Raw genomic sequence first — 63,984 nt, forward strand, 5'->3', positions numbered from 1 at the left:
GTAATCTGTCCAAGAAAGGTCATAAGACATAGGAAGGAGCAAAGGCTATTGGGCCCATTGAGTCTGTTCTACCGTTTGATCCTGACTGATTTATTTTTCCTTCTGTATCCCCATTCTCCTGCCTTCCTCCCTCTAACATCTTTATTAATCAAGAACCTGCTCCACTTTAAATATACCCAAAGGCTGGGCCTCTACAGCCATCTGTGAATTTCACAGATTCAGCAGCCTCTGGCTAAAGAAATTCCTCCTCATCTCTTTTTGAAAGAGATGTTCTTTTTATTCTGAGGCTATGGCCTCTGGTCCCAAACTCTCCTACTACTGGAAACATCCTCTTCACATCCACTCATTTCAGGCCTTTTAGTAGATAGTAGCTACAGGGAGGTAGTTATGCCAAAGGAGCAGAGGACAGGAAATTGGGTCATTGTCAGGCGAGGGAAGAGGAAAGGGCAGGCAGAGCAGGGTTCCCCTGTGGCCATTCCCCTCAACAACAAGTATACCGCATTGGATACTGTTGGGGGGGATGACTTACCTGGGACAAGCTGCAGTAGCCGGATCACTGGCACTGAGTCTGGCTCTGCAGTGCAGAAGGGAGGGGGGAAAAGAGGAGAGCGGTAGTGATAGGGGACTCGATAGTTAGAGGTGCAGGTAGGAGGTTCTGTGGTCGTGACAGAGAATCCAAGATGGTTTGTTGCCTCCCGGGTGCCAGAGTCAAGGATGTCTCTGATCGCTTGCATGACATTCTGAAGTGGGAGGGTGATCACTCAGATGTCGTGGTGCACATTGGTACCAATGACATAGCAAGGAAGAGTGAGGAGGTCCTGGAGAGTGAGTATAGAGAGCTTGGTAGAACGTTGAAAAGCAGGACCTCGAGCGTGGTAATCTCAGGATTGCTACCTGTGCTACATGCCAATGAGGGTAGGAATAGGATGCTCTGGAGGATGAACAAGTGGCTGAGGAACTGGTGTAGGGGGCAGGGTTTCAGATTTCAGGATAATTGGGACCTTTTCTGGGGCAGGTGGGACCTGTACAAGAGAGACGGGTTACACTTGAACTACAGGGGGACCAATATCCTTTCAGGGAGGTCTGTTAATGCTATTGGGGAGGCTTTAAACTAGATTTGCAGGGGGATGGGAACCAGAGTGCCAGAGCTGACAGTGTGGCTGGAGTGAAAATAAATGATGTTAAAAGTTCAAGCAAATCTGCTAATAGAAAGGTTGTGAGTGGTGGTAAAAATCTTCTGAGGTGTATATATTTCAATGCTAGGAGTATTGCGGGGAAGGTGGATGAGTTGAGGGCGTGGATTGACACGTGGAATTATGACGTTATAGCAATTAGTGAAACTTGGCTACAGGAGGGGCAGGACTGGCAGCTTAATATTCCAGGGTTCCGATGTTTCATATGTGATCGAGGCAGAGGAATGAAAGGTGGGGGAGTAGCATTGCTTGTTAGGGAAAATATTACAGCAGTACTCAGGCCGGACAGATTAGAGGGCTTGTCTACTGAGTCCTTATGGGTGGAGCTGAGAAACAGGAAAGGTATGGCCACATTAGTGGGATTGTATTACAGACCACCCAATAGTCAACGAGACTTGGAAGAGCAAATCTGCAGAGAGATAGCAGGCAACTGCAGGAAACATAAAGTTGTGGTGGTAGGGGATTTTAATTTTCTATATATTGATTGGGACTCCCATACTGTTAGGGGTCTAGATGGTTTAGAGTTTGTAAAATGTGTTCAGGAAAGTTTTCTAAATCAATATATAGAGGGACCAAGTAGAGGGGATGCAATATTGGATCTCCCGTTAGGAAACGAGTTAGGACAAGTGACAGAAGTCTGTGTAGGGGAGCACTTTGGTTCCAGTGATCATAACACCATTAGTTTCAATTTGATCATGGACAAGGATAGATCTGGTCCTAGGGTTGAGGTTCTTAACTGGAAGAAGGCCAAATTTGAAGAAATGAGAAAGGATCTAAAAAGCGTAGATTGGGACAGGTTGTTCTCTGGCAAGGATGTGATCGGTAGGTGGGAAGCCTTCAAAGGAGAAATTTTGAGAGTGCAGAATTTGTATGTTCCTGTCAGGATTAAAGGCAAAGTGAATAGGAATAAGGAACCTTGGTTCTCAAGGAATATTGCAACTCTGATAAAGAAGAAGAGGGAGTTGTATGACATGTATAGGAAGCAGGGAGTAAATAAAGTGCTTGAGGAGTATAAGAAGTGCAAGAAAATACTTAAGAAAGAAATCGGGAGGGCTAAAAGAAGACACGAGGTTGCCTTGGCGGTCAAAGTGAAGGATAATCCAAAGAGCTTTTACAGGTATATTAAGAGCAAAAGGATTGTAAGGGATAAAATTGGTCCTCTTGAAGATCAGAGTGGTCGGCTATGTGCGAAACCAAAGGAAATGGGGGAGATTTTAAATAGGTTTTTTGCGTCTGTAGTTACTAAGGAAACTGGCATGAAGTCTATGGAATTAAGGGAAACAAGCAATGAGATCATGGAAACTGTACAGATCGAAAAGGAGGAGGTCCTTGCTGTCTTGAGGAAAATTAAAGTGGATAAATCCCCAGGACCTGACAGGGTGTTCCCTCGGACCTTGAAGGACACTAGTGTTGAAATTGCAGGGGCCCTGGCAGAAATATTTAAAATGTCGCTGTCTACAGGTGAGGTGCCGGAGGATTGGAGAGTGGCTCATGTTGTTCCATTGCTTAAAAAAGGATCGAAAAGTAATCTGGGAAATTATAGGCCAGTAAATTTAACGTCGGTAGTAGGTAAGTTATTGGAGGGAGTACTAAGAGACAGAATCTACAAGCATTTGGATAGACAGGGACTTATTAGGGAGAATCAACATGGCTTTGTGCATATTTGACCAATCTATTGGAGTTTTTCGAGGAGGTTACCAGGAAAGTGGATGAAGCAAAGGCAGTGGATATTGTCTACATGGACTTCAGTAAGGCCTTTGACAAGGTCCCGCATGGGAGGTTAGTTAGGAAAATTCAGTCGCTAGGTATACATGGAGAGGTGGTAAATTGGATTAGACATTGGCTCATTGGAAGAAGCCAAAGAGTGGTAGTAGAGAATTGCTTCTCTGAGTGGAGGCCTGTGACTAGTGGTGTGCCACAGGGATCAGTGCTGGGTCCATTGTTATTTGTCATCTATATCAATGATCTGGATGATAATGTGGTAATTGGATCGGCAAATTTGCTGATCATACAAAGATTGGAGGTGTAGTAGACAGTGAGGAAGGTTTTCAGAGCCTGCAGAGGGACTTGGACCAGCTGAAAAAATGGGCTGAAAAATGGCGGATGGAGTTTAATACTGACAAGTGTGAGGTATTGCACGTTGGAAGGACAAACCAACGTAGAACATACAGGGTTAATGGTAAGGCACTGAGGAGTGCAGTGGAACAGAGGGATCTGGGAATACAGATACAAAATTCCCTAAAAGTGGCATCACAGGTAGATAGGGTCATAAAGAGAGCTTTTGGTACATTGGCCTTTATTAATCAAAGTATTGAGTATAAGAGCTGGAATGTTATAATGAGGTTGTATAAGGCATTGGTGAGGCCAAATCTGGAGTATTGTGTTCAGTTTTGGTCACCAAATTACAGGAAGGATATAAATAAGGTCGAAAGAGTGCAGAGAAGGTTTACAAGGATGTTGCCGGGACTTGCGAAACTCAGTTACAGAGAAAGGTTGAATAGGTTAGGACTTCATTCCCTGGAGCATAGAAGAATGAGGGGAGATTTGATAGAGGTATATAAAATTATGATGGGTATTGATAGAGTGAATGCAAGCAGGCTTTTTCCACTGAGGCAAGGGGAGAAAAAAACCAGAGGACATGGGTTAAGGGTGAGGAGGGAAAAGTTTAAAAGGAACATTGGGGAGGGCTTCTTCACACAGAGTGGTGGGAGTATGGAATGAGCTGCCAGACAAGGTGGTAAATGCGGGTTCTTTTTTAACATTTAAGAATAAATTGGACAGATACATGGATGGGAGGTGTATGGAGGGATATGGTCCGTGTGCAGGTCAGTGGGACTAGGCAGAAAATGGTTCGGCACAGCCAAGAAGGGCCAAAAGGCCTGTTTCTGTGCTGTAGTTTCTATGGTTCTATAAATCGCACATAAACCAGCAGTATTGCCTTGTTGTCGACATCGGTAGACTCGTCGACTTGGATAGCATACCATGGTGACTCGCTAAGCCGTTCCAACAGCTGTGCTTCGATGTCCTCCGCTACGTCATCGATTCTCCTTGAAACTGTGGTAGCTGAAAGAGAAACCTGTGCCATCTTGTTAGCTGCAGCTTCTCCCAACAGTTCACGGCACATGTCCTTGGCAGCAGGCAGAATCAATTCTTCACCAACAGTGAAAGGCTTCTTAACCTTAGCAATATGGCTAGTCACTAGGTACGACGCTCTCAGAGCAGCAGCATTTGTGGAGGTGGTGGCTCTCAGCACTTGCTTCTGTCCCGCTTGCTCAAAAAGCTCAATGCATTTGTCTTTAAGTGCAGGGTGCTTGGACTCAAGGTGCCGAAACAGTTTTGAGGGCTTCATTGCCTCATTAGACAGCTTGTCTCCACATATCACACACAGGGGGCTTGGAGCGTGCAAGTCACCAGTCACAATAAAGCCATATTTTATGTATGGCTCACTGTATTTTCTGTTGCAGGAAGCTTTCTTTTTTTTTGCAGTCTCGGCCTCAGCTGCCTCTGTGTTATTTTCATCGTTAAGCCTTTTATGTCCCCTACCACCTCTTCCAAACAAACTCCCAAGCAACGTTTGTTTTTTACTCACCGAGTAGTTGTAGGTTAATGACCGACTGATGACCTCGCGTGCTTTCAAGTTCAACAGTGGATATGACAGGGAATGAGGAGAGGTGCAGCTGACTCATAGCGTTTCCTCGCGGCCCGGTGGTTGAGGGCCACTGCACTACAGCACAGTATTTCTGGAGCTGACTCGGGCAAAGTGCGCAGGCGCGCCCAACTGGGCGAGCCGGGTGCGCAAGCGCATTACCTCCGCTCCGACTGCCCATGCTTCCGCTGCTCCCCGGCTGGCTGGTGGGGACCGGTTGCCGTGGTGATGGGGGAAGCAGGGATCCAAGCGTTGCTGTTCGACTTGGACAACACGCTGATCGACACGAGCGGGGCCAGCAGGCGAGCGGAGCGACAGGTACGTCCCGGCCCGGGTTGTGTCCTGAACCAGCTTCCCGAGCAATCCGGAAGCGAAGGCGAGGCGGCTTGAGGGAAAATGCTCTCTCATTTCCTGAACTCTGATGAATGCAGAGATAGCTGATCCTCCTTATATGACAGTCGTGTACTCCAGGACACTTTGCTACTTTCCTTCTATGGGAATTCTATTTTCTTCCTCAAATAGGGACCTAATCTGTGCACCAAGTCCACGTATGTCTTCAGTAAAGCTTTCTTCCTAACTGCTAGCTGCACCCATGTTTGCAGAGACAGATGTGTAAGGACCTTTGAACATAACATTTCTCACCTCTCCTTTATCACTATTTAAATAATACTTTTCTTCTCTCGTTTTTTTTCTACCAAAGTGGATAATTTAACTTTTTTTCCCCCTTGCCCATTCATTCAACTTGCCTAAATTGCACTGAAGTTCAAACTACAGGTTTTCAGTTTCATGTCGGAATCAGAATCAGTTTTATTATCACCCGTGAAATTTGTTAACTCAGCAGCAGTTCAATACATAATCTAGCAGAGAGAAAAAATAAATAAAATAAAACATGATAATAATAAATAAACAAGTTAATCAATTACGTATATTGAATAGATTTTAAAAACGTACAAAAACAGAAATACTGTACCTGTATATTAAAAAAAAGTGAGGCAGTGTCCAAAGCTTCCATGTCCATTTAGGAATCAGATAGCAGAGGGGAAGAAGCTGTTCCTGAATCACTGAGTTATCAGCAAATTTGGAAATATTCTAATCAGTTTTCCTCATCCAATTCGTGCCTATCTGAGACAATCTCACTGATCCCTGCACAATCCCACATATAACTGCCTGCCACCCCAAAAGAGGCTTGTTCAGTTCTATGCAATTTTCATATCTGTCAACCAGTCTTCATAGCAACACATGGTGGAGGAACTCGGCAGGTCAAGCAGCTTCTATGGAAATGAAAGAACAGTCGCTGTTTCAGGCCGAGACCCTTCTTCAGGACTGAGAAGGAAGGGGGAAGATGCCAGAATAAAAAACTGGGGGGGGGGGAGAGGGGAAGGAGGATAGCTAGAAGGTGATAGGTACAGCTAGGTGGGTGTGAAAGGTCAAGAGCTGGAGAAGAAAGAGTCTGATAGGAGAGGAAAGTGGACCATAGGAGAAAGGGAAGGAGGAAGAGATCAAGGAGGGAGTAACAGGCAGGTGAGAAGAAGTGAAAGGTCAGCGTGGGGAATAGAGGAAAGGAAGGTGGGGTAAATTGCTCACCATAAGGGGAAATTGATATTCATACAGTCAGGTTGGAGGGTGCCCAGATGGAATACAAGGTGTTGTTCCTCCACCTACTCCAAACTCCAGTATGCTTGTCAACAAAGTTTCCCATTCATAAATCCATGCAAGCTTTGTCCAATTAAAATACTTTCAAAATATTATGTATAATTAACTCCAGCATTTTTCCTACTGCTGAATATTAGGCTAACTGCTCTGTAGTTCTTCATTTTCTCTCTCCCTCATTTAAATTATGATTACATTTGTTACCCACTAAGCTGCAGAGCCCGTTCCATATTCTACAGAATTTTGGAAGACGCACGCAACATTAGCATGGCTGCTACTTTCAGCAGTCTTGGGTACAGAGTATCAGGCCAGGAGAATTTTTTTTTAGTCCTTTAATTTCTTCATCTTTCTCATTAGATTCAAGGCTCCTTTGCATTTCTGAGAAACAGGGAGATGTACTCACGTTGGATTTAAGAGGGCAGGTAATAACAAAACTGAAATGCTTAAATTATGACAAGAGATTACAGAATTGAGATTTACCTTTTTAGGTTTTTTTTATTAAATGCATTCATGAACAATAGCCAGATCAGAAATGCTGATTGTCAACTAGTTCCCAACGAGAACTCTGATAGGCCAATATGATGGTTCCCTGCTGCTCAGCGATAGAACACAAAAAAATCATATGTACAATCAAAAAATAGTAGAAATACTGGAGTCATGATGATCATGATGAAGTCTGCTGGAGAGAGACATTTATACCCATGCTGTCCTCCATAATTCAAAGAGATTGAAAGATAAGGATAAGGGATGATTTCATCAGTTCAAGATATTAAAGGGAATTAATGAAACAGCAAAAGAAACAATTTCAAATAATGTGGGGGCTGGATGCCTAGGTCTACAGGCAATGACTTAATTAGGGTCAGAGTTTGCCAGAGTGAAGTTTGAAAACACTTCCACTTAGCTGGTGCTCATCGATTGATCAAAACCCATGATCCCTGTTCCAAACCAAAGATTTTATCACTGAGCAGTTCCTACTTTAATTCCATTGCTGTGGTTCTGAAATACTTCCTAATTCCAGCTCTCCAAGATGCCTCTTAGCTGGCATGTCTTAACATCGACACTGGATACACACCTTCAGGAGTCAGCATTAAAAACCGTCTACACACCATGCTGTATTTTCAACTGGAAATAAGCCTTTTAAGGCCAGACTGCTCATTCTAGGTACTGTCACGTGACCTGCAACAATGAATATAGAAATGAGTCAGGTTCTATAAACAAATAAACATTTATTAAACTCAGCTCAAAATTAGTAAAATGATAAAAGAAAAACCTTAACCGGAAGTAAACTGCTATGCAGCCATTTAACAAACCGCAAACTCAGTACTAGTTCTTAAAGTGGTAAATGCGAAAACAGTCTTAAAGTGGTAAATTCAAACATAGAAACATAGAAAATAGGTGCGGGAGTAGGCCATTCGGCCCTTTGAACCTGCACCGCCATTCAGTATGATCATGGCTGATCATCCAACTCAGAACCCTGTACCAGCCTTCTCTCCATACCCCCTGATCCCTTTAGCCACAAGGGCCATATCTAACTCCCCCCTAAATATAGCCAATGAACTGGCCTCAACTGTTTCCTGTGGCAGAGAATTCCACAGATTCACCACTCTCTGTGTGAAGAAGTTTTTCGTCATCTCAGTCCTAAAAGGTTTCCCCTTTATCCTCAAACTGTGACCCCTCGTTCTGGACTTCCCCAACATCGGGAACAATCTTCCTGCATCTAGTCTGTCCAATCCCTTTAGGATTTTATACGTTTCAATCAGATCCCCCCTCATCTTCTAAATTCCAACGAGTATAAACCTAGTTCATCCAGTCTTTCATCATATGAAAGTCCTGCCATCCCAGGAATCAATCTGGTGAACCTTCTTTGTACTCCCTCTATGGCAAGGATGTCTTTCCTCAGATTAGGGGACCAAAACTGCACACAATACTCCAGGTGTGGTCTCACCAAGGCCTTGTACAACTGCAGTAGTACCTCCCTGCTCCTGTACTCGAATCCTCTTGCTATAAATGCCAGCATATCATTTGCCTTTTTCACCACCTGCTGTACCTTCAATGACTGGTGTATAATGACACCCAGGTCTCGTTGCACCTCCCCTTTTCCTAATCAGCCACCATTAAGATAATAACCTGTTTTCCTGTTTTTGCCACCAAAGTGGATAACTTCACATCTATCCACATTAAATTGCATCTGCCATGAATTTGCCCACTCACCTAACCTTTCCAAGTCACCCTGCATCCACTTAGCATCCTCCTCACAGCTAACACTGCCGCCCAGCTTCGTGTCATCCATAAACTTGGAGATGCTGCATTTAATTCCCTCATACAAGTCATTAAAATATATTGTAAACAACTGGGGTCTCAGCACTGAGCCTTGCGGTACCCCACTAGTCACTACCTGCCATTCTGAAAAGGTCTCGTTTATTCCCACTCTTTGCTTCCTGTCTGCCAACCAATTCTCTATCCACATCAATACCTTACCCCCAATACCGTGTGCTTTAAGTTTGCACACTAATCTCCTGTGTGGGACCTTGTCAAAAGCCTTTTGAAAATCCAAACACAGTTCTTCGAATAGTAAATTTGAAAGTCCAAGAGGTTTATACAGTCAATTAGGAGAGGCTTTCCTGAAGTAAAGAGTTCCTCGAAGACATGACGTTACTGTTAATCCCAGCCGGAACCTGCCTTGTCTGCAGGATTCACGATGACGGAAATAGAACGGTTTAAAGGCACTGACCTTTTTCCTCTGTAGAATAGACTAGATACTGCACAATCTTTTCTGCTTCTTTTAGCAGAGGTTATCTCATGCAGATCACTCTTACTTGAACAAATTCAATAATGGTCAATTCTCTCCAAAACCGCCAAACGACTCTTTCAGGTAAACAACAGGAATTCTGCAGATGCTGGAAATTCAAGCAACATACATCAAAGTTGCTGGTGAACGCAGCAGGCCAGGCAGCATCTATAGGAAGAGGCGCAGTCGACGTTTCAGGCCGAGACCCTTCGTCAGGACTAACTGAAGGAAGAGTGAGTAAGGGATTTGAAAGCTGGAGGGGGAGGGGGAGATGCAAAATGATAGGAGAAGACAGGAGGGGGAGGGATGGAGCCGAGAGCTGGACAGGTGATAGGCAGAAGGGGATACGAGAGGATCATGGGACAGGAGGTCCGGGAAGAAAGACGGGGGGGGGTGACCCAGAGGATGGGCAAGAGGTATATTCAGAGGGACAGAGGGAGAAAAAGGAGAGTGAGAGAAAGAATGTGTGCATAAAAATGAGTAACAGATGGGGTATGAGGGGGAGGTGGGGCCTTAGCGGAAGTTAGAGAAGTCGATGTTCATGCCATCAGGTTGGAGGCTACCCAGACGGAATATAAGGTGTTGTTCCTCCAACCTGAGTGTGGCTTCATCTTTACAGTAGAGGAGGCCGTGGATAGACATGTCAGAATGGGAAACAGGATCTCTGAAAGCAGGATCTCCCAGTGGCCACACATTTTAATTCCACATCCCATTCCCATTCTGACATGTCTATCCACGGCCTCCTCTACTGTAAAGATGAAGCCACACTCAGGTTGGAGGAACAACACCTTATATTCCGTCTGGGTAGCCTCCAACCTGATGGCATGAACATTGACTTCTCTAACTTCCGCTAGGCCCCACCTCCCCCTTGTACCCCATCTGTTACTCTTTTTAATGCACACATTCTTTCTCTCACTCTCCTTTTTCTCCCTCTGTCCCTCTGAATATACCTCTTGCCCATCCTCTGGGTCACCCCCCCCCCGTCTTTCTTCCCGGACCTCCTGTCCCATGATCCTCTCGTATCCCCTTCTGCCCATCACCTGTCCAGCTCTCGGCTCCATCCCTCCCCCTCCTGTCTTCTCCTATCATTTTGCATCTCCCCCTCCCCCTCCAGCTTTCAAATCCCTTACTCACTCTTCCTTCAGTTAGTCCTGACGAAGGGTCTCGGCCTGAAACGTCGACTGCGCCTCTTCCTATAGATGCTGCCTGGCCTGCTGCGTTCACCAGCAACTTTGATGTATGTTGCTTGACTCTTTCAGGTTCCTGTCTTCACTCTCCAATAATACTGAAAAGGTACATCAACAAATCTGGCAGCTATTGGTGAAACTGACAGCCCAACACTTCTGTACCTTACAGTAGACAGTAAAACTCTGTTTTAAAACTATAGTGCGTCATGAGATTAATAAGCAGCATAGCAGAGTATCTGACTGACGATCTAACTGAAAACTAACTGCGTCATCAGGGGTCTACACTTATATACCTGTTGAGAACAGGTCATCATGTGACCTCCACAAGACCATTACATCATCCTCATAAGAAAATCACAAGATATCCATGAAGTGTAACAGTACAAGGTCTTGACTCTGGACTCTTGACCTCACAATCTACCTTATCATAATCTTGAACCTTATTTGCTGTCTGCACTGCACTCTCTCTGTGACTGTAACACTTAATACTGTTTTCTATTGGTGTTTTCCCTTGTACTGCCTCCATGTCCTGATAGCATGCAAAACACAGTTTTCACTGTACCTCAGTATGTGAGAATAATAAACCCATTTACTTTTTAATGGACACTCTCCCTAATGTTTTTTTTTATTGGTGTGCAGTCTTGTGATAGCTTTTGATAGGTGGGTAAAGGGGAATCTTCATTGGGAACTAGAAGGTTTATATTTCTTCCAAGATTCAAGATTGTTTGATGTCATTTCCAGTACGCAAGTATAAAGGAGAATGAAATAATTGTTACTCCAAGTCTGATGCAGCACAAAAAGAAACACAATAAATATCATAAGATATCGTATATACGTTGTATGTCTATAAAGTGACGCTAGGCACAGGAGTGTCTGTACGTAATGTGTATCCGACAGGCAACGATAAAGTAGTGGTGGTGGGGGTTGTGGTAGATGCGAGGCATAGATCGGTCTTACTGCTTGATGAAGTAACTGGTTTTGAGTCTGGTGGTCCTGGCGTGGATGCTTCATGGTCTCCTTCCTATGGAAATGGGACAAACAGTCCATGAGCAGGGTGGGTGAGATCATGGTGGTACTGGCTTTTCTCCAGCACCTTTCTGTTTATACAATTTATACCTGATGGCGGGTAGGCTGGAGCCACTGATGCATTGGGCAATTTTGACTGCCCATTACAGAGCTTTCCTCTCGCCACAGTGCAGTTTCTGTACCATGCAGTGATGCAGCTTGTTGCGATGCTCTGTTCTGTTCATGAGTATAGATGTGCATAGTCAACCATGTAAAGATCTGAATATTTTTAAGTAGTACAGATCTGTGATTACAATGATTGCAGTTAAGACATTTCTAGTGATCTAGTGTTAACAAATTACAGTCTGAATTTAAGAGTAATAATGAAGATAAGAGTGAAAGAAATTTTTTCCTGTCCTGATGAAGTGTCTCGGCCCAAAACTTCAGCTGTACTCCTTTCCATTGATGCTACCTGGCCTGCTGAAATCCTCCAGCATTTTGCCTGTGTTGCTTGGATTTCCAGCAACTGCAGATCTTCTCTTGTTTGTGTTAGGGTAAAATAAAAGCTTTCAGGTTATATATTTTCTTTTTCCATTTAAAGGTTAAAGATTTATTGAAATCACAGTATGGTTATGAAGAATCTGCTGCAAACCTCATCATTGAGAAGTTTAACACCAAACTGCAGACGGAGAATTTTGATTGTGCTACAGGAGTAAATATTGATGAGGAACGGGTATTACATTTTGAAACAGCTCTGCAAGAAACAAATGGCCTTAACGCAGATCATGATTTGGCTACTAAATGTTACCTCCTGTGGAAAACAACAAGACTCCAACATATTCTCATCTCAGAGGAAGTGAAATCCATGCTGAAGACCCTGCGACAGTCCTACAAGTTGCTTCTATTAACTAATGGCAGCTCTAAGGTCCAGAGGGAGAAGATTAATGTTTGCGACTGCCAGCAGTACTTTGACACGATAGTAATAGGGGGTGAACATCAGGAGCAGAAGCCCGCTCTGTCCATATTCCAAAAATGCTTTCAGCTGTTAGGAGTGAAGCCAGAGGCCTGCATGATGATTGGTGATAATCCAGAGACTGACATTAAAGGTGGTGTGAATGCTGGAGTTCGTACAACTGTCTGGATAAACAATACTAATCTAAAGTGTGAGGCTGGTGCTATGCCTGACTACACTGTGAAATCTGTACTAGAGGTTATGGATATTTTAGGGAAAAATAGCTCTAAAGTTTAACTGAAAATAATCTTTTACTGTAAAATGTTTCTAAGTACAAATCAAATTAGTTTGAGAGGGGTTTTGAACTTTATATTTAATTATTTTCAGAAAAAAAGTCCAAACAATTTCATAGATTAACAGTGGAAGATATTGTAAGAGCTTGGGGCTTTAATATGATAGTTGTGGAAAATTTATCATTATTCAATGTATGGAATATTCCTTTTATCAAAGTTTAGGTTAATTACAGTTTAATAATACCATCAACAAGATGTAAAAGGTGACCGGCTTACTTTCACTAAAATGCTTTGCCAATATGGAATTTTAAATTTAAAAGTTTATGGAATTTTTACTGAAGTAGGTAAAATATTTAAAAGGGGTGATTGCATTTTTATCAAACACTAAATGATGTTTACGTTACTCCTAGTTAATTATCACTGTACTGTATCGTATCTGAAATGTGAATCATACATTAAAAACAACCTAATGCATGAATTTTTTTGTTATGTCTGGAATTCATTAGATGTAAAGAACAGCCAGATTGGTGTTTATGTTCTTGTTAAGCTGCCGCATTCAGTCTCCACTTACAGAAATACAAGAACATCACTGATTTATTGCACTAATAGACAGTGAGGTACATGCAGTAAACCACACTGCAAATATCTGCTCTGGAGTGAAAAAAAACAGGCAGTGCAATCATCAATCAGATATCAAATCTTGATATGCTGCTTTAGTATGCACCTTTACTGTCGCTTGCCCTCGTCACACCTAGAAAATGGTTAATTGTGAAATTAATCATTAAAATAGTCGTGAGATGATGCAAATAATGTGTGCCTGGAACAAAGTTTTCATTATTTTCATCACTTTCACACAATTAAAATAACTCCTGAGTTACCTTCAGCCCAGCACCAGTTACTATGTTCAGGCCTTAAATCTGAACTAATCAAGCTGGACCTCTCCAATTCTCTCCTTAAAAATGTCTTTGTTACTGTTACCCTTATTTTTACCTTGTCCTTTGCTTTAAACATCTTATCTAATATTCCAATGAAGCATCCTGGTATGTTTTTCCTACATCGGGACCTTTGATGATGGATGCTGCTTTTCTACGGCAACGTTTCATGTAGATGTGCTCAATGGTTGGGAGGGTTTTACCCATGATGTACTGGGCCAAATCCACTACCTTTTGTAGGATGTTCCGCCCAAAGGTATTGGTGTTCCCATACCAGGCCGCAATGCAACCTGACAGCACACGTGTATAGCAGTTTGCCAAGGTTTTCAATGACTGCTGAACCTCCACAGACTCCTGTGGAAGTAGATGCACTGTCATACTTTCTTCACAATAACATTTGCATGATGGGTCAGGTTAGGTCAGTTTTACCCAGGAATTTAAAGTTACTGACCTTCACCACCTCTAATCCTCCGATGATTACTGGCTCATGGACCTCTGGTTTCCCTCTGCTGAAGTCTCCAATCAGCTCCTTGGTCTTACTGACATTGAGTGAGAGGTTGTTGTTATTACAGCACTCAGCCAAATTTTCAGTCTCCCTCCTGTATGCTGATTCATCACTTCCTTTGATACAGCCCACGACAGTGGTGTTATCAGTAAATGTGTATATGGTGTTGGAGCTGTACATAGCCACGCAGTCATAGGTGTAAAGTGAGTAGAGCAGGGGGCCAAGTAAACACCTCTGTGGTGCTCCTGGTCTGATGGAGATGTGGAAAAGATGTTTTTGCCAACTCAAACTGACTGAGATCTACAAGTGAGGAAATCCAGGACCCAATTGTACTAGGGGTATTAAGGAACATACATCAAAGTTGCTGGTGAACGCAGCAGGCCAAGCAGCATCTATAGGAAGAGGCGCAGTCGACGTTTCAGGCCGAGATCCTTCATCAGGACTAACTGAAGGAAGAGTGAGTAAGGGATTTGAAAGCTGGAGGGGGAGGGGGAGATGCAAAATGATAGGAGAAGACAGGAGGGGGAGGGATAGAGCCGAGAGCTGGACAGGTGATAGGCAAAAGGGGATACGAGAGGATCATGGGACAGGAGGTCCGGGAAGAAAGACAAGGGGGAGGGGGTGACCCAGAGGATGGGCAAGAGGTATATTCAGAGGGACAGAGGGAGAAAAAGGAGAGTGAGAGAAAGAATGTGTGCATAAAAATGAGTAACAGATGGGGTATGAGGGGGAGGTGGGGCCTTAGCGGAAGTTAGAGAAGTCGATGTTCATGCCATCAGGTTGGAGGCTACCCAGACGGAATATAAGGTGTTGTTCCTCCAACCTGAGTGTGGCTTCATCTTTACAGTAGAGGAGGCCGTGGATAGACATGTCAGAATGGGAATGGGATGTGGAATTAAAATGTGTGGCCACTGGGAGATCCTGCTTTCTCTGGCGGACAGAGCGTAGATGTTCAGCAAAGCGGTCTCCCAGTCTGCGTCGGGTCTCACCAATATATAAAAGGCCACATCGGGAGCACCGGACGCAGTATATCACCCCAGTCGACTCACAGGTGAAGTGATGCCTCACCTGGAAGGACTGTTTGGGGCCCTGAATGGTGGTAAGGGAGGAAGTGTAAGGGCATGTGTAGCACTTGTTCCGCTTACACGGATAAGTGCCAGGAGGGAGATCAGTGGGGAGGGATGGGGGGGACGAATGGACAAGGGAGTTGTGTAGGGAGCGATCCCTGCGGAATGCAGAGAGAGGGGGGGAGGGAAAGATGTGCTTAGTGGTGGGATCCCGTTGGAGGTGGCGGAAGTTACGGAGAATAATATGTTGGACCCGGAGGCTGGTGGAGTGGTAGGTGGTAGGGGTATTAAGGGCCAGGTCTTGGAGTATGCTGATTAGTTTTAAGGTGATGATGGTAAAGAGCATCCTGATATAATGTTGAAATTGTATAAGGCATTGGTAAGGCCAAATTTGGAGTATTGTGTGCAGTTCTGGTCACCGAATTATAGGAAAGATGTCAATAAAATTGAGAGAGTACAGAGGAGATTTACTAAAATGTTGCCTGGGTTTCACCTGCTAAATTACAGAGAAAGGTTGAACAAGTTAGATCTTTATTCTTTGGAGCACAGAAGGTTGAGGGGGGACTTGATAGAGGTGTTTAAAGTTATGAGGGGGATTGATAGAGTTGACATGGATAGGCTTTTTCCATTGAGAGTGGGGAAGATTCAAACAAGAGGACATGAGTTGAGAGTTAAAGGACAAAAGTGGGTACCACACACTGCCAGAGCAAGAGATTCAAGATATCCGTGAATACACCAGCCAGTGGTCAGCACAGGTCTTCAGTACTCGGCCAAGGTACTCCTTCCGGACCTAATGCTTTCCTTGGATTCACTCCCCAAGGCAGCCTGCACGTCATCGTCAGATACTGAGACCAAAGGAGCATCGGGAGACATGGGGGTGCGCAATGGTTCCTCCCTCTTCTGGTGGTCAAAGTGAGCATAGAAGGCATTGAACTCATCTGGAAGCGAATTGAAGATGCCTCACATGGTTATTCTGATGCAGATGAAGAACGCGACAAACAGATCAGAATTTTTTTTTAAATGTGTACCATAACTGGAACCAATCAAGTCAGGTAAACAGGGCTGATGAGTGAATATAAATTGTGGTAAATGGTTATATGGCCGGAAAAGATTTGGAAAATCTCAAGTTTATCTACGGCAGAATGAGGCTGGCTGACCAAAAAAATAACTTAAAATATTCTAGTCTGGGTGAAACAAGATGAGAGTGAGAACATCAGAAAATGAACTAGAAAACATAGCAGCAGAACTAGGCCACTCAACCCCTTGAGTCTGGTCCACTAATCCATTATGGCTGATTTATTATCCCTCTCAATCTGACCATCCTGCCTTCTTCCCTGTAACTTTTTACGCCCTGACTAACCAAGAAACTATCAACTTCTGCTTTAAATATATTCAATGACTTAGTCTCCACTGCTGTCCATGGCAATGAATTCCACAGAATCATCATCAGCTGAAGAAATTCCTCATCATCTCTGTTCTAAATGGATGTCCTTCTGTTCTGTGCCTTCTGGTCCTAGGCTCACCCACTATAGGAAACATCCTCTCTACATCCAATCTATCTAGACCATTCAAGATTAGATAAGCTTCAATGAGATCTCCTCTCATTCTTCTAAACTCCACTGAATACTGACCCTAAACCATCAAACACTCCTCATTTATTAGCCCTTTCATTTCCAGAATTACTTTTGTAAATCTCCCCTAGACCCTCTCCAATGCCAGCACACCTTTTCTTAGATACAGGGCCCAAAACTGCTTACAATACTCCAAGCGATGTCTGACCAATGCCTTACAAAGCCTCAGTATCACATCCTTGCTCTTCCTTACTGTCAACTCAACCTGCAAGTTAGCCAGTAAGAAATCCCTCACATGGACGACCAAGTCCCTTTGCACCTCAGATTCTTAAAATTTTCTCCCCATTTAGAAAATAGTCTATGTCTTTATTCCTTCTAACAAAGTGAATAACAATACACTTCTCAACACAATATTCTATTTGCACCTTCTTTCCGCATACTTCCAATCTGTCCAAGTCCTTCTGCCGACTCCCTACTTCTTCAACGCTACCTGCCCCTCCATCTATCTTCATATCATCTGCAAACTGGGCTACAAAGCAATCAATTTCATCATCCTAATCATTGACACATAACTTGAAAAGAAGTGGCCCTCATACCAACCCCTGCAGAGGACCACAAGTTACCAGTAGCCAAACAGAATAGTCCCTCTTTATTCCCACTCTTCGCCTCCTGCCAGTCAGCCAATCTTCTATCAATGCTAGTACCATTCCTATCATACCACGGGCTCTTAACTTGTTAAGCAGCCTCATGTGCAGCATCTTGTCAAAGGCCTGCTGAAAATCCAGTAAACATACTGTCTCTCCTTTGTCTATATTGCCAGTTATTTCCTCAGAATTCCAACAGATTTTCCAGGCAAGATGTCCCCTTAAGGAAACCATGCTGACTTTGGCCTATTTTATCATGTGTCTCCAAGTTCCCTGAAGCCTCATCCTTAACAATAGACTCCAACATCGTCCCAGTCACTGGAGTCAGGCAAACTGGCCTATAATTTCCTTTCTTCTGCCTCCCTCCCTTCTTAAAGATTGGAGTGACATTTGCAATTTTCCAGTCCTCTGGAACCATTCCAGAAAAGCGCAATTCTTTAAAAATCATTACTAATGTCTCCATAATCTCTTCAGCTACCTCAATCAGAACCATGAGGTATAGTCCATCTGGTCCAGGTGACCTATCTACCTTCAGACCATTTAGTTTCCCAAGCACCTTCTGTTAGTAACTCTCACTTCTGCCTCGACAACTTGAATTTCTAGCATACTGCTAGTGTCTTCCACAATGAAGGCTGCTGGGAAAATACACATATTAAACTCCTCCACCGTTTCTTTCGTCACCCATTACAGCACCATTTTCCAGCAGTCCAATATCTACTCTCACCTCTCTTTTACTCTGAAAAAACTTTTGGTATCCTTTGATATTATTGGCTAGCTTACCTTCATATTTCATCTTTTCTCTCTATGTTTTTCTCATTGCATTTTGTTTGTTTTTAAATGTTTCCCAATCCTCTAATTCCCAACTAATTTTTGTTATATTGAATTCCCTCTTGCTTGAACGCTGCCTTTATCTTCCCTTGTCAGGCACAATTGCCTCATCCTCCCTTTGGAATACTTCTTCATCTTTGGCATATACCTATCTTGTGCCTTCCAAATTGCCCCCAGAAACTTCAGCTATTGTTGTTCTGCTGTCATCCCTGCTAGTGACTCCTTCCAATCAACCTCAGCCAGCTCCTCTCTCATGCTTCTATAATTCGCTTTAATCCACTGTAATACAGATACATCCAACTTCGACCTCCTTCTGAAATCGCAGCATGAATTCTATCATATTATGATCACTGTCTCCTAGGGGTTCCTTTACCTTAATCTCCCTAAAACCCAGTTCATTACACAACACCCAATCTAGAGTAGCCTTTCCCCTAGAGGTCTCAACCGCTCTTGACATCCAGCACCAACCTAATTTTCTCAATCTGTCTGCATATTGAAATTCCCTATGACTATCGTAACATTGCCCTAACATGCCTTTTCTATCTCCTGCTGAAATTTGTACCTCACGTCCTAGCTACTTCAGAGGCCTGTATATAACTCCCATCAGGGTCTTTTTATTCTTGCAGTTTCTTTACTCTGTCCACAAGGATTCTACATTGTCCAATCCTATGTTATCTTATTCTAAAGATTTGATTTCAATTTTTACCAACAGCCAACTCACCCTCTCTGCCTACCTGCCTGACCTTTCCATACAAAGTGTATCCTTAGATGTTAAGCTCCCCAAATATGATCCTGTTTCAGCCAACTCAGTGATGCCCAGTCATACTTGCCAATCTCTAACTGTGCTACAAGATCATCTACCTTATTCAGTGTGCATTTAAATATAACACATTCTGCCCTGTATTCATCACCTTTTTCAGTTTTGCCCCCAATGTTACACTTCAATTTATCCCACCGACTGCAATTTTGCCCTATCCTTCCTCACAGTCTTACCACACACAGTATCCACTTGTATACCAACCACCCCATCCTCAGCCCTATGACTGCAGATTCCAACACCCTACCAATTTAAAGCTCTAGCAAACCTGACCGCAAGAATATTGCTTCCCTCAGGTTCAGGTGTCATCCGTCCTTTTTATACAGGTCATAATTTCCCCAATGATCCAGAAATCTGAAACCACTCATTCATCTAAACTATCATCCTATCCCTGACCAGCACATGGTACTGGGAGTAATCCAGAGATTCCTACCTTGCAGAACAAATGCAAGAATGGTTAAAAGTAATTGTTTAAAGTTAAAAGAATGTGACGGGTATGGGAGAGTTATGGTCCAGGTGCAGGTCAATAGGAGTAGGCAGAATAGTAGTTTGGCACAGAGCAGATGGGCTGAAGGGCCTACTTTTGTGCTATACTGTTCTAAGACTCTAATAGTAGAATGCTGATGTACTCAAAAGCTCACTGGTGTCAAATGTGACAAAGGCTGAAAACATAAAATCTGTAGATACTTAGCAGTAACTGCAGGAGTGAAACAGTTAATGTCTCGGGCCAATGACCTTTTATCTGATAGATGATCATCTTAGTTTTTCAAAACATTGCAGTTGTTAACATCTGCCACCTTTAATTTGAACTGAATCCTGATTATTTCTGATAAACTTTCAGTAAGATGCCCGACAGTTATCGAGCACGTTCACACTGGTTTCCCAAGACTAAGCATTATTTTCCCAGAAGGTACAACACACCTCAACATACTAATTTTGAGAGGCAGAGATGAAGTAGACAGCGGTATCTTTACTCCTGTGAGGAAAATACTGGAAGTCATGCATTTAAGTTAAGAGGAGGCAAGTTCAAAGGAGAAGTGTGGGGCAGAATTTTTTTTTACCACAGAGAATAGTCAACACCTGAAATGCACTGCATGGGTGGTAGTGGAGGGAAGGACAATGGAAGCAGTTAAAGAGATCTTAGGCATACGAACATGCAGAAAATGGAGGGATATGGACTGAGTGCAGGCAGAAGGCAGAGTTTAGTTAGGTTAGAAGGGATTAATTTAATTAGGTTTCATTAGCTTAATTAGATCAGCACCACATCGTGAGCCATAGGGCCTGTTCCGATGCCATACTGTTCTATGATCTAAACAGCATCTGTAGAAATCAGTCATGTTCAGTCTCTTCTCAAAAGAGGAGAGCAGTAAAAGAAAAAGTTGACCTTAGTTACATTGCCACAGTCTAAAGGCTCCAGAATTTTATGGATTTCCCCCATGCTCGTAAAATTAATCTGCTGCATTCAGGTTGCCTAATCACTTATAGGGCTGTCCTACAGAAAAGTGAATTTCAAACATTCGAAGGTTGACTGAAAGGTAAGAATGCACCAAGGTACAGAAGAGCACGTAGCTGTTGATGAAATCAAAGCGTACAATAAGATAATGACAGATAAGTCGGTGGCCCAAAGCTTTCGATCAGAGCAGTTTTCAGTGTGATGCACGGTAACATGGCATTATAAGTAAACTGATTAAAATCAGATACCGCATAATACGTCATGGTTTCTGAAGCACAATTAAATTTGCACGTATGGCTCCTGTATATAAGAGCAGTTGACACCACCAACTTTTATAAATAAACCTGAAGGTCAGAGCACCCCATCCCACATGTGAACTACACTATCTCAAAAATCAGTCACAGATAAAATTCAACCCATCTAAACATCTGATCAGCCAAATGTGATATTTACACCAGATAATTCAGGATGTTACAGAAAACGCTATTTTAATTCATCAACTAAATTAATTAGAATGGACCTCATTACCCTATAGCATTCAAAATGATCTTAGTTCTTAATTTTTGCTTCAACTGTTCCAAATATTGAACATTACAAGTTTTAAAACTTCTAATAGCTATCATTAAATAGCTATTTTGAAACTATATTCCTCTGTACTATAGGAATAATATGGTTACAATGTTGGACTCATACATCACAGCACAGTTGTTTAACAAAAATTTTAACTTAATTTTATTATAAGAAGCACAAGATTTTTAAACTGCCAGACTCCGAAAGTTCTGAGGTTTACTCTGGTGCTCGAGAAATAGAACTGCCATTCTTCACTTTATCTAGCCAATAAGTCATTCTGATGCTAGACTAACATGGTTAATAGTGGCTGGCACAATAGTTTACAGTGCCAGCAATCGGGTTTTAATTCCTGCTGCTGTCTAAAAGAAGTTTGTACATTTTCCCCGTGACTGTGTGGGTTTTCTCAAGGTGTTGCGGTTTCCTCCCACAGTCCAAAGATGTACTGGTTGGTTGGTTCATTGGTCATTACAAGCTGTCCAGTGATTATGCTAGGGTTAAATCAGGGGTTACTTGGTGGTACAGCTCAAAGGGCCTATTCCACACTGTATCTTAATAAAAAAAAATAAACTGTATGGTATTCTGTTGTAACTTAGTGAGCCAGCTGCAACAAACCATCACAGAGAATTTCAACAGCATTGCCAGGGATCCTCACCAGGCCAAAGCAGTTGAAGATTATAGCTCTTCTTAAAATCACATACACAATCCAGGAACCTGCCCCTGTACTACTGCTAATTCAGTTTGCCCAGTTTATATGTAATATTACTAATGAATACAGTAGTAAATGGTGCATGAAGTATTAGGGGTTTGTCAACGGCACAAAATTAATTGGGAGAGTATGTTGCAATGTCAGATTCAGCAAATGGTTAGGAAGGCAAATGAATCTCTGTCTTCACTGAAAGAGAATTAGAGTTTAGAAATAGGGAAATATTACTACAATTGCATAGGCAGATTTTTGGGTACATTATTTAAAGTAAGATGTACTGATATTGGAGGCAGACCAGAAGAGATTCACTAAGTAATTCCTAGGAAGGGTCTTCCCTATCAGCAATAGCCAAAAAAAATTAGAACAATATGCTTTGGAGTTCAGAAAAATGAGGTGTGATCTTACTGAAACATGCAAGTTCAGATCTTGCAATGTTACCACTGGTGGGAGAATCTCCAAAGAGTTGATATAGTGACTAGGTTAAAGGGCAGATATTTAAAGCTGAGCAGCATAGGACTTTCCTCACAGCAGGTGGTGAATCTCTGATAATTTTGTGCAGGTGACATCATTGGGGGTATCTAAAGATCAGGGAACTGAGGACAACAAGGACCTGACACAGAAGTGTTGTGACCTGTAGCATATTCACTGTGGTCGTACTGAATGGCAGGCTACGATTGAGGGGCCAGTCAGCCTACTTCTGCGTTCTTCTGTTCTTGTACCTTCCTTACGTGAGTGTCCAAATATTAATTCCATCCACTATTTAATCAATTTTGGTTAGGGGCATATAATCAACCCGCGACAGAATTCTATGCCTCTCCGTATTACTTAGCTCCACTCAGACATTCCATATTGATTTTCCACACCAATATTCACCTCAACTTTAATAACATCTCCACCCCAACTCTTCACCCATTTTTTTTTTGCCTAGCTTACAAAACTCAGAAAACTCTTGGATGTTCATTTCCCAGCCTTTGTCACCCCCTCTGCATCTCTGTAATAACAGTAATATGATACTATTCAAACTCGTTTGTTATTAGTTCATCTACCTTATTTTGAATCTGTGTAATAAGACAGTGTCATTACACTGTCGTGGCTTCACTGCTAATCAGCATTTTTCTCAGTCACAGTGGTAGCATTCTGTAAATTTATGAGAAGCCGCCACCATCCTTACATAGCAGACCCTTGAAAAGGCTTTCACACCTTTTACAGTGAGATTCAATTCTTCAATCTGTAGTTCAGTCTGGCGAACCAGACGCACGGCTTTTATTGCCTGTCTGCACTTTCTCTGTAACTGTAACACTTTATTCTGCATTCTGTTATTGTTTTACCCTGTATCACCTCAATATACTTTTGTTATTAATTGATCTGTATGAACGGAATACAAGTTTATCACTGTGCCTTGATACACGTAACCAATAAACAAACAAGGCAGCTGCAAAGAAAGATTAAACTGAACAAAGCCTCTACTATTAGAATGCACTTCAAATCTGAGAACGTCTTGTGGAAACCTCATGCAGCTCTTAAAAGATTGAGACTTGTAATTAAGGACCTCTACAGAATTCGAAGAAAATACCTAATAGAATCTTATAGCAAATGAAATCAGTATGGGATGATTGACCAGTTTATTGGTGTCCCTAGCACTGATGGGAAATTAAATGCTCAGAGGGAAAGTGGGATCTGTAAAATGCCGAACTAAAGAAACAGATTAACATTTCAAATGGATGGACAGAGCAATCCCAGCAGTGATGGATTCCTTGAATTATCAGCCATGTCACGAGGTCAAATTAAAAAAGCTTTAGGTGTCACTTTCTTTGCAATGGTTGTCAGATTAATGAGAAAACAATCAGGGTGCAGGATCTCAACCCAAAATGTCATTTATACCTATGTATGGCTCTACAGATGCCATTTGAGTTCCTCTAGCAGCTTGCCTTTCTGAATCAGAAAACACACTGCTTATGATAAAAGAACTCTTTGAAAGCAGAAGGGCCAAGATCTGGGAATAGGCAGAGGTGCAACCTCATGTGAACATGAAGGAAGACTTTGATAAGAAGTAAGTACAGGAGAAGTATCCCTTATCCAAAATGCTTGGGGCTGGAAGTATTTCAGATTTTTTTGAATTTTGGAATATATAATGAGATAGCTTGGGATTGCCATAATTTCCAATTCTGTTTATGTGCTACTGATAAGCAGTATTTGACCTACATCACACATATGTACTTAACAGTAACAGGTCTTACATACCTTTAATGTAATGAAAATAACATGTGTGCAGGGTAACAGAATCAGCACAGCAGCATCAGAAAACCTGAATCAGCTGTTGAACAACGAACAATGGCAGGCTTTCAGTCTCCACCTGTGATGTCATATTTTGATTAAAAGGTTACAGTACACTGCACTTATATTTTCCTTTTTTTTATGTAGACTTGTTCTGGTGTTAAATTTTCAACAGTAATGATCTTCCCAAGCTCAAAGATTTCCTCGACTGCTTCAGATCAGCATTTTATTTTTAAAATTTTAAATCTTTAAAAATTTAATGCCATACCTTTTCTTAACTATTTGCAAACAGCCTGCTGAATATTCACAATTACCTTAAATTTTCAGTCGTTGTGATAGATCTTTGCTTGTTTCATGGTCAGCATAGTGTTAAGCAGCATATGCTCACTCAGACGCTGACGAATCCACTCAATCAATCTACGATTGAGAACTTCATTTTTCGCTTAATGCAGTGCTTTTTTAATGTTTCTATTAACTTTTGTTCATTACATATGTGGAGTCACTTCTCAGAACTGGCTGCGTGAATCTTTCCAGCACACTGTGTAATTTTCCATTTATGATGTCAGGGCTTAAGTAGTTTTAGATTTTGGACAGTTTCAGATATTTTGAATTTCAGATAAGGGGTACTCAACCTGTACTAAGAAATAAAAATTGAAGCAAATTTCTTGAAAAATACATTAATTTACTGCAGAAAATTGTTCACACTGTAACAACTCTGTACTAAAATCATAATCTATAAAACAAATCCTTTTTTAATGCACAGAATTATGTTGTGAAAAGTGTCAGGAAGGTATTGTTGTCATGTTACATAATTCACTTATTTTTTTTTAAAAAAGGTTCCTTGGACAACAAAATTGTCAATATGTTTACTTGTAGTCTGCAGAAAGCAACATAATCCTTAAATAAAATGCACGTATTGCCATCAAGAGTTCACAAGACCTAATTATAAATTGCCTTGCTTTTCTGCATTTTACAAGTTACCCCATATTTCCCCCTTCCTTAACAGCTGCACAAATCCAATTACAAAACTCTACTGAGATGAATCTGCCAGATCATCGTACGTTGAGTCGGACGTTAATGTTCATTGCAGCCAGTTCAGCTACAAAGTATCGGAAAACGTAGGGCACGGAGACAATCTCAATGGTGTCCGACTGCTGACACACGGTGCACTGGTACTTCCTGTGGCGGGTTGCAGACCACGACGGCGGTGGTTTCTCCAGCACCGGTGACAGCAGGCTGCCGCACTTGACGCACACGCGAGCCACAGAACGGTCAGAGCAATTAAAGAGGCGGTCTTGCAGCAAGAAGGATGTGCCATGAGCCAGAAGGGCATCGCGTTCCATCTCCCCGAAACGAATGCCTCCTTGGATATTTCTTCCTCCCAGAGGCTGGTTGGTTACCTTATCCCTTGCTCCAGTAGTCCGAACTTGGAATTTGTCAGAGACCATATGACGCAGACGCTGATAATAAACCACCCCAATAAAGATGTCTGCCTCCAGCTCCACCCCACTAATGCCACTGTAGAGCCTCTCTGTCCCATAGTAATTGTAACCAGCAGCGTGCAGCATCTTCCCAAAGTATTCCAGAGCAGAGTTCTCCTCAGAGAACGTGAACGGTGTAGCGTCGTGGCAGAGGCCATGCATGGCAGCAGACTTACCTGCCATGCTTTCAATCAGCATCCCTATGGTCATACGGGAAGGGAATCCGTGGGGATTGAACAGAATATCCGGCATCATTCCACTCTCCGTGAATGGCATGTCCTCTGCTGGCCATAGTCGGCTCAAAATGCCCTTTTGTCCATGCCGACTGGCGAACTTATCTCCAATCGTAGGGTTGCGAGGGATCCTCAAGGTGATGCAGACACGCTTGAACAGTGCAGTTCCACTATCATTGCTGCAGACTTTTATGTTATCCACAACAGCACTTTCTTTGCTCCTAGATAAAGTAACAGAAAAATTTAGATTAATTGCAATTCACTAACTCTAAATCTCCAAATTACCATATGCCATCCATGATCAGGTTAATAACTTGGAATTTTACAAAGGTAACAGTCTCTATCACAAATAATTGCACTTTCATATCATTTTCCCAAAATCCCTTTTCTTTCTGTATTTAAGTACCCAACAATCCCCATTTAAAAGCCTCCAGGAATGAATTTATATCTGGCACTGTATTATGCAATTCATTTCCAATTCTAAACTATTTTCCCCACATCGCCTTTGACTGAAACTGCTTAATGTATCTACATCCTTACAAAAGTTCTTATATCATCCTCGTAGTTTGCATGCATACTTGTATATCTTTGTATCATTGGCATATTTGTCTATACCCTTACTCCTCTCATGGAAATTATTAAAATAGAACGTAAATATTTGAGCCACAAATTTGACATTAGCAGCATCAACTAGTTACAGCTTGCCAATCTGAAAATGATCCATTATTTTCCATCTCTGGTTTCTGTTAGTTAGCCAGTCACCTATCCGTATTAATGGCACAACCTGTTGGCGCAAAGCCCATTGACAACAGCACTTTCCTTTGAGTGCAATAACCTTTGATGTGACACATTATTGAATGGTTTCTGAAAATCTGTAAGTATCCACCGACATTCCCCTTTAACTATGCTGCATGCTACCTCTATAAAGAGCACTACCGACAGGTCTCACATCAACTGGCTATCTTCCCACAAACGGGGAATGAATCACCACACAATTCATTCAGTATTTTGTATAAACACCACACAGTACTGTACGAAAGTCTTAGGGACAGTACTGCAGTAATTTTATATATTGCATTGTACTGCTGCTGCAAAGATAACAAATTTCATGACATGTGAGTGATGATTAACCTGATTCTGATATGAGTCTCTTTTGTGGACCGAGAGTGGGAAGGGGACAGGGAGAGGGACATGGTTGGAAAACCCTTGCCATTCCCAACATCCTTTACTCCCGCCAGATTTACAAACTTGCTCTCTGCTCCAATACAGTACTGTGCAGAAGTCTTAGGCACCCAGCTTGCACAGTACTGTACATGTCATACTTGTCATAGAGTAGTCCAGATGGCAAAACTAACAGCCATCTAACCTTCCTATCCAGTATGTAAGATTTAGAGAGAACAAGAACAAGTTCAGCCTTTGGATGAAAAAACAACAAAAGTGAACTCAATACTCTGGGTATTTGGACTGAAAATAGGAGTTAGTTATTGCATTAAAACTCACTTGTAGTAAATCACAAAACTTTCCCCAGTGTTGATATTCACATAGCCATAAAATGGCTCGCCATACTCCAGTACAGCTCCGATGGATGGCAATCCATCATCATCAAGTTTGTGTGTTATTCGCTTTTCACCGGACGCCACACCAAACACAAAGTTTCCATTACTTTGCTTAACTTGTTGATCAAGGTCAATCATTTCGGTTTTATAAACACTTCCCTGGGCAAATCCTCGCTCCCATGATGCCTTGTTGACAATCTTTCAAATAAAACAAAATACACATGACATTAGAACCATACACATAACTTAACACAACCATATCCTTAAACCAAATTCCAGCTAATGGAAACATACGGTTTGATGTAGGTTAACCTCTCTCTCAACATGAGCAAAACTAAAGAGCTGGTTGTGGACTACAGGAAAGGGGAAGGAGGGCAAATGTGCAGCAGTCTACATTGGGTGATCAGTGGTAGAGAGAGACAGCAGATTTAAATTCCTGATGTGAACATATTGAATGATGTGCTATAGGACTAGCACGTATAGCACAATGCAAAAGTCGTAGGCAGATATACATAGCTAGGGTGCCTAAAGCTTTTGCACAGTGCTGTAGTAATTTTATGTATGGCACTGTACTGCTGCTGCAACAAAAAACAAATCATGGTGGGGAAAAGAGGAAGAAAGCGGGGAGGGAGTGGGATGCACTAGAGAGACATTCTGTAATGATCAATAAACCAAATGTTTGGAATCAAATGACCTTGCCTGGTATCTCAGGGCTGGGTGTGTCTACATCTGCACCACCTCCCGCCTCTAGCACACCTTCTCTGCCACCTGTCCCACACCCCTCCTACAGCACTCCACCCTTGCCAGTCCCAATATCCTTTGCTCCTGCCAGATTTACAAACTCGCTCTCCGCTCCACGTTGACAAGTATAGCACTGTGCAAAAGTCTTCAGGCACTCTAGCTATATACACGTACATGCCTAAGACTACTGTAGATGCAACCACAAAAAGAGCGAGCCAGCGCCTGCACTTTCTTGGGCGGTTAAGGAGGTCTGGCTCGTCACTGAACACTCTGAACACAAGCAGCTGGAGACTAGTGCACTCGGCCCAATCCATCATAGGTATATCCCTCTCCACCGACAGTAGTGTCAACAAGAGGCAGCATCCATCGCCAGAGGTCCCCACCATCTTCTCATAGCTACCATTGGACCAGCGGCACTGAAACCTGAAGTGCCACATCATCAGGTTCAAGAACAGATTTCTCCCTTCAACCATTCAGTTCTCAAACCAACCAGCAACTCCTTAATCACTACACTTTCGCAACACTATGACTAAAGTCACTATGTACTAAAGTCGACCTTGGAGGGGTTTTTTTTGTTCTAAATGTGTTACTGTTCTTGTAAAAATTGTGTATAATTTATGTATAATTTGTTTTGCTTGTGATGCAGTCTGCCTGTGACACTGCAACCATGCATTCATATACTTTGTACAAAACAATAAACTCAACTTTTGACTTCTTAAAAATAGAGGAAGTTCAGTTTTCTTTACTAAACACTCTCCAGTGACGTGCAATAAAATTAGTTGCAGGCTTAAGATCTGTCAACATTGAAAAGACAAGGCTCCTTTCATGATAAGTAAATAATCACTGGTCTCAAACATTAAAACAAATTGTCACGACGTGGATTAAGAGTTCAGAGGTTTGAATTCAGGAAAGTAAGTAAATACATACCATGGCATCTTCCATATCATATCCAGTGTATGAGATGACAGCTACAACAGCATTTGTTCCTATGGGATAGTTATCCATATTAAAGAAGTCATACATATGTGGTCGTACCAGGGGGCTCTGTGGAGTCTGAAGACGATATAGTTTGCTGTCAGATCTATCTGAGAAAGTGTACAAGGGAAAGCCCATCGTTTGCTTCCCTAAGAGAAAGGAGAAATAAATCCATTGTTGGAATACAATGGGAAATTGAAAATCCACTCATCAATACACAGAAAATACAGAATTCAAGTATGTATTTTGGTTGCAAACAACAGGAATTCTGCAGATGCTGGAAATTCAAGCAACATACATCAAAGTTACTGGTGAACGCAGCAGGCCAAGCAGCATCTGTAGGAAGAGGTGCAGTCTTCCTACAGATGCTGCTTGGCCTGCTGCGTTCACCAGCAACTTTGATGTATGTTGCATGTATTTTGGTTGTATTAGTGAAGTTATGATCAATAATATTTTGCAGACAACATCTTCAACTGAGATAACACATAGTATCACCATGGTTGCAACTCGGACAGAGGCCATTTGGCCCTTCTGTCCACACTAGCCCAATACAGAGGCAATTCAGCTAGTTTGCTTCCTATATCCTTATCCCCAGCCCTGCAATTTCTTCCCTTTGGAGTAGTTATCTGGCTCCCAAATACATGTCACTCTGGAAGATGAGAAAGTCTGTAGATGCTGAAAATCCAAGCAACATGCAGAAAATGACCAAGGTTTCAGCCCAAAACAATGACTGTTTACTCATTTTCATAGATGCTGCTGCCTAGCCTACTGAGATCATCCAGCATTTTAGAGCACAAGACCATTAGATATAGGAGCAGAGTTAGGCCGTCTGACCCATCGATTCTGCTCTGCCAATTCATCATGGCTGATCCAATTTTCCTCTCAGCCCCAATCTCCTGCCATCTCCCCATATCCCTTCATGCCCTGAACAATTAAGCTCTGCCTTAAATATACATAAAGACCTGGTCTCCACAGCTGCCTATGGCAAAGAATTCCACAAATTCAACACTCTCTGGCTAAAGAAATTCTTCATCTCCATTCTAAAAGGATGCCCCTCTATTCTGAGGTTGTGTCCTCTGGTGTTAAACTCTCCCACCATAGGAAACATCCTCTCCACATACACTCTATCAAGGCCTTTTAGCATTCAATAGGTTTCAATGAGGTCACCCTCATTCTTCTGAATTCCAGCAAATACAGGCCCAGAGCCATCAAATGTTCTTCATATGACATACTATTCAATTCTGGAATCATTTTCGTGAACCTCCTTTGAACCTTCTCCAGTTTCAGCACATCCTTTCCTAGATAAAGGGTGCAAAACTGCTCACAATACTCCAAGTGAGGCCTCACCAGTGCTTTATAAAATCTCAAAACTACATCCTTGTTTTTGTATTCTATTTTGTGTGTAATGCCAGTATTGAATCTGCCTTCAGTACCTTACTCCCCTGCAGTGTGTACACAGTTCGAGGCACTCATTGCACAAAAATATTTATAAACCTTAACTTTAACTCTTTTGCCAGATACATTTATTCTGTTCTCTCTGGCTTGACCTTTGTATCATTGGAGGAGGTTGACTCCATCTATACCTTTTATTATTCTAAATACCCTCATCACACCCCTTCTCACCCTCCTCTTCTCCAAAGATCACTTCTGGTCCATCAATCCACAAAAAGTTCCTCACTCCTGGTATCATTTTTGTAAATCTCTTCTGCATCCTCCCTAAATTCATAGATTTGTTTAACTATACCCACAGATTTCCCTGCTCCTGAGAACCTCTCCAAACTCCTGACAATCTTTTCATTTCAGGTTAAGGCAGTACAACAGTTTATGACACAATTGCTCCCAGTTTACTCACCCATCTGACATTGGTACATGTTCCTAGGACTTTGGTTATGATCAGAGTAGGGGATGAAACTGGCCACAACACTCAGCATGCTGTGTGGAAAAAGCTCCTGATGGCTCGTTATTCCAGGCAAGATATCTGCCTCTGTAATGGCAATGTTCATGTACAGCTGCAGGATGACAAGATATTGTAAGTGTTTAGCACTATCTTGTTCCAATATTATAGCAAATTATTCAATACTTAAAAAGGATAAACATTACTGTTACAACAACTACTGAGTCGATTTTTAGACACATTTGCTCATTTTCTTTGAGGCAACAACAATACTAGGTGGTTCAATCTACCTAAACCTCCAGAGGATTATTTAATCTTTGCTGGTTATCTTTTCATTCTTACTTATAGAGCCAGCCATACAGCACAGAATCGGGCCCTTCAGCCAAACTGGCCTCTGACTGGGTTAATTTAGGTGCTGGGACAGAAAAGAGTTGGGTTAATATACTGAAGATAAGTTAAGCCTGAGGATCATCTCCATCTGAATCAGTTTAACCACTTAGTAAACAATCAATTAGATTTGTTCAATCTTTATGTGGAAATTGCCGGTAGGTTACCTGTTCAAGTGTTCCAATAAGCTCTTCTTTTCCCAAGGCCAAGTTTCTAACGGGTCTCATCATCCGGCACATAGTGGTGAAGAGGTACAGTCCGGGGTAAATGCCGGGCTTACCCATCATCGGAATAAGAACAATTTCAATCCATGAAGGGACTTTTTTCATTTGTAGAACCTATCAGCAAAACAAACTTAGTGTAATTGCCATAAAGATCTTTACACTGTGATTCATTAATTCTGATCTTTTCTATTATTTATCATGATTGTTATAAACAAATCAATGCAGAGTTTCCTCGCTAACGGACCGGAAATGGTCTTGGCCTGTCCCTGTATTGAGTAAGCGGAGCCGAGCAGAGTGGCAGCTTTGTGGGAGGGAAGTACAAGATGGTACTCGTCTCTGATCATTAACCAGGACATGGCACACGGCTGTTAGACCCCTGCAATCTTTGGGTCATTGGCTTCCTGTCACCGTCTAAGTTCACACATCAATAAGACTGCTCTCAGAAAGGTATTGCATGGAATTTTAACTCAATAAGCCATTAGCAACATCAAAACCAGGAAAACGAGGAGAAAAGAATTATTGATTCTTGTAAGCGTGGCACAGTAACAGAGGTTGGGCCAGCACGGTAGTGTACTGGTTAGTGTAATGCTAGTGATTGCCAACAAGAGGTCAATTCTCACCATTGTCTGCAAGGCATATTCTCTGTGACTGTGTGTGTTTCCTCTGGGTGCTCCAGTTTCCGCCCACACTCCAAAGACTTACGGTTAGGGTTAATGAGTTGTGGGCCTGCTACGTTGGTGCCAGAATGACCATGGCAACACATATGGGAAATGAATCACCACCTAATTCATTCAGTGTTTGCTGCTTCTCACTCCCTCTCTTCTCCCTTCCCCTTTTCCCAACCATGATTCCCCTCTCCCTGCTCCTTTCCCACTCAGTCCACAATAGAGACCCATATCAGCACAACCCTCATTGATCTGACACAAAACGACACATTTCAATGTATATGTGACAAATAAAGCAAACTTTTATCCTTAATTACAGTAATTACATTAAAGAATTTAAGCTATCTCCATTGGCTGCTCAAGAATTACAGCACTGTGCAAAAGTCTTCGGCACATGTATACAGCTAGGGTGCCTAAGACTTTTGCACAGTACTGTAGTAATTTTATGTATTACACTGTACTCCTGCTGCAAAAAACAAAATAAATTCCATGACATATGTGAGTGATGATAAACCGGATTCTGATATGGGTCTCTATGGTGGACTGAAAGTGGAAAGGGGCCAGGGAGAGGGGAATCATGGTTGGGAAGGGAAGGGAGAGGGCAGGGAGCAGGAAGCACAAGACATTCTGTAATGATCAATAAACCACCTGTTTGGAAACAAATAACCTTATCTGGTGTCTCAGGGCTGGGTGCGTCTGTACCAGCGGCAACCCGCACCCCTGCCCCGGCACTCCTGTCCCACACTATTTTTGTGGCACTTCACCCTCGCCATTACCCAACACCTTTTGCTCCCACCAGGTCTACAAACTCGCTCGCAGCTCCTTGTTGAAAAATACAGTACTGTATAAAAGTCTTAGTCACCCTAGCACGTGCACACCCTCTGAAACCTATATATATCTCATTTAAATTAGGAGATCTCCTATTCTGAAACCACGCTCCCTAGCTCTGGATTCCATGAGCTGCACTCATTGTGTTAAGCATCCTTGGAACCACCTTCATTTCATTAAGATCACCTCTCATTTTTCAGTGTGTAGGATACCTAATCTGTTCAGTCATTCGTTGTCAGATATCACCCTCATCCCAGGAAATCAACCAAATGACCCTTCTCAGAACAGCCTCCAATGCAAAAAATGCCTCCTTAAATAAAGAAGCAAAACTGTTTTTAATGGGAAATCCCAAGTATTGGTGCCTGATTGCTATAGATGGCTCTCCATAAGGATGGGAAAGAAATATTGCTTCCTTCTTTAATATCCCTCCATTTAAGGCAAAAAATTTCAATTTTTTTTTGTTGATATCCTCTTGCATTTATCACACATTTCCAAAAGTACTGAACACAACCTCCAGTAAACCCATCAGCTACAGAAAGAAAAGTGGTTCTCCAGTTACAAAGGGCATATTTTCATTACCATATATGTATGACAAGGGTGAAGTACTACTAGTAACAGACAACAAAATACAGAGAGGATTCTCAATTCTGTGCCACAGACACAGTGTTTGTCTGCTCAAGGACAAATCTCCTGACCAAGATGTTCCAATTTCCTAAACTCCCTTTATTGGCAACCAGATTGATTGGCAGCTGAGGAAAGGAGAAAGTGCAAGTCTCTGGTAGATGGGGTGCAGACAGCAAGAAAGACCACTGTATTCCAGTAAACCATTCCCCCCAGTAGCCACCACATAAAATAGTTCAAAGAAAAAATAAAAGCAATACCTACTTTAAAGTTGCGCAGCGCATCAGCAATACTTGGTCCTTTCTCTTTCTCTACCCAACCCACTACAGCGCCGTCTAGCAGAACTGGGTAGCACTCAGAGTATGGCTGGCTGGGTTTTCCATCGACTGGGGTAACACCTGCAGAACACACAGAGCAGAACCGTTCATAGCAGAGCCCTGATTTGCAAGCACAATCTGCAGCAGAGCAAAGAACAAACTGGTGGGGGAATCTCAGCGGGAACTCTCCACCAAATTCCAATATCTCTCATGCCTCCACACCCACCACAACAGCAGTATTTTCAATGATTGTACGATACTGCTGCTCCTTCAATCATACAAGCCCTCCCCGGTTTACGAACTTATGGACACCCTGTGTAAACAAACGAACTACCTTAAATGTGATTAAATTCAAACAAGAACCACCCCCAGAACCTTTCTAGTAGACCTGCACCCACTCTTGAGGTTTTAACAGTACTGAAGTGCAATTTCCAGAATGAGACGTGATATTTTTTCCTCTGGTTGCACATTGGCTGCCTAACAGGTTCAATCCTCACCTCTGACACTGCTCATGTGGCATCTGCACACTCTCCATGACTTTTCCCAAGGGCTCTGGCTTTCACCCACTTTAACAGAGATGTGATCTGAACACTGGCTCATGGGAGACAGCAATCTCTATATGTCCGCTTTTATGCAGCTAAATATGGCTATGCCAGACTTTCAGTATAATGTGCAGTCCTGGTCCGCTCACTGAAGGAAGCAAGTGGAGGCTTTGGTGCAGAAAACAAAACGGATGTTCTGTGGCTTGGAGAGTACTATCTATGAGAAGAGGGTGGACAAACTTGGATTGATTTCTCTGGAGTGTCAGAGGCAATGGGGCAACCTGACAGAATCATATAAAATTATGAAAGGTGTACATAGTCAGACTTTTCCCCAGGATGGAAACATCAAAGACCAGAGGGCACAGTTTTCAAGTGAGAGGAGATAATTCAAAGGAGGCTTACAAGGAAATTTCTTTTAATAAAACACAAAACAAGATGTTGCAGGTGCCTGGAAAACGCAATCAGGGAGGTGGTAAAAGCAGATAGGACAGCAAAATATGAGAAACATTAAGACAGGCACATAAATAGGCAGGGAATAAAGGGATTATGAAGCACATGCAGCAGATGGGATTTGTTTAAATTGGCATAATTGAGGGTACAGATCTCATGGGCCAAAGAACATCTTGTGTGTTGTATATGCCACTGCTTACACCCATCAGGTCTGAAAAACAATCATTGGTCTCCTGTTTTTTGATTCTTTCGTAACTTTCAAATTTTTGTTCTTTATATTTGTCACTATAATTGTGCCCACAAATGTTTTTTTACAAGAAGAACCAAAAACACCCTGTGTACAAGTAGCAGGTACTTCCATTCAGTTTAATGGCTTAGGTGCATACTTTAGTATGCACAGTTGCAATAGTTATGCATCAACATGAATTCTGAAAGGAATTTATACTGTAGTCATTTCTAGTTAGAAGAAACTCAATAAAGGTACAAACCCCCTATCACTTACCAAGTGCACAAAGTAGAGCTGGCAGAGAGACTGTACTTGACGTCTGGGTCACAATCTCACAAATTGCCGTCAGGTGATTCATCAACCCACAGGGTTCTCCATCCGGAGTGTGCACAGGACAAAGGAAGCCCCAAGACTCTGGGAGCAACTTGCGCACAGAGGTGGTTCTCATCTTAGCGAAGGCTGCCCCTCTGTGTACACAGCGGAAATGGGAAAGATAACGGATGAAATTCAACTTGTCCGCCACAATACACAGACCCGAATCTTGCAGCATTCCCAAACCTTGGATCAGAAATGAAAAATAAGATTAAAATAAATATGGTAATTGCCAGGGTTAGGATTATTGCAAGAAATAGGAACTGCCCTATTTTGTGATAGATTTAGTCAGGTACAGTTTGTATAATATTTATTTATTTGGATGTTATACAAATGTAGTTTTTAAACAAAGAGTGCTCTAGGGCAGCAGTCCCCAACCACCGGGCTGCGGACCGGTGCCGGGCCGCAAAGCATGCGCGACCAGGCCGCGAGGAAACAATACGATTTGGCGACATGAGTCAGCTGCACCTTCCCTCATTCCCTGTCACGCCCACTGTTGAGCTTGAAGGCACGCGAGATCATGACCCGCGCGTCATCCATGTCCGCGCCGGAAGGAGATCAACTCCACGAGCTTGCAAATGACGGCAGGCTGAAAAGTATGTTTGACATAACACCTCTGCTGGCATTTTGGATCAAAGTCAAGGCTAAATATCCTGAAATAGCCACGAAAGCACTGAAAATGTTGCTTCCATTTCCAACATATCTCTGCAAGGAATGCAACGAAAACTAAATTGTGGAATAGACTGGACATAAGGAACCCCCTTCAAGTATTGCTGTCTCCCATCACCCCTCAATGGCACCGTCTTGTTGCAGGGAAACAAGCCCAGGGCTCCCACTGATTCAGCGATATTGGTGTGTTGCAATGATTTTATATGTTCATACAGGGAAAATATGTGCTGTGTGTTTAGTAACCAAATGTTACTTTAAATGTTATGAGGCTGTTGACTTATATAACCATATAACAATTACAGCACGGAAACAGGCCATCTCTCCCCTTCTAGTCCGTGCCGAACGCTACTCTCACCTAGTCCCACCGACCTGCACTCAGCCCATAACCCTCCATTCCCTTCCTGCCCATATACCTATCCAATTTTTCTTTAAGTGATAATATCGAACCTGCCTCTACCACTTCTACTGGAAGTTCATTCAACACTTACTTCAAGCTCCCCTGATAATTAATTTATCACTATATTCATGCGAGGAAAATATGCGCTATGTCTTTAATATTAAATTGGTTAGATAAACCCCTTTAGAAATGAAATTGAGTGTATTAGCCACTTATCACCTATATTCCGGTTGTGATTAACACCCCCCCCCCGCCCCAGCTCCCGCGAGCAGAATTGCTGAAAACAATTTGTAGAAAAAAGTAGGCACGTACACGCATGAGCAACTCACGCATATGCACTGGTGCCCGCGCAAGGGTTTATGGTCATTGTAGTCTTTCTCGAGGTAAACACAACGTATTTGACTGCTACTTTTGTCCATTGGCAACTGCCCCCCCCCCCGGGATCGGCCGGTCCGCAGTGCCAAAAGGTTGGGGCCCCCTGCTCTTGGGTGCTTTTCAGTAACTTTTAAACAAATATCTTTGCAGTTAAATAGTTTTGAATGATTGGAAATAAAGAAAACAATTGCTTTTTCAGAGTTTCTGTTCTACAAGCAACAGGGCAAAAAATGAACCTCCTTGTAAATTTCCATCAGCTGTACATGCTGGAGCTCTTAACTACGAAAAATGGCATTTCCTTAGGTGATATACAAGGTGTATCCTGCAGATGAATATATTCACCACTATATCTTTCTGCTGTAAATGAGACTACTATCAAGAATTGCTTATATGAAAAATATTTTCTTTTCTCACATTTCCCTTCCCTTGTAAAAGTTGGCCATTCTATCATCAAATCTATGCTGGCGCTCTGATTCCCAGTGTATTTGTCAACTTGGAGTGGAGGGCAAGTTTATAAATCTGCTGGGAGCAAAGGATGTTGGGAATGGCAAGGGTGGAGCACTCTGGGACAAGTGGCAGAGGAGGAGTGCCAGGGGCATGGTATGGTGCAGGTGGAAACACGCCCAGCTCCAAGACCCCAGGCAAGGTCATTTGATTCCAAATAAGTGGAATATTGATCATTACAGAATCTCTCTGGTGCTGCCCACTCGCTCCACCTCACCCTTCCCCTTTTCCCAATGACAATTCTCCTGTCACTGCCCCCTGCCCACTCTCAGTCCACAATAGAGACCCATATCTGAATCAGGTTTATCAGCACTCACCTATGTCATGAAACTTTTGGGTTTTTTTTGTGACGGCAGTACACAGCAATACATAAAATTACTACAGTACTGTGCAGGAGTCTTAGGCACACTAGCCATATGTGCCTCAGACCTTTCCGCAGTCCTGTATTTCCCTATAACCTGTTCTCCTATGAACACGTACATCTTCTCCTAACACCCACTTATAGCAGAGGCAATTTACAGCAGTGAGTTAATCCACCTGCACATCACTGGGACGTGGCAGGAGACCAGATTGCTCAAGGAAATTGCACAGAGTCAATCCAGAGAGGCTACCAGGAGTCAGATTAATCCTGAAATACAGGAGTAGCACTGCTACAGCACTAACTCCTGTACCACTGTGCCACTCAACCAGCAGGTTTTGGCCAAATGCCAAAATATAATTTGCCAATATTAATGGGTGATCAGGAATAAAAAAATGCAATTAGGCTTACTCCAGTGCAAATTCATTTAATGGAAATAAAAATGCATTTTCTTTTCTGGGCAAAACCCCCTATCACCCAAGAGGGACTATTACTTTTTTGGAATCGGACTTCAATCAATTTTCATGTTCACAGCCCTTAGATTATATTAATAATTAACAAACTTCAGCATGTGACCAGCTATCCAAATATCCATGCAATAAACACAAAGGTGATTTATCATAATCCTACTTTGCTGTTTTCATGTGGTGTTTTAATTTATCCAAGTTTAGTCAGTGTGTTATTCCCATCAAAGCTGGAAGGATTTTTCTCTATACACCTGGGACTTTGATAGTCCCAAACTAGCAGACTTGCTGGATTACAGAATAAAACCATTAATACCCAAAAACATTTTGCTTACATGCTGTACCTTGCTTCCATTCTGAACTAATGAGTAGGCCGACGCAGAATCATCAACATATCCAAACAAATGGGTGTAGGATTAAGAGTTCCACCCACTACAATTGTTGCGTTGGTTCAAGAACAACAGAAGCTTTGCTAATTCGTACAATTAACTGATTAAGTATTATGTAATTTCTGTTTAAAACTATAAAATATATTTTATTAAGTTACATTCAGAAGCAGGTAGAATTTTCCCATTGACTTTATCGCAACTGCTCATTCGCCAGCTGCACTAAGCACTTGGGCATCTTACAGCAAAATATTCACCTGATTTTGAGCGCAGGTTTCCTGTGGCCAAGAGGTACTCAAATGGGCGCGATAGATCTGCCACCAAGTTAAACACTTTCATCAGGTTTTCAGAATTAATTTGGATGGCTCCTTTTTGGCTCTTTTTGTCCAGTGCTAGTTTTATGGATTGTAACCAGAACTCCATCTTCTCCTGCAAGCAAGCAATAATCATATTTTTTTATGATTATCACATGTACCGAGATACAGTAAAAAGCTGCCCAGATTTTAGACTTTATATTTAGATTATGAGGACACTCAGTCCTCGCTTATTGTCATTTAGAAATGCATGCATTAAATACAAAAGTATATCAAGATTGCACAAAAGGAAAACAATGACAGAATGCAGAGATTAGTGTTACAATTACAGAGAAAGTGCAGTGCAGTATATAATAAACTGCAATGATAATGAGTTTGATTGGGAGTCAAGGGGGTCATCTTTATCATATACAAGATCCATTCAAGAGTCCCTTAACAGCAGGATAGAAGCTGCTCTTGAGCCTGGCGGTATATGTCCCTATGGTTTTGTATCTCTTCCTAGAAGAAGGTGCAGGGCAAGGGGAGCAGGAGGGGAGGAGGAGGAAAGATATACTGGAATCAACATGAGCTCAAATGGCTTACACAACTACAATCAAAAATTTAGTGGAATTCTGCAGTACACAACTTGCCGTCACTCTTCTCTGAACTACACTAACTAATCTAGCAGCAAGCCAGCAAAGATTCATCTATTTCCAAATTAGGTTAAATACAAACTGCACTAGAGACTGTTGAACCTCACACAACAGAGTTGAAATCTGCCTTGTGCCGCCATGCGAGCAGCTCAGAGAAGCTGTAACAATGAGCTAAGAGCAGCAGCATCTTCCTGAAGGAGTGAACAATGCCGGGTCACAAAAAGGGAAAAATAAATTATTCAACGATAGGATTTAGATAAAGCAGCATGTGAAATAATATGGAAGCTTAATTGAATAGTTAAAACAGTAATTCTGGTGGATTTTTTCCAAACTTGACTGCCTAGTGCCGTATACATAACCCCCATGGAAAGTACTGATGCTATGCTCCCATTAAAGGCAAGAGAAGTCAAGGAGGTCAGCAAAAGGATAAATGTGACAATATTCAAACATATCAGCCTGTGACCTTCCACAAAATGCTGAGCACACAGTAAAGAATGTCAAATCACTGGTCAACATGTTACCGAAAAAGGTTTCAGCTTTTAGGTTTTGTTTATTAGTTTACCCAGAATTTGAGATCAGTGTAGTATTGAGGAAGTCATTCAAGTGAAGTGGCTAGTACCGTGGCTGAGACATGTAACAAAGGCTCTATCTGTTGGACATCCCCCACCCTACTCAAAAGCACTTTAAACAGCCAGTATTGTGATTCAGTGAATTCACCTGATTATCCAGCCCAGCTCCACTCTCAACTAAAACAGAGTAACTTGCCACTCATACATACAAACAGTACAATACTGTTGAACAAGGATAATTTCACTGGTGCTTGCCTTCCATCCTAGCAGCTCTGTATTTCTGCCAGTCCCAGCATGATCCCACATCTCTCTCACCTTGCCTTTCAACATTTCATACATTTCAGTCCCCCTGCATTTCTTCCCCACTCTATTCGACATAACTGTAAAAGACTCATCGCTTCTTCCCATCCAGAGATCCAAATGGTCTTTCCAAATGAAGCAGTGATTTACTTGGACCCCTTCCAACATGTGTACTGCATTTGGTGTTCAAAACATGGTCTCCTCTACACTGGAGGAGCCAAATGCAGTTGGGTGACCTCTTTGCACAGGGGCAACTAGATGCTTTTGGTGCTTCTCACCAATTCTCCATCCAACTCTGACCTGTCTTTCGGTAGCTTCCTCCACAATGAAGTCCAATACTCGCTTGAGAAACAGTACATCACCTTCTAGTCGGGAAAGCTGCAGTCTTTTAGACTCAATATCAAATTCTGTGGATATTGGCTCAAGTTTTCTCTCTACGCGAGTACATTCTGATCTGTTGAAGCCTGCTATAGGCATTGTGCATCTTTGTTTGTATTATCACCAGCTGACTTAAAAGCAAGTATCACCAAATCAACCTAACGCTTCATACTGTATGACCACACTGAAAAAGGCACGTTATCATAAACACAAGAAATTCTGCAACACACGCAAAATACTGGAGGAACTCAGCAGGTCAAACAGCATCTACTTAAATGAATATACCATTGAAGCTCTGGGCCGAGACCCTTCTTCAGGACTGGAAAGGAAAGGTGAAGACACCAGAATAAAAAGGTTGGGAGGGGGAGGAGGATAGCTGGAAGGTGATAGGTGAAGCCAGGTATGTAGGAAAGGTAAAGGGCAAGAGAGGAAGGAATCTGATAGCAAAGGAGAGTGGACCTTAGGAAAAAGGGAAGGAGGAGGGGACCCAGAAAGGCCGGAGAAGAGGCCAGAGTGGTTAATAGAAGAGGAGGGAGGGGGAGGGAATTTGTTTTACTGGAAGGAGAAATCGATATTCATAACATCAGGTTGGAGGCTACCCAAACGGAATATAAGGTGTTGGTCCTCCACCCTGTGGCTGTCCTCATCGTGGCATAAGAGGCGGCCATGGACCAACACATCAAAATGGGAATTGGAATTTAAACGTTTAGCTACCAGAAAGTTCCACTTTTGGCAGATGGAGCGGAGGTGCTAGATGAAGCAGTCCCCCAATTTACAGGAGGCACTGGGAGCACTGGACACACTAGACGACCCCAGCAGGTTTGCAAGTGAAGTGTTGTCTCACCTGGAAGAACTGTTTGAGGTCTGACTGGAGGTGAGGGAGGAGGTGAACGGGAGGGTGTAGCATTTAGGCTGCTAGCAGGAATAAGTGGCAGGAGGGAATAAGTGGGAAGGCACAAGTGGACAAGGGAATCACAGAGGGAGAATCCCTGCAGAAATTGAGGTGGGGGGAGGTAAATATATGTTTGGAAATAGACGGCAGGAGTTGTGGAGAATGATGTGTTGGATGTAGAGGCTCACAGGCTCTGTTAAGGCAGCGGGAAGATAAGGTTAGCGCAGATATTCGGGAAATGGAGGAGATGCGGGTGAGGACAGCATCAATGGTGGAGGAAGGGAAACCCCGTTCTTTGAAGGAGGAGGACATCTCTGGTGTACTGGAAAAGAGAGCCACATCCTGGGAACAAATACGACAGAAATGAAGGAACTGGGAAAACAGAATAACATTTTTACAGGAGACAGGGCGGGAAGAGATTTAGTCAAAATAATCATTGGAATCGGTAGGTTTATAAAATATGTCAGGAGACAGTTTGTCTCCAGAGATGGAAATAGAGAGATCATGAAAGGGAAGAGAGGTGTCAGAAATGGACCAAGTGAATTTAACAGCAGGGTGGAAGGTGGAGGCAAAGTTGATGAAATTAACGAGCTTAGCATGGGTGCATGAAACATCCATGCAGTCATCAATGTAGCCCAGGAAAAGTTTGGGAGCATTACAGGGAAGGTTTTGAACAGGGACTGTTCTACAAAGCTAATGAAGAGGCAAACATAACTGGGGCCAATGCAGGTGTCTATGGCTATTCCTCGACTCTGGAGAAAGTGTGAGGAGTTGAAGGAAAAATTGTTGAGGGTGAAGACCAGTTCGGCCAGACAGAGGAGGGTGGTGGTGGAGGTGAACTGGTAGGTTCTTCTATTAAGAAAGCAGAGATTTTCAAGGCCTTCTTGATGGTGGATAGAAGTGTATAGGGACTGGACATCTATGGTGAAAATGAGGCAGTCAGGGCCAGGGAATTGAAAGTTAGCGAGGAAATCGACAGCATGTCTTCAATTGTCATGCTTTGTTTCTTTCCACTGAGAATTAAACATATTTCACAAACTCAAAAATTAAAATCAGGAAAAATATTGTTAGCTACATTAGTAATGACTTTAAGAAGAGAATGCAAATAAAATATGCAAATAATATACATATTCCAAGCCATTCCGAGTCACTAACCTTCAAAAACATCAGATAGAGCTGGCCAGGAGTCAATACTTCATGATTTATCAGACTGTCTGGATTCTCTTCCTGACATTCACCCTTGGCGAATGCAAACAACTTCCGGGTCATCAAGCAGAGCAGATAAAACTTCTCCACATTTGACTTCAAGTGTATACACAGGCAGTGACTGTGGGTAAACAGGCAGAGCATGATCTTATATACAGTATGCATTCACTGTAGCAAAGATACATTATATTTACATTTCACAACACCCCACCACCACCATTTTATCACTTCCTGTCAGTCACCTTATACACAGGCACTCTTGTACCTAGTGTCATTTTATGTATATACAGTACTGTGAAAGTGTCTTCAACACATATACATATAATTTCTGGTGCCCAAGACTTTTACAAAGTATTATATTTGTCAATATGGAGTGGAGAGCAAGCTTGTAAATCTGGTGGAAGCGAAGGATATTGGGAATGGCGAGGGCAGAGTGCCACATGAGGGGTGTGGAACAGGTGGCAGAGGAGTGCCAGGTGTAGGGGGCGGTGTGGGTGCAGACACATCCAGCCCTGAGACACCAGGCAAAATCATTTCATTCCAAACAATTGGGTTATTGATCATTCCAGAATGTCTCTCTGGTGCTTCCCACTCCCTTCCCCTTTTCCTAAATATGATTACCCTCTTCTTGCCCCCTTCCCACTCTCAGACCACAACAGAGACCCATATCAGAATCAGGTTCAGCATCACTCACATATGTCTTGAATTATCTTTTTGTGTGGCAGTACATAAAATTACTATAGTACTGTGTAAAATCCCTGGGCACCCTACTATATACATGTGCCTCACTTCTTTTTTACACAGAAGTGAACAATCTAATATATAAGCTATCTTATGTCATTATATTTATTGCTTTTTATCATTGTGTTCTTTATCTTAATGTGTTTTTTGTGCTGCTTCTGATCTGGAGTAATAATTATTTCGTTCTACTTGACAAGTGTCTACTGGAAATGACATTAAACAATCTTGAATCTTAGAATGTATCAAAAATGCCTACGCAGAGCCCAATGTCTAGGCAGCGTCAAACAATCATTGAACAATTAAAACATAAACAATATGCAAGAGGCCAGATTTGAAGGCATTTGAAGATCTGTGGGTTACTAAGTTTGAAGTAGTGCTGGATAGCATGTCAATGTATATTACTGAGCAGACAGGTGATTGATCAATGAAAGTTCATTTGAATCATGACATGGGTATCACAGTTTCAGAGGGCCTCTCATTTTGTATTACAACAGTATTTGTCTTTTTTTAAATCCAGTTTCATGATCTAGACAGGCAAAGCAAGCATTATATTGTCAATTCGTAATTCTCTTGAGAAGATAGTGACGAGTCACTTCCTTGATCTGCTGGAGTCCATTTGAAGGTACACACACCATCATTAATGCCAGATGGGGAAACTCAGGACTTAGACCCAACGACTATAAAGGAATGGCAATACATTTCAAAGTTAGGAAGTTGTGCGATTAAAGCAGAATCTGTAGGTGGTGCTGTTTCATTGAACCTGCTACCTTTGTCCTTTTCATGCTCGAGGTCGCATACTTGAGGCCCTGTTGGAATAGCCTCACCCTGGACAAATAACTACAAAACATTTTACAGATTATACGCGCTGCACCCACTGCACACTGACAGTGCAAGGAATGAAAGGCTAAACCAGTGATTCCCAAAAGGAGAGGGGTTACATGGCCTAAGGGGGCGTTAGGGGAAATAGTTATTGGGGGTAATTCAAGATTCTTGGGGGGGGGGGTGGTAAGCAGCACAAGACCTGACCAACTGCTGGTAGAGCAGGCACTTCCAAGAACAAGGATGAGGCACTGGAACACAGGAAGGACCACAGCTTTGCAGGCGGTGAGCACCCGTCGTCACAACGTGTCTGAAACTCGGCAAACTCATCCAACTTTACCAACCAAACAGACATTATAGGCGATGAATAAATTAGCAACATTCCCCTTGATTCGCGGCACAGATCAAGTTCGTACAACTTAACAGTTGGAAAGCCAAGTTCACCCTCTCAACTTCCTCTACAGATGTAACAGAAAAGAGATTGCGCAACAATACTCAGCTGGTCGGAACCAAACGGTGAAATAAAGCCTATCAGTGAACCTGCCAACCCCGAGGATTCCTCTTAAGGTGTTCAAAGCGACCTCTGCTTCATACGTGCAGTCAAGAATCATCTTTGGGGACTATGAGACCTTATGTGATTGGTCAATTGGGCTAACTGGAATAGTATAAAGGTAGAACACCAACTCTGTCCTGACTAACATTCAGATCCCAATCTGAATCCTTGTCAACGGAATTTTCACTGTTGTAATCCTCTTCATCTTCGCCTCGCCAATCCTTTGTGTGCCACTACTACCATTCCATCTGTGTCAACTCGCTGACGTCGTCAACATCTCACAGGCATTCCCAGTTTGTGTTAATTTTTTACTTTAATTTTGCCCCATTAAAGATGGATAAATACATACTGCACAATCTCTGAGTCTAAAGGCTGTGAAGCCTTAAATTCTAATCCTGCTAAGAAACAGAAACTACATTATATTGAGTCAATATAATGTTACATACCTGGAGTATGATTTTATTCCATTCCTGTTAGATCAATGATGCTCCAGGTGTCTTATTTGTAATACTGTACTGTCTAATGAAGCCATGAAACCATCAGGATTGCAGGAACATTTCCGTAAAAGACACCCTGAAAAGGCTACTTATGATATTACTCAGTTCCAGAAGATGAAAGAAGCATTCGAGTCATTTGCCAAGAAAGCTGAAAATGACCTTGGTAGTGGTCTTATTGCTTCTTATAACATTTCCAAAATTATTGTAAAGTGTGGAAAATCTCATACAACTGGTGAAAGATTAGTAACACCTACTGTATCAGAAATGCTCACCATTGTTCTCGAAATGGATACTCGTATTTTAAAACCAATTTCTCTGAGTAATAACTCTGTAGCTCATCATATTGATGAAATGAGTGAAGGCATTGAGTATGAACTATGCACAGAGCTACAAAAGACAGAGATACAACTGGATGAGTGAACTGTGCGAGACAACGGGGCATTGCTATTGGCATATGTATGGTTTATTAAAAACGAAGAGATTCTCTTTTTGCAAAAAGTTAAAAACAAATATCAACCGAGAATCAACCGAGCTCAAAATGCGTATAAGTATTCTGATTAGGAACATGATTTCTTGTGCAACAACTGGAGCGCCATATACGACAGGTTGCAATGCTGGTTTAGTGGCATTTATGAGAAAAGAAATTCCAAGTCTGTTTGCAATCCATTGTGTAATTCATCATCAACATCTCGCAGCCAAAATCCTCAGCTAGTGACTTTTTTCAAGCATGACTCTTGTAATATCTGCCATCAACAAAATTAAAGCTCATCCATGAAATTGCAGAATATTTCGCCAGTTATGCCAAGATAACAATGAAAAGTTTGAATGCATGCTTCTTCACACTGAAATGCATTGGCCATCAAAAGGCTGCTGCTTAAAATGTTTCTTCGATCTTTTTGACACTGTGGTTGAATTTTTGCTCTAAGTCGACAAGAGCTGGGGAAACAAGATTGAACTTCTATGAGGAGATGTGGCATACCCAACCAAAATGAACATTCTAATTATGGAACTGCAGGGTGAGAATTTCAATTCAATCCAAGCAAAAAGTGCAGTGTCCACTTTAATTGGAATATTGGAAATATATAAGCAAAACATTGGGAGAGGAATGTTCTCACAATTTCCCCGCATGGAAAGTACGGCACTCTCTTTCACAGATGGTGATTTGAAAGAGTACTGTTTATTCCTGCAGTCATTGAAGAAGGATTTTCAGAACTGATTCAAGGATTTGAACAATCTGGAAATTCCTGAAAGGATAATTAACCCATTCCTTTACAAGGTGAAAGAACAGCCAGAGAGCTTGCAAGAGGAAATTAGCAAACTTCAGAATGATGAAGAAGCAAAACTATATTTCAGGAAGGAGGACAACCACCAGCTGATTAAGTATCTGATCTCGATTTGAGGTCAACTTTTGGCTGCATTCTTCAAATGGCTTAGAAGTAACTTGATAAGAGGGTAATCAAGAATGGTAGCTTTGCCAACAATCCACAAACAAATAAAGAACAACTTCTGGAAAGAACAACACTTCTTCTCTCATCAGGATCTCAGGGAGGTAGAGAAAGTGCAGTATGTGAATGTAAAACAGTGCAAGTTTTTTTTTAATATGATTGCCGGAGGATGGTGTCGGAGTGGCGGTTCTGGGCAAGGTTTCAACGACACAGTTTGTAGTTTGGACTTCGTAGTTCACGTTATGATGGGTTTCTGGTTTCTGGCCACTCCTTTTTACATTCTGCATTTTTCACTCTTTTTTATGCTGTTTGCATGATTTTTTTAACGTGTGGGTTTGGTGTTTTTCTTTGAACGGGTTCCACGGTTTTCTTTGTTTCGTGGCTGTCTGTGGGAAGATGAATCTCAGGGTTGTATACTCCATACATACTTTGATAATAAATGTACTTTCAATCTTTGAATTAAAATAAAGATGCCTTGCAATCTGAAGGTTTCATCAGGAAAAATATAGAAGCATATGACAATATAGGCGACTGGAATTGTATGAATCACTTGAGGAAGAGTGTAGGTCAGAACTTAAGGATTAGGAGGGAGAAAAGGGGACATGAAATATCCTTGGCAAGTAAGAGAGAGGAGGATTCCAAGATGTACTATGGGTATATCAGGATCGTCAAAGATAGCCATCCAGATTGAAAACAGAAAACAGCTAAAAAGCCGTTCACACTTTAAAATACACACACTGTAGCAGCCAGAAGAACCAAGACAGCCAGCAGCCAGTATCCCTCATCCAACTTCCTTTTAACCTCATGAAGCTGTCATCATTTATTTGGATCTGTTTCGTTCCATTGTCTTTCTCCATCTCTGGTCACACAGAAATAAAGAGCACAAGACTTATGTAACCACTTCACTCATCCAGGCTGCTGTCCCCACATACTTCAAATCAACCATGATCATCCCTGTACCAAAGAACTCTACACCTTCAGAACTAAATGACTACCGCCCAGAGACACAGATGCCAATCACGATGAAGAGCTTTGAATGGCTGATAATGGCACATATCATAAACTCCATTCCTGCCACGCTGGACACTCACCAAAATGCTTACTGCCAGAATCACTCATAGCACCAGTCATTGACCTGGCCCTGACACACCTAGAAAACAAGGACACTTATGTTGGAATGCGGTTTCTGGATTTCAGTTCGACATTCAGCACTATTGTCCCACAGATCTTGGTGAACAAACTCCTGCTCCTCGGTCTAAATACACTACTATGCAACTGGGTTTTGGACTTGCTAATAAATAGACCTCAGATAGTCAGGATGCCCAACTCCTCCACCCTTCCCATCATCCCCAACACTGGTGCCATGCAGGGCTGTGTGCTAAACCCAGTGCTGTACACGCTACATGATGGCACGGCTAAACACCCAATCAATCACATCAAGTCTGCTGACGACCTAATAGCAGTGGGGCTCATCATCAACAATGAGACAGCCTGTACACAGGAGATGGAAGAGCGCAGGGCCTGGTGCCAGGCAGTTAACCTCTTTCTTGATGTCAACAAGACAAAGTACGTACGTATATACAGAAAGGTGCCCGAAAGATCCTACACACCCTACTCATAGATTGTCTGCCCCAATCCAATCAGGGAGGATGCTACATAGCATCCAGGCCAGGACCACCAGAACTCAAAAACAGTTGCTTTCCCCAAGCAGTAAGACTGACCAACACCTCCACTTCTATTTTATTATTTCCTGTCAGTCACCTTGTGTACAGCCTACAGTCACTTTATGGACAAACAACCAATCTACGTATTTAAGCTACCTTACGTATTTATATTTACTGTTTTTTTATTATTATTTGTATGTTCTTTATTTTTTGTGGGGATGTCTTGTGCTGCATTGGATCCAGAGTAACCATTTTGTTCTCCTTATACTTGTATACAGGAAATGACATTGAGCAATCTTGAATTTTAAATAGCTCCACTTACTCGAACAGGAATTCTGCAGCTTGCTCGTTCGTATACCACTCTGGCAGGTAAAGCTTCACGCAGAATCTCTGCCCCAGGTAATCCAAGACCTGCTTCTTTGTAGTGCACCCCTCTGACGTCACAACTCTCAACATCTGTGCCACGCAACTCTTGAAGAAGGAGTTATTCTCTTTTCCTTTAATCAGCTCCTGATAAATCTGGAAATCTGTGAAATCAACTAACCCCTGCAAAAAGAAAACAGGAAAATCTACATTGAACTCAGAATGGAATAAAAAAAGAAACAAATGCAAATGGTTACACTTGACTGACAAGTGCACAGAAGAGTCAAGTTATCGATCCAAATGAAGAACTGGAAAAGAAAGCAATGATAGAACTGGTCTAAGCAAAGATAAAGATCCTTCTATTATTACAAATGACTGGCTAAAAGCATTTACAGATTCAAATATATTTTACACTATATTACCATAAATGCCACAAATAAGGTTTACCTGAGGATTAATTCCCTTCAATTGAATGCATGGGCCCTGTTTGATTTACTGCCTGTAGATTGGTCATGGTAAGGATCTAGTATATAGTTCATCTCACCCCACCTCAAGAAAAAACACCCATGACAGAAGGTTCACCAGAGTGATCATATGAGCTTGTCTTACAATAGGAGATTAAGCAGACTAGATCGACATTCTCTGGAGTTCAGAAGAATGAGAGATAATGTCACATTTATATGTTGCCTACAATATCATGCTGATTTGATACAGTGCCAACACATTCAGTTTAAGAATCAGAAGGCCTTGTTGATATTCTTACATTATATAATGACATCCTGGTCTACCAAACTTAATATGGTTGCATCCCTATAAAGCTGTCAGCCCACGTTTAATCCTAACCCAAAACCGGTACAATATTCCATCTCACCTTAAGTGCAAAGCAGAGTGGTATAAAGAATAGTTCCTTCTGGTAAATGAAGTTGAGCATCACCATACCATTGTCCAGATAGTGCAGGTTCATATTAATTGCTGTGTGCTCATCCTTCACACAGTGCATATTGATACCTGGCAGAAGGAAACCAACAAAAGTAGTTCTTACAAATTATTACGCTTATATTTTATAAAAGTAGCTCTTACAAAATGCTGGCAAATTATTGTCATTAATTGCTACTTCTCTACCAGAAACTATTTTCTCCCCTTAAATTCTTACGTTACAAACATGAAATGCAACCAGGCCAACTTAACCTCACCCCTCTCCTTATTACAAACTGTCAAATTAATTAATAAAGAATGACATTTTACTGTTATATTTTAGTCAATCACTGGAAGAATAGATTCAGTAAATGTTCTTTCCTTATTTAACAAAATTACTTAGTTACAAGCAACACACACAAAATGCTGGAGGAACTCAGCAGGTCAAGAAGCATCTATGGAATAAGTACAGTCGCTATTTCGGGCCGAGACTGCTGAAGGGTCTTGGCCTGAAACGTCGACTGTACTTTTTTCCATAGATGCTGCCTCGCCTGCTGAGTTCCTCCAGCATTTTGTGTGTGTGGCTTGGATTTCCAGTATATGCAGCTTTTCTCTTGTTTGTACTTTAAGTACAAGGAGGTTCACACTGAAAACCAAGAATTTTTTTAGTTTGTGCAGTTGCACTGGGTCATAACTATCTATATATAGTTGCATTACAATCAATACTGATGCAGCAAGTTCAGAAATTGAAAGCAATGCAAGTTTACGTTAAAGTCCGCAGGTGGATTCTTGGCAGAGACAATAATCTACTAAATAAAACAACAAGCACAAGATACTGCATTTGTGTCGCATAGAGCCATAGAGTTGTTCAGCACAAAACAAGAACTTCAAACCACTATCCATTTACATTAATCCCATTTGCCTTCATTAACTCTTTTATGCCTCGCTAATTCAAGTACTTGTCTAGACATTTCTTAAATGCTTCTCAATCACATCTGTGTCAGAACATATCCCCTCTAAACCTACTACCTCTCATCTCAAAAGTACTCTTCCTTGTCTTAGACACGCCTACCACAGGAAAAAGATTTTTTACTATCTACACTATCCCCCAGAAATTTTGATACACCTCTATCAGCACTCAGCCTCCTCTGCATCAGGCAAAACAATCCCAGCCTAATCAGTATCCACTTATAATCATAATGAAACCTTCAAGGCAACTAAAACATGAACACTTTCTGTCCTCATGGATCTGACAAGGATATCCAGAACTTCATCCTTTTATTTAATAATTATTTGAAGGTAATGGTCAGTAGCTTAGAAATATAACTACCTACAAGTTTATCTCCATGTTGAGAACCATCTTAACTTAGAAACACAATACCTTGCCATTTTTTCGGGTCAAGTTTCTGGAACCTGTCACCCAACAAAACTATTGTAAGACTTTCACCAGAAGAACTGCAGAAGTGTAAGTTAGTGGCTCACCACCATCTGCTCAACTAAAGATGGGCAACAACTGCGCTTGCCAGCAAACACTTGCATCCCAAGAGAACACAAGCTGGGAAAATATATCAGTCATACATTAGTTCTATAGTATAAGCACACTAACCAACAATTAAAACCATTTCTCAGCATTTTCAGCAGCGGAGACTGCATCCCATTCAACCATACCATGGCTGTTACAGTTGATCACAAAGAAAACAATACACATCAGAAAGGGTCTGCACTCCCACAAGCTATCCTGTGACCCTTTCTCAAATTACATACAGAGGACATTAGAACTATATTACCATATTGGGTGTAGCCAGGCCCTCTGCTCTTCCACTTAGGTCTCACCATAGCAATGGGAAAATTTCGACGTGGCATGATCAGCATCCGGATTACCTTTTCTATACCATTTATTATGAAGTATCCTCCCATTTCCTAAAGAGGAGAGAATAAAAATCAGTTTCTGTTGTTCTGTCCTCATCTCACATTTGTCAACTGATCTCAATAAATGTATCTTTAAATTTTACAGTTGAAAGTACAAGACCGAACGCTAATCAAAGTCTGGTATCTTCTCTCTGGTACTGGATGTTCAAGTGGTATGCTGATGCTCAGATGCATCCTAGGATGCACTGGGACACATCATCAGTGATGTAACCTGGGGTCACCGGGTGTTTCGGGTCTTTCCACATCAGATACCTTCACCCAGGCGACTCAGCCAGGGTTATCAGGCCCCGGCTTGTGTCCCAGCAGCATTTATCCACAGGTCACACCTCTTGATCCACATCCACCTGGAGGCTCGTTCAGCAGCCTCTGTGATGGTCCTGATGGCTCTTTTCTTTGCAGACCCCATAATGCCAAGGAGAGAGTGGGTGAAATTAACCAAGAGTGTGCTTTCCCTACATACACCTCACACACTGAACAAGTGAAACAAGATTCTTCGACAGTATTTGTGTTCTTCGTGGATAGAATGACAAATACACCATAAAGGAATTGGGATATTCTTTGCCACTATTTACAAATTAACCAATTTCCAAAACTTTTTACAATGTCATTAATACAGTAATTAGTACTGTAAACATAACACGAGTTGTCATGAGGTGAATAATTAAAAACACTAAAATAAGCAGGGCTCATGAGCTTCCAAGACTGTTCTACTATCCAATATCGCAACTGATCTGATGTTTGGCCTCAATTCTATTTCTGAAGACCATGTTCTGAATTCCCATTTAGTTAAAAAAATCTATCTGTCTTGAATAAGCAACAATTTAACATTCACATCTCTGTGCATAAAGAACTTCATACACTCAAAACCATTCATCTCAGTATTATGATCAACCTCTTACCCCAAGTCAATGTCTCCTAATTCCAGGCAAGCCCACTGGGAGGCAAACAATATCTACCATGACCAAACTCCCTCGGGTCATTAAGTTTCGATAAGAATAGCTTCTTTTTCTTCTTTAAGGGAGTACAGGCATAATCTTTCCTCAAAATCTATCAACTAGTGCACCTATCTAGTTAATCTATTAATCTAGTGACTGGCTGCATTACAGCCTGGTATGGAAACATCAATGCCCTCGAATGGAAAATCTCACTAAAAGTAACAGATACAGCTCAGTCCTCTCGGGTAAAGACTTCCCCACCGCTGAGCATGGCTACACAGAGCGATGACACAGGAAAGCAGCATCCATCATGAGGAACCCGCACCACCCAGGGCACGCTCCCTTCTCTCTGCTGCCATCAGAAAAGAAGGTACGGGAGCCTCAGGACGCACACCATCAGAGTCAGGAATAGTTATCAGGCTCTTGAACCAAAGGGGATGACTTCACTCAACTTCCCACAACCTATGGACTTACTTTCAAGGACACTTCATCTCACAATCTCGATATTTATGGCTTACTTATTGACTATTAATATTCATTTCTTTTTGTATTTGCACACCGGTTGAGTGCCCAAGTTGGTGCAGGCTTTCATTGGTCCTATTATGGTTATTATTCTATTATAAATTTATTGAGTATGCCTGCAAAAAAATTAATTTCAGGGTTGTACATGGTGACGTATGTATTTTGAACTTTGAAATCATTTATATTCTTCCTTAAATAACAAAACTAAAACTGCACATAGTATTCCTGAAGTGTACTGATTCCTCCCAATATGTATTACATTCATCTTAAGGAGAATAGCCCGTTTCATCCCTCAGTAGTCGCCTTAGCTATGTGCTAATATGAAACACGGCTTGTTCCTTTCCTTTCTTCCAATGTTGATGTTTTCCCCAACCATCCCAGAAAGAAATCCAGTTCAAAGTATTAATTCAGTACCTCTGCTTCTTCATGATGTTTAATGAGATCTTGAGGAGATAGGCCATGTAGGTTGCACAGATTTGATTTTACCATAATAGGGATCAGACCCAGGTTTTGTTTAATTATCCCTTTGGGTATACCATTCACTGACCAGCTAATATCTGCCTGCAAAATGGAAGGGAAAAAGTTAGTTGCTTTTAACAAGCTCCTTGATGTATAAATGATTACTTTCACATTACTATTGACACTATCATAACACTATTAAGTAAGGAGCATGTCCAATTACATGACATCTACTGGAGTTTCTAGTTGAAAGATAATGCACAACATAAATCTTGAGTAAAGTTCAACTAAAAATGTAGTTAATACCAAAACAATAATAGATAACAATGAAGGATTGGATATTACAATTACGGCATGAGCTTAGACAAAAGTTAAAGCTATGAAACTCCTGTGTTTCTGGATTACAAATGGACAGAAATAAAATCCTTCACCCAAATCTCTACCACTGATTATTATTGCCCCCTACAGAGGTATGTCTGCAAACAGGACAAGGTCCTCAGTAAGTAGCACAATAAAGGATTGATGGCCGCTTTGGCAAAGTACAGAGGACTCCCAGCTAACCATATCTGAGCGAGTCTTTGCTCTAGAGCAGCAGTTCCCAACTCCTTTTATGCCGTGGAGCGTTATCATTAACCAAGAGGTCCATGGACCTCAGGTTGGGAACCCCTGCAACTAGAGCAATGTTATAAATATAAATTCAGTCTATTTAAGTACTTCTGAAGTAACACTAGAAAAATGAACAAGCATCTATCAATCATTAAAGGTCCAGCTGCTTCAGCAATGCCATTCTCTGCATTAATGGCTTACTCATGATGTTGATCCAATCCTTTCACCTTGATTTTAATGCCCTCAGGATAAGAAACTCATCAAAAATAATGATTTTATTTTTAAAAATAAAGAAACACAAGCTGAACAACATGGAGATTGAGTTACAGATCGAACAGGACACAAGACCTTTTTTCAGATAATATTACCAACTGTAAAGATAAGAAAACTGGACCTCAGTTTTTTTTAAACCAGTAAAAAGTAATATTAACTAGACTGAGGTGGATGAATGGGACTATAACAATCCTCAACCTGGTACAAAAGAACAGTTGCACTAATTCATTAGCTATATTAAAAGTTATGGGTCAGCACTTACTGTTAACTTGCCCTTGTACGTACTCCGCCTCCCTCTACACTCCGCCGGGTAGATTTTCATGTCACGGCAGATGCTGCCTTTAGGAGCCATAGGGGGACTGATGACTGCATCGGCAAACACCAGGGTGATGCGATCATTTTTGTAGTTGAACTCGAGTGGACGAATAGCCTATGGTAAACACGTTTAAACAAATATGTCAGAACAATGAAGTAAGAAAAATCTATGGTGCACTAATATCACTTTATTTTAAATAAAAACTCCTACCGGGAATTCCAAAAGTTGGGGCTTTAACAGCTTGAAGCGTGGCAGTCCATGATAGAGCAAATATAATTAAAATTCTCAAAAGACATAGAAAGCAGACTTTACGGTAACTGACATAAATTACAAAGATATAGATCTCTAATTTTAAAGCTGTCTGAGTGGTCTAAACCCTCCAGCCACAATAAAACTCACCTCCTCTTATAACACCATGGGTACTTAAACTGCACCAACTGCAAATTAATTTTCCACAGCGAGAATCTGTCTGCATTGAGGTACCAGAATCATCCACCTATAGCCCATGCCAGCTTCCAAAATCCTCACCCAAGCCAAGCTTGGAATCCACTCACTGCCCATCCACAGAGTGGAGGGAGAGGCAGATTTTTTTTTAGGATAATTGTAAGATTCTCGAAGTGAGAACTACAGAAGATAATCAAAGTGACTGGTGACGTGTGGGGAAGGAGAGAAACTCCTGAAAACCTGAGAAGAAGGAAATGGGGGGGTGGGGGCGGTGGGGAGAGCACGAGCAGTGTGTGAAGACTTGTGGGAGGGGTAGAGGGTGGGTCAAGATTCCTAGAAGGAGGGGTTGCAGAAGTAGAGGTTTAGGGTGAAGATACACTGGGAGGTGACAGAGAAGATGATGAAGAATATCTGGAAGAGACTGGGGAAGGAGGGGGATGCAGGGTGAAGATTCCATAAAACCATAAGACATAGGAGCAGAATTAGCCATTTAGCCCATCAAATCTTTGCCATTCGATCATGGCTGACTTATCATCCCTCTCAACCCCACTTTCCTGCTTCCCCCCAACCTCTGATGCCCTGACTAATCAAGAACCCATCAACCTCTGCTTGAAATATAGCCAATGATTTGGCCTCCATGGCCATTTGTGACAATGAATTCCAGATGAATCACCCTCTGACTAAATAAATTCAGAAGTCTATATACAACTCCCATCTGGACCTTTTTACCATTGCAGTTTCTTACCTCTACCCAGAAGACTTCAATATATTCTGATCCCATGTCATTTCTTTGTAAGGATGTAATTTCATTTTTACCATAAGAAGGTCAGCACAGTAGCGTAGTGTTTAGCACAAAGCTTTGTAGTACCAATGACCCGGGTTTAATTCCCTCCACAGTCTGTAAGGAGCTTGTACATTTTCCCCTATGACCCTGTGGGTCTCCACCAGGTGCTCTGGTTTCCTCCCACAGTCCAAAGACGTACCAGTTAGTAGGTTAACTGCTCATCGTAAATTGTCCCATAATTAGGCTAGAGTTCAATCAGGGTTTGTGGGGCGGTGAAATAAGCTAAAACTACCCACCCTGACAAACTGCCTGTTTTTTTGATAAGATCCGTATACTTGGATGTTTAGCTCCTATGACTCTGTGATGCCCACAGTATCATACTTGTCAATTTCTAGCTGCACAACAAACTCATCTACCTTATTTCATCGACTGCTTGCATTCAAATTTAATACCTCCATCCATTTTCTTAATTTTGTCTCCATATTGTCTGAAGTTAAATTATTACCGCTTTCTAAATTGTGTCTTATTCTACATTCAGGAGACTTCAGTAGCCTCTCCTGCACTTTCCTTCCTATTTAGTTTATCCATTCTTTTCCAAGCTGTTAAATCCACAACCTCCCACGATTAATTTTAAAGCCCTATTTATGTGATGTGCCAGTACACAGGACCCAGCATGGTTCAGGTGGAGCTTGTCCCAACAGAACAGCTCCTCTCTTCCAAATTCTGGTGCCAATGTCCCACGAATTCAAACCCACTAGTCCCACACCACTCTTTGAGCCACACATTTTAATCTCTTATCTCATTAACCTGTGCCCAATTGCACATGGCTCAGGGAACAATCTAAAGATTATTAGCTTCTAGGTTCTGTGTTTTAACTTGGTCCCCAGCTGCTCAAATTCCCTCAGAGTTTTTTTTTCTTTTTTTCTTCCTAGAGTTGATGCCCACATGAACTTCCCTGAAAGAGAATGGAAGGGACTGGGTGAGGATTCAAGGAAAGACACAGAGGGGACTGAAGATTACCCGGAAAGAGTTGGAGGAATCTGAATGAAAATTCTTCGGGAAGAGGCAACGGGGAAAGAAGTGAAGGTTCCCAGGGAAAAGAGAAGGGGGAGCGGGTCAAGATTCCCTGGGAAGAGACAGAGGTGGGGGGGGAGGGGGGAGGGTGTTGCTGTGAAGAATCCCTGGAAAGTATTTGAGTGCGGTGAAGATTCCTTGGGAATTGACTTAGGTGGAAGTGGGAAAGATTCCTTAGGAACTGAGGGGAAGCACCAGGGAGAGATGGGTCAAGGTCCCCTGAGAAGCACAGGGGAGGGATGGGTCCAGATTCCCTGGGAAGCGCTGGGGAGGGATGGGTCCAGATTCCCTGGGAAGCGCTGGGGAGGGATGGGTCCAGATTCCCTAGGAAGCGCCGGGAAGGGAAGGGTCCAGATTCCCTGGGAAGCGCCGCGGGAGGGAAGGGTCCAGATTCCCTGGGAAGCGCCGGGGGAGGGAAGGGTCCAGATTCCCTGGGAAGCGCCGGGGGAGGGAAGGGTCCAGATTCCCTGGGAAGCGCCGGGATGTGTCCAGATTTCCTGGGAAGTGACGGAGAAGGAAAGATTCCCTGGAAAAAGAAGGGATGGTGTGGTTTCCCTGAGGAATGATGGGTGGGGGCTGAAAATTCCCCGGGAAGAAACAGAAAGGAGAGAGAGGTGGTGAAGATTCCTTGAGAAGAGAGCGAAGGGGTGGGGGTGTGATGATTCTCTGGGAAGTAATGGAGAGGGGGCTGAAGAAAAGGTGAAGAGGTGATTCCCCGGAAAAGGACGAGGGTGAGGTGAGATGAATAATCCCTGCGGGAGAGTGATTTCCCGACAGGTGAGCTCCCGGGGAGAGGGCTGGGGATGAAGGCTCCCGAGGGTTGCAAGGTGGGATGTTATTACGAGTCCGCCGGGGAGACACGTGCGCGGAGGCAGCTCACCTGCACGGCCCGCGTCAGCCCCTCGTTCACTGCCTGGTCGAACGAATCCACATGGGCCCGGACCAGCTCCTGCAGGGCTCGATGCTGATGTTGTCGTTGCCCCTCCGACTCCGTCAGGTTCTTCAAGCTCGGTTCCAACCTATCCTTCCCGCACAGGCTCAGCCATTTGTCGGCCATGTCCGTCCCTGGACAAGGATCCGGGAGGAAGCTCTATAACCAGTACAATCGTTCCGCTCAACCATCTCAGTTATGCGTTGACCCGATATAGGAGAACCCACTGGGTTTTCCACTGTTTCCTCTGAGTATCATTAAAATTTATCTGTAATATATGTGTCTTTCAAATTTACAAAACACAAATATAGAACCATTCACGTCCATGAAAAGAACCATCAAAGCCATAGAAAAATGTAGACATTTATGTTTATAAAACATAGGCAGAAAAACCATTCACTGTTATCTCTCAGTATGTTACTATAACTCTCAGAGCCACCACATTCCACATTTCCTTGCAACATATTCTGCCACATGACCACCAACTCCAATTTGAATTCTTCTAAGACATAAGATTACCAAAAAATACAAGGGGATTTTGATCAACTGTGCAAATGTGCCAAGGAATGGCAACTGAGGCTTAATTTGTATAAGTGGGAAGGGTTAAATTGTTGAAAGTAAAATCAATGTAAGGACTTTCACAGTGAACAGCAGAGTCCAGGGAGTGTTGTAGAACTGATGGACCTTGGAGTACAAGTACATGGTTCCCAGAAAGTGGAGTCACAGATATCAGAATCAGTTTTAATATCACTGGCATACAGCATGTCATGAAATTTGTTGTTTTGCAGCGGCAGTAAATTGCAATAAATATTAATAAAAACTATAAATCACATTAAGTATATATGTGCATATGTGTATATATAAATTTAAATTAAGTATGTTGTGCAAAAGGAGAGGAAAAGAGTAGTGTTCATGGGATCACTCTCCATTCAGAAGTTGACGGTGGAGGGGAAGCAGCTGTTCCCGAAATATAGAGTTTGTTTCTTCAGGGTTCTGTACCTCCTCGATGGTAGCAATGAGAAGAGGTCATGTCCTTATTGATGGGTGTCCTTAATGATGGATGCTGCCTTTTTGAGGCATCACCTCCTGAAGGTGCCCTCAATGCGGGAGAGGAAAGTGCGCATGATGGAGCTGGCTGAGTTTACAGGTTTCTGCAGCTTTTTCTGATCCTGTGCAGTGGCTCCTCCGTACCAGACAGTGATGCAACCAGTTAGAATGCTCTCCACAGTACGTCTGTAGAAATTTGCGAGTGTCATTGCTGACATACCAATTCTCCTCAAACTCCTAATGAAATATAACCACTGCTTTGTAATTGCATCAATCTGTCGAGCCCAGTCTAGACCTTCAGAGATGTTGACACCCAGGAATTTGAAACTGCTCTCTCTTTCCACAGCTGATCCCTCGATGAGAACTGGTGTAGACAGGGCCGTGCAAAAGGCCTTCGGCAACTGGCCATCATAAATTGGGGCATTGAATACAAAATTGGGAGGTCAGGTTGTACAGGATGCTGGTGAGGCCGCACTTGGAGTACTGGGTTCAGTTTCAGTTGTTCTGCTTCAGGAATATTGTTATTAGACTGGAAAGAGTGCGGAAAAGATTTACAAGGGCTTTGCCAGGACTTGAAGAACTGAGTCACAGGGAGAGGCTAGACAGATTAAGACTTGATTCCTTGGAGTGTAGGAGACTTAGAAGTGATTTTATAGAGGTGTATAAAATCACAAGGGGCATGGATTGGATGCATGCACTCAGACTTTTTTCAGGGCTTGGGGAATCAAGAACTAAATGGTATGGGTGTAACTTTAAAGAGGAAGGACCAATCGGAAATCGGAACCCAGGAGGCAGCTTTTACAAAAAAGATGGTATCTATGTGGAATAAGCTGCCAGAGGAAGTGTATGAAGCAGGTATTAAAACGTTTAAAAGACAGTTGAACATATATTAGAGAGCTTTAGAAGTTTATGGGCCAAATGCTGTCTAGCTTAGATGGAGCACCTTGGTGAGCATTGACCAGTTGGGCTGAAGGACTGAGCTGGATCTAGGCAGGGGTAAGTTGTGTGAGGGCCTGAGTAGATCTCAAGGAGAGAGAGGAGTGGACAGAGTGGGAGCAGGTTACCTCAACTTGGTCAATTAAAAGTTTATTCTGCTGCGTTGTAGACGGCCCAGGTGAAATATGATGTGAATTTGTTTGCATTTAGTCTCACCTTGACAGCGAAGGAGGCGGAGATCAGTTTGGGAATTGGGAGGCCAGTAATTAGGATTTACGGAAGGCCTTAGTGCAAGTTCTCAGCAAAGTGGCATCTGAAATACCTGTGGCTGCGTCTATGTTTCATGCTCCCATTCACAGGTAGCCCAAGGACCAGGCACAAGAGATTAAAAAAAAATAAAAGGCATGTGAGGACCAACTCCTTTCACATACGCATTACAGGTCTAACTGGAACTCTCTACTAGGATGGTGCAGTCAATCCAAGCCTGCAAGAGAGAACTTGATAGGCACTTGAGTGAAAATAATTTGTGCAGCTAACTGACCTGTGTTCTTCACAAGCAGCCTGCACGGATTTCTTGGGTAAAAAAAACACATTAAAAAGGAAACCCTCCTCAAACTGCATAAATTATGATACAAGTATAAACATGTTCTATCAAAAGAGGTCAAAGAGCTACACCTGCCCATTCATCTCCTCCCTCATCTCTATTCAGGGCCCCAAACAGTCCTGCGAGGTGAGACAATACTTCACCTGCAAATCTGCTGGGGTCATCTATTGAATTGGTGCTCTCGATATGGGCTCCTTTACATTAGTGAGACCCTTCATCAAGCACCTACCTCCGCGCCATCCACAAAAAGTGGAACTTCCCAGTGGCCAAATATTTAATTCCGATTCACATTCCCAATTTCCGACATGTTGGTCCACGGCTTCCTCTTCTGCCACAATGAGATCACCCAGGTGGAGGAGCAACACCTTATATTCTGTTTGGGTAGCCTCCAACCTGATGGCATGAAGATCGCTTTCTCCATTCAGTAAAAAATGTTCCCTCCCCCTCCCCTCTTCTGTTCTCCACTCTGGCCTCTTACCCCTTCTCACCTGCATAGGGCCATTTCTCCTATGGTCCATTCTCCCCTCCTATCAGACCCTTTCCTTTCCAGCCCTGTACCTTTTCTACCCACCTGGCTTCACCTTTCACCTTCCAGCTATCCTTCCATTCTTTCCTGGCATCTTCACCATTCCTTTCCAGTCCCGAAGATGGGTCTCGGCCCGAAACATTAACCATTTATTCAGCATTTTGCGTGTGTTGCTTTGGATTCCCAGCATCATCGGAATTTCTTACGTTTATTAATAAGACGAGATCCAAAGAGAGGAGGATTGTGCACATCGATGCTTACAACTTTCTAGATGCACAATGGAGAGCATCCTAACATGCTGCATCACTACGCGGTACAGAAGACTGCACTGTGACAGACAGGAGGGCTCTACAATGGATAATTAACACTGCCCAACACATCACCAGCACCAGCCTACCCGCCATCAGACATATACAGAAAGGTGTCAGACAACAGTTAGCAATATCAGCTTGCTTATGGACTGTTTGGCCCACTCCCATCAGGGAAAAGACTACATTACAGCCACGCCAGGACCACTAGACTCAAAAAGTTACTTCCCCCAAGCTGTCAGGCTGATCTCTACCTCCACCCATCAACCCACCTCACCACCACTACATATACATTATCTAGCATCACTTTACGTGCATACATCAGTCTATGTATATACCAGTTAATTGAACATCCTGTTTTATAGGAATACTCTTATATTTATATGTAGTGCTTTTTGTTTTTATTATGCTCTGTATGCTTATTGTTTTTTTAATGCTGTATTGGATCCGGAGTAACAATCATTTTGTTCTCCTTTACACTTGTGTACTGAAGTACGACAATAAATAATTCTTGAATCTTCAGGAGTGGCGAATAAGGTACTGGCTCACATCCCAGTATAGGAAAGCTGATGGAACAGACTGGAAAAGGAGGGCTATGACGAAGTTATTTCCATGGTAGAGTAGTCTAGGACAAGAGGGCACGACTTGAAGGACGTCCATTTAGAACAGAGATGCGGAGAAATTACTTTAGTCAGAAGGTGGTAAGTCTGTGGAATTTGTTGCCACGGGCGGCTGTGGAGGCCAAGTCATTGGGTGCATTTAAGGCAGAGATAGATAGGTTCTTAATTAGCCAGGGCATCAAAGGGTATAGGGAGAAGGCAGGGGAGTGGGGATGACTGGAAGGATTAGATCAGCTCATGATTGAATGGTGGAGCAGACTTGATGGGCCAAATGGCCTACTTCTGCTCCTATATCTTTATGGTTTTATGATATCAAAGCATCCTCCAACCCACCCCCCAAAAAAAAAATATGACAGGCACACAACAGGGATTCTGCAGATGCTGGAAATTCAAGCAACACACATAAAAGTTGCTGGTGAACGCAGCAGGCCAGGCAGCATCTCTAGGAAGAGGTGCAGTCGACGTTTCAGGCCGAGACCCTTCGTCAGGACTAACTGAATGAACAGTGAGTAAGGGATTTGTAAGTTGGAGGGGAGGGGGAGATCGGAGATCAGAAATGATAGGAGAAGACAGTAGGGGGAGGGATGGAGCCAAGAGCTGGACAGGTGATAGGCAAAAGGGATACGAGAGGATCATGGGACAGGAGGTCCAGGAAGAAAGACAAGGGGCGGGGGGGGGGGGACCCAGAGGATGGGCAAGAGGTATATTCAGAGGGACAGAGGGAGAAAAAGGAGAGTGAGAGAAAGAATGTGTGTATAAAAATAAGTAACAGATGGGGTACGAGGGGGAGGTGGGGCATTAGCGGAAGTTAGAGAAGTCGATGTTCATGCTATCAGGTTGGAGGCTACCCAGACGGAATATAAGGTGTTGTTCCTGAGTGTGGCTTCATCTTTACAGTAGAGGAGGCCGTGGATAGACATGTCAGAATGGGAATGGGATGTGGAATTAAAGTGGGTGGCCACTGGGAGATCCTGCTTTCTCTGGCGGACAGAGCGAGACCCGATGCAGACTGGGAGACCGCTTTGCTGAACACCTACGCTCTGTCCGCCAGAGAAAGCAGGATCTCCCAGTGGCCATACATTTTAATTCCACATCCCATTCCCATTCTGACATGTCTATCCACGGCCTCCTCTACTTTAAAGATAAAGCCACACTCAGGTTGGAGGAACAACACCTTATATTCCATCTGGGTAGCCTCCAACCTGATGGCATGAACATCGGCTTCTCTAACTTCCGCTAATGCCCCACCTCCCCCTCGTACCCCATCTGTTACTTATTTTTATACACACATTCTTTCTCTCACTCTCCTTTTTCTCCCTCTGTCCCTCTGAATATACCCCTTGCCCATCCTCTAGGTCCTCCCCCACCGTCTTTCTTCCCGGACCTCCTGTCCCATGATCCTCTTGTATCCCTTTTGCCTATCACCTGTCCAGCTCTTGGCTCTATCCCTCCCCCTCCTGTCTTCTCCTATCATTTTGGATCTCCCCCTCCCCCTCTCAAATCCCTTACTCACTCTTCCTTCAGTTAGTCCTGACGAAGGGTCTCGGCCTGAAACGTCGACTGCACCTCTTCCTAGAGATGCTGCCTGGCCTGCTGCGTTCAGCAGCAACTTTGATGTGTGTTGCATGACAGGCACACA

General features: G+C 42.4%; 2 protein-coding genes across 2 annotated transcripts; one reads left to right on the forward strand and one right to left on the reverse strand.

Moving 5' to 3' along the window:
• Positions 1-4,989: 4,989 nt before the first annotated feature.
• Positions 4,990-13,184, forward strand: nanp (N-acetylneuraminic acid phosphatase). The gene is made up of 2 exons (XM_063072772.1): positions 4,990-5,157; positions 12,071-13,184. The coding sequence occupies exons 1-2, from the start codon at positions 5,068-5,070 to the stop codon at positions 12,716-12,718; spliced, it is 738 nt and encodes a 245-aa protein (XP_062928842.1). The 5' UTR covers positions 4,990-5,067; the 3' UTR covers positions 12,719-13,184.
• Positions 13,185-24,656: 11,472 nt separating this feature from the next.
• On the reverse strand, positions 24,657-58,485 carry polr1b (RNA polymerase I subunit B). The gene is made up of 15 exons (XM_063072784.1): positions 58,254-58,485; positions 55,018-55,185; positions 53,832-53,978; positions 51,819-51,951; positions 49,988-50,124; positions 49,076-49,299; positions 42,984-43,155; positions 39,001-39,172; positions 35,495-35,776; positions 33,948-34,081; positions 31,513-31,683; positions 30,917-31,073; positions 29,017-29,213; positions 27,293-27,546; positions 24,657-26,013 (listed from the first exon to the last, which is right to left on the reverse strand). Exons 1-15 carry the CDS (start codon positions 58,428-58,430, stop codon positions 25,131-25,133), a joined length of 3,408 nt encoding a protein of 1,135 aa, XP_062928854.1. The 5' UTR covers positions 58,431-58,485; the 3' UTR covers positions 24,657-25,130.
• Positions 58,486-63,984: the final 5,499 nt, after the last annotated feature.

Source organism: Mobula hypostoma, chromosome 2 (genome assembly GCF_963921235.1).
Source record: "Mobula hypostoma chromosome 2, sMobHyp1.1, whole genome shotgun sequence".
NCBI classification, from domain to species: domain Eukaryota; kingdom Metazoa; phylum Chordata; class Chondrichthyes; order Myliobatiformes; family Myliobatidae; genus Mobula; species Mobula hypostoma.

Coding starts and splice junctions, on each gene's coding strand:
- polr1b (XM_063072784.1), bottom strand. CDS start 58,430: ATGGCCGACAAATGGCTGAGCCTGTGCGGGAAGGATAGGTTGGAACCG. Junction 55,186..58,253: donor GGCTGACGCGGGCCGTGCAG/GTGAGCTGCCTC, acceptor TGTTTACCATAG/GCTATTCGTCCACTCGAGTT. Junction 39,173..42,983: donor TCTATCTGATGTTTTTGAAG/GTTAGTGACTCG, acceptor GCTTGCTTGCAG/GAGAAGATGGAGTTCTGGTT.
- nanp (XM_063072772.1), top strand. CDS start 5,068: ATGGGGGAAGCAGGGATCCAAGCGTTGCTGTTCGACTTGGACAACACG. Junction 5,158..12,070: donor GCAGGCGAGCGGAGCGACAG/GTACGTCCCGGC, acceptor TTCCATTTAAAG/GTTAAAGATTTATTGAAATC.